We start from the raw sequence: 72089 nt of genomic DNA on the forward strand, positions 1-72089 counted from the left end.
ATATCTCCTGCTTTAATATTCACAAAAGTGAAAATAATAAAGGCAAATTCCTAATGATACAGGTCCGTCTTCACATTGTCAGTATACATAGGCATGATATAGAGTGAGACGGCAGCGGCATATGCTTTTTTTTATTTTACAGTAAAATCTGACTTTTATGTGGGCGCACAGCAGGCGCAGGCAGCAATGTCTGCCAGATCTGAAGCGCCATCTCCACACTACGTGTAACTTTATCTTATTACCTCCCCGGTTCTAGTGTTCCTCTAAAGTGATCTCTCAACTGTCCAAAATCATTAGACATTTTCCCTTTTACATTATACCTTGGTAAATGTCAGGCATAACTGCATTTTTATTTGCCATGGTACCACCGCTGACTTGAATGAGTATAACAGAATCCCAGCTTTCCATCTCGCTCTCCTTCTCCTGTATGCTTTGTACTAATATGATTTGTTGAACAAATTGTTCCATTAATCTAGGGCTGTTTGACAGAGTGAGAAAATAAGTGCCAAAGTGAGAAGATTCACAAGAATCGGAAATCTCAGCCGCTCTTTCTCAAGGTAAATAGTTATTATATCAGAGTGTCAGACTGACGAAATGGATGTGCTCTCATTCTGGGTTTGTAAATGTCAGTTCTCGTCAGGCCATCGCAGTGACAAATGGGCTGAGGGTTACAGGGAGAGTTCATTGCCTTAGCAAGTTTCTCTTTGACTTATCTCAAAGGTAAGCGCTGGTTGGAAAAAAAAAGCGAAAAACTTACAGTGAAGGCATCAAAACAAAGTGTTTGCAGTCAGTACAAAGCAAAGGCATTTAGCATACTGCACTGTGATAGTCTCAGGGTCCTTTACATTACAAGGTCTGCTTTATAGTATTGGTGTGCTAGATTATTAAATGTTTGTGATGACTGGTTGTTATTCCAATAACAGTGTTTGTCCTTAGGATTGGTGAAGCACCTGGACCCCCCATCAACCAACAACCACTACCTGAACATACACAGAGACTGGAACCAGAAGCAGAGGACTCTGTTCTCTATGTACTGGTGGAGCAGTCTCTGTGGTGGAGCAGACCAACAGGATATGGACCAACCCAATCGAAAATCAGGCAAAGGAACAGCGTTCACCCAAATATTTTTAGAAAACCTTCTTTATTGGGAATGTAGGTATAGCACAACACATTTCAGACCAATATTGTCCTTTAGCAAGTGCACAGTTAAAATGCAGTGTTTTAACCCCTTAAGGACCCGGCCATTTTTTGGTTTCGCATTTTCGTTTTTCCCTCCTCACATTTCAAGAGCCATAACTTTTTCATTTTTCAGTTCACAGAGTCACATGATGGCTTATTGTTTGCGGGACAAATTGTACTTTGTAATGGCATCATTCAATATGCTGTGCAATGTACTGGGAAGCTGGAAAAAAATTCAGAATGAGGTGCAATTGGAGAAAAAATGCATTTGCGCCATTTTCTTATGGGTTTAATTTTTACAGCGTTCACTGTTTGGTACAAATGACATGTTACCTGTGTTCTACGTGTCAGTACGAACGCGGTGATACCAAATTTATATAGTATTTGAAATGTTTTGATACTTTTAAAAAAATGATAAACTTTGCAAAATAGAAAAAAAAAATTGTGTCATCATGTTCTAACACCTGTAACTTTTTCATATTTCCATGTATGGAGCTGGTTGTGGTGTCTTTTTATGCGGGACAAGATGACATTTCTATTGATACCATTTGGGGAAAGATCTGTTGGTTTGATCACTTTTTATTCAATTTTTTATAGGAGGCAAAGTGTTGAAAAAAACGCTTTTTGGCGGTTTTTATTTTTTTGCCGCTACGCCGTTCGCAGTACGGGATAAATGTTTTAATATTCTAATAGTTCTGGCATTTTGGAGCGCAGGGATACCTAATATGTTTATGTTTAATGTTCTTTAATTACTTTTATAGCTAATCTAGGGAAAGGGGGGTGATTTGAACTTTTTTTTTTTTTTTTTTTAATACTTTTAAAAACTTTTTTTTTTCTTCTGTTACATTTATGATCAGACCCCTTAGGTACCTTGAAACCTAGGGGGTCTGATCGCTCATACTATTCACTGCAATACTACAGTACTGCAGTGAATAGGAAAATGACAGCACTTCTATTAGACGATGCCTCTGGCCTCTGGCATCGTCTAATAGATCTAGTGCAGAGACAAGCCTGGAAGCCTTCAATAAGCTTCCGGCTGTCATAGCAACCGATCACCGCCCTCATGTGACGTTCAGGAGGGCGGCGATCGGCGAAACATGGCGGCGCCCATGCCGCCGGCGCCGCTTACACACTGCGGTCACGTTTGACCGCAGTGTGTAAAGGGTTAACAGCAGCGATCGGCTCGGGCACCGACCGCTGCTGTTATTGGCAGGTCCTGGCTGTATGATACAGCCGGCATCTGCCGTGTATGGAGCGAGCTCAGCGTGTGAGCTCGCTCCATACATCCCCATGCGACCCATGACGTACAGTTACGTCAAGGGTCGCTAAGGGGTTAAAGTTACAGTAAAGTGGATGGGATTCTAGCAAATCCCATCTCCAGTTTGTGGAAAAATATGTAGAGCAGACACGGTGCGAATTTGGAAATCTCAGTATGTCAATTATACCCATGAAAATGTCATTGCAGTTTTTCCCGCTTAAGGCTGAGGCCCTACGTTGCAGAGACGCAGCTTTTTTTTTTTTTTTAAATGTAGATTGTGAGCCCCACATAGAGCTCACAATGTACATTTTTTCCTATCAGTATGTCTTTTTGGAATATGGGATGGAAATCCATGCAAACACGGGGAGAACATACAAACTCCTTGCAGATGTTTTTTTGCCCTTGGTGGGATTCGAACACCAGGGCTCCAGGGCTGCAGTGCTAACCACTGAGCCACCGTGTGGCCCCCTTAGAGACGCAGCTTTTTTAGTTGCAGATTTTGTTGCGTTTTTTTGAGCCAAAGCGAGAAGTGGATTGAGCAGAACGGAGAAGTATAAGAGCTTTCAATATATTTTCAATTCTTTTTGTAGCCATTTTTGGCTTTGGCTCAAAAGTGGCAGTAAAATCTGCAACAAAAAAAGCTGTGTTTCCGCTACATGGGGCCTCAGCCTAAGGCTACAGGTTACATAAAAGCAGCCTTTTTTGTTGCAGATTTTGTAGCGTTTTTTTGAGCCAGAGCCAAGAATGGCTACAAAAGCAATATGAAATATCTAGGAAGCTATTATACTTCTCCCTTCTGCGCAATCTACTCCTGGCTTTGGCTCAAAAAAACGCAACAAAATCTGCAACAAAAAAGCTCATTACTGACTGCAAACACACTGCTATGAAGACAGATAGTAGAGCAAGTGAAACCCTGCCCACCAATGTACAGAGAAAACCAGGAAGTGAACAGAGCACACAGCCTGCAAGTGGTTGAACAGGCAAGTTGGGAATACCCCTTTAAGCAACACACTGTAACTCCAAGAAACACTAATCAACACTCAATTTCCCATGCTGTTGTGCAAATGGAATAGACAACAGATAGAAATTATTGGTAATTATCGAGACACATTCAATAAAGGAGGGTTCTGCAGGTGGAGACAACAGACAACATCTCAGTACCAATGCCTTCTGAACTTTTGATTGTTGGTTATGCTTTCACACTCACGGTAGCATGAGACGGACTCTACAACCCAGACAAGTGGCTCAAGTAGTGCAGCTCATCTAGGATGGCACATCAATGTGAGCTGTAGCAAGAAGGTTTGCTGTGTCTGTCAGCGTTGTATCCAGAGGCTGAAGGTGCTACCAGGAGACAGGCCAGTACACCAGGAGACGTGGAGGGGGCCGTAGGAGGGCAACAGGACCACTACCTCCACCTTTGTGCAAGGAGGAACAGGAGGAGCACTGTCAGAGCCCTGCAAAATGACCTCCACAAATGTGCATGTGTCTGCACAAACGGTTAGAAAAGACTCCATGAGGATGGTATGAGGGCCCGATGTCCACAGATGGGGGTTGTGCTCGAAGCCCAACACCATGAAGGATGCTTGGCATTTACCACAGAACACCAGGATTGGCAACTTCACTGGTGCCCTGTGCTCTTCACATATGAAAGCAGGTTCACACTGAGCACATGTGATAGATGAGTCTGGAGATGCCGTGGAGAGCGATCTGCTGCCTGCAACATCCTTCAGCATGACCGGTTTGGCAGTGGGTCAGTAATGGTGTGGGGTGGCATTTCTTTGGAAGGCTGCACAGCCCTCCATGTGCTTGCCAGAGATCTTCAGACCCCTTGTGAGACCATATACTGGTGCGGGTGGCCCTGGGTTCCTCCTAATACAGAACAATGCCAGACCTCATGTGGATGGAGTGTGTCAGCAGTTCCTGCAAGATGAAGGCATTGAAGCTATGGATGGGCCCGCCTGTTTCCCAGACCTGAATCCAATTGAGCACATCATGTCTCGCTCCATCCACCAACAACACGTTGCACCACAGACTGTCCTGGAGTTGGCAGATGCTTTAGTCCAGGTCTGGGAGGAGATTGCTCAGGAGACCATCCACAACCTCATCAGGAGCATGCCCAGGCATTGTAGGGAGGTCATACAGGCACGTGGGGCCACACACACTACTGAGCCTCATTTTGACACGTTTTAAGGTCATTACATCAAAGCTGGATCAGCCCGTAGTGTGTTTTTCCACTATAATTTTGGGGGTGACTTCAAATCCAGGCCTCCATTGGTTAATGAATTTGATTTGCATTGATGGTTTATGTGTGATTTTGTTGTCATCACATTCAACTTTGTACACAACAAAGTATTCAATGAGAATATTTCATTCATTAAGATCTAGGATGTTATTTGAGTGTTCCCTTTATTTTTTATGAGCAATGTATATAGAAAGCTTCTTATACTTCCATCTTCTAGTCATTCGACTCCTGGCTTTGGTTCAAAAATCCTCAACAAAATCTGCAGCAAAAAAAGTTGCATTTTCCGCAGGGCTCCACGGGATGGAAACACCACAATTTGACATGGCATTTTACAGTAAGGGCAAAGTGTATGGGATTCTAGCGAATCCCATGCCGACTTTGCGGTAAAAACCACACTGTGGAAACGCCACAATTTCTAAAACCGGTGAGGTTTTGGAAATCACAGCATGCCAATTATACCAACGGTTTCCCCTAAGGTATAATTGAAAAAGAAAGTCCGCAGAGGAAACCTGCCATCACGGTTTTTCCTGCAGTGCTTTTTTGCTATGGGACGCCACATGGGTCCTTAGCCTTAGGCTAAAGCCCCACGTTGTGGAAATGCAGCTTTTTTGTTGTTGCAGATTTTGTTGCATTAAAAAAGATGTATAAGAAGCTTTCTATAAATTTCCCATTCCTTTTGTAGCCATTCTTGACTTTGGCTCAAAAGAGGCTTAAGGTCCATGTTGTGGAAATGCAATGATTTTTTGTTCTATTTTTTGAGCAAAAATCAGGAGTGGCTTTAAAAGGAATGGAAAATATTAAAGGAAGCAGGTGGACAGTTACCTTCTGCTAAATCGACTCCCAACGTTGGCTCAAAATAACGTTGCATCAAAAAACAATGTCCGGCCTTAGCCGAAGTCTTTTCTCTCTACTCTGAGTATGCCAGCCTTCTGCTTTTAGGTTTACAGTAGAACAAACACTATAAAATTTATATCATTAAAACAATCGCAAATGAATCAGTTATGTTAATGAACTAAAGACGGTAGAGCACAGTGAGTGTGACTGAGGGACTTGTAAAACTGTAAGGTTGAAAAGAGCAGGCAAGCTTTAATATTGCATGGCTTATGTGTCAGTAGTTTTATAATGCTATTTACACGAGATGGTTGGTTTATGTAAATTAGCTATTTATCAGATAATAAACCAAGAGCTCCCATGTGACCCAACATTTTTGTATGGAAATGTCTACCTGTAAAAGTTCTCTGAGGCTCTGTATGACTTGTTGTGGATGCTGCATCCACAGTCCTGATATTACGACTATCTGTGATAACAATGAGAGCTACTAATAGTTATGTAAATCCAAATAAAGACAGCAGCAGTATAGTGAAGGGTGCCAGCAGCCCCGGGAATAGGATACATCCCCATACAGTATCCATAAGAATCAGGCGGCACTCCACAAGTCACATGAAAAAAAAGTGAGGTAGTTTATTGCCTTATACTCCGTAACGTTTCAGCTCACACTGAGCCTTTGTCAAGCAATGCATGGTGACATTTCCCAATAATTTACACTGTATTGTGCAATTATACAATGTGTAAAAAAAATCCATAAAATACAATTGTGCATAGCACAAAATCCATAGTGTTGGGGACGTTCACACTACCGTTGGTGTCCGCTCAGCAGTGTCTATAGCTATTGTCTGTTACAAGATTCTAGCAATGGACACTAGCTGGTCCTTTTCATTTTAATGGGATTTTATATGGTTTCCATTTACACACAATGCGTTAGAAGTCCGTTTTTCCAGCGGACAAAAAATACTACATGCAGGACTTTTGTGTCCCTTAGAAAAAACAGATGACAAGTTCCGTTATTTTTTTTAACATTGAAGTCTATGGGCAACGGACTTATAAAGGACAGTAACTGATCGCCATTCACTTGAATGAATTTGCAAAGTGTTCTCCCGTGAGCGTCTTCTGCCTCTTCGTGGCGAAACCATTTTTTTTCAACCAGACACAAAGTCGGACATGCAGCACTTTGTGTCCGGTTAAAAAAAAATTATTTTGTGGCGAAGAGGCAGAAGACGCTCATGGGCGGTCACTTTGCAAACCCATTCAAGTGAATGGGTTTGAAAACTAACCGCTAGGTTTCTATCTCCTGTCCAGTTTCTCTCGGCAGAAGATGGAAACCCGAAAACAGAGACGGGGCACAGGTGTGAATCCGCCCTAACATCAGTTAGTGACCCTTAATGTCTGTTATGATAGGTGTCCGTTTTTTTCTGTTTTTTTTTTTTTTTTTTAAACGGACACATTCATAACGGAATTCAACGGTAGTGTGAACCTAGTCTTACAGATCACTCGTGAAGAAAGTGCATATAGTCAGGTCATGGCATCTCCAATTCTCTCTTGTATTGTAATATCATAGTATAGACAATCTATGACCAGGTGTATCTAATAAGCTCAAGTTACCTAATAGGCTGCAGATCATAGGTTCCATGTGTGTGAATCCCCATTTGGCATATGTATAGCTCTACAAATAGAAACATGGTGTCTGAGGTCATGGGACCATTCACACGTGATCTAGTTACTATTATGCCAGAGACTCCATCTTTAATGTCCCACACTTAGTACTGTATAACAGGATGAGTATATCATAAAACAATATTGATCATATTTATAATAGGATTAAAGCCTCTCAGATCTTAGAGGAGCAAAGTTATATAGTCAAAAACCGCCACAATACTTCTGCATATGAACTGGTACTAAGAGCGGCATAATGCTAAAGCCAGAAACACTATCCCTATACAGCGCCACCCAGGGGCTTGTTCTGGCAGAAGTCCTTGCCTGTCACCAGTGATGTATGTGAATGACATCCCAGGTCCTTTTCTGTGTCACTGATTCACCTTGGCAGACGTGTGGTGAGGCCATCTGCCAAAACATGCCTCCATAGGCCGGTAGATCGGACATTGGTGGTGTACATGGAAGTGTACAGGTGAGTATAGATTATTTTTAATGTTTCTTCTTCCCTGGCCTTCTGGCCCAGTACTGTAATTCCTGGACAATCCCTTTAAGCAAAAGAAAATGTTCTGTCTAGTAGAGACTAGAGATGAGCGAGTAGTGTTCGATCAATTAGGTGTTCAATCGAATACTACGGTATTCAAAATACTCGTACTCGATCGAACACTACTACAGTTCGATGCAGAACCAGCATTGATTGGCAGAATGCTATACATTCTGTCAGTCAACGCTGGTTCTTCTCTTACCTTTAAAAGTCTTCTCTGTGCAGCGTCCCCGCGGCGTCTTCCGGGTGGAATTCACTCCAACCTCATTCACTCATTCTGGCCTAGGCAGAGCCGACTGCGCATGTGCGGGCATGCCCTCGCATGCGCAGTCGGCTCTGCTCAGGCGTCGGGCTGGGCAGAGCCGACCGCGCATGCGCAGTCAGCTCTGCCTAGGCCCCGATGCCTAGGCAGAGTGAATTCCAGCCGGAAGACGCCGCGGGGGCACTGCGCTGGGAGAAGACTTCAAGGAGAATCCAGCCCGACCGTCACTCGTGGACTTGGTAAGTATAATTTTATCGAATTTTGCGTACCCCCTGAAACGAGCATTTCCCCCCATAGACTATAATGGGGTTCAGGGCCAAACGGTGGCTCAGTGGTTAGCACTGCAGCCTTGCAGCGTTGGAGTCCTGGTGTTCAAATCCCACCAAGGGCAAAAAACACATCTGCAAGGAGTTTGTATGTTCTCCCCGTGTTTGCATGGATTTCCATCCCATATTCCAAAAAAGACATACTGATAGGGAAAAATGTACATTGTGAGCTCTATGTGGGGCTCACAATCTACATTAAAAAAAAAAAAAAAAAAAAAAAAAAAGACTATAATGGGGTTCGAAATCCATTTGAACAGTGTGCGGCTGTTCGAATCGGATTTCGAACCCCGGACATTTTAGTGTTCGCTCATCTCTAGTAGAGACCAATATGGTAGTTAGGATAACACTTATTAGATAATCTGTACAAAACTGGTCATGGCCATTAGGATGTCATACCAAGAGAGAGGTAATATAACACTGCAGCAAGAACGTCTAATCTAATGTAATTTCATCCACTTTATTGGCTAGCCATAAAAAAGTCTGCCAATCACACCCAAAACACAATATTACTTAACCCTATCGTAATAGCCCAGATTCCGTCTCGTAATGTTTACATGAAGAAGACTTGCTTTCCCTATATACAATATATATTAGAATATTTAGTCTACTGTTCATTAACAATCTTAGATAACCACACTGGAGCCTCATTTTTGTAAGAAGCCGTTTATATTGAATGGTCATCTCCAGTAGTTTGGCCCTTCCTGTCACTAGTAGATAATAAATTTTAAGTTAATGGATATTGTTGGGAAATTCTGTCCCCGAAGCCAAATAACAACCAATCACAAATTATCTACAAAATGTTGTCTGATAGAAAGTACTAATGTGCAAGCATTAAACATGCATTATAAGCAATAAAACTGCAAACCACAAAAGTTGAACAAATGATTATTAATATTGTAGGTTTTACAGTGGTGCTGTAGCTTCTCGTGACATCTTGAGGTCTTTTATACAAGAAAATGAATCAGGTAGAGAGAATTCACTCCATAATAACAGTGGAAAAGTAGATTTAAACTTGGGTTTCCAGCAAGTCCCTTAATTCATTGAACCATTTCCTGCTCGAATACATTCAGAAGATGAATCACATGTTCACATAGTCAGAGCCACCACTTAATCCATGTATGGTCAAGCCCATCAAAAATTATCACAACTTTCTAGTCTACCTGGCACCACATGCTATGTTAGCATTTCTGACTGCCCACAATTGGAAAAGGAAACCTAATGAATTCATATGTCATTATGGTCATGACGCTACTTATCTAGAGATGTGTCCATCCTTAAGTTGCTTCTCATTTCATTAAAGGGAATCTATCATTGCCTATTTTGTTTTTTTTAACTAAGTGTACCTTTAGAAAGGCTATTCTAGGCATACCTGTCTTTCCTTGATCCTTGTAGCCATTTTTTAATGAAACCGGTTTTCTTCATATGCAAACTAATCTTCAGGGAGCACAGGAGGCGTTATCCCTGTGCTCCAAGCACCCCTGCGTCATCAGCCACTTCCATTTCTCACTGCTCCTTTCTTTAAAGATGATCCCTTCTTCTACACCTCTACACTGATTCCAGAGCAGCTAGTCATGTACAGCGCATTTTAAAGAAACGATCTAGGCAATGACAGACTCCCTTTAAATATTCCAATTATCCTTTGAGAAAGTTCAATACAATGTTGCAACATGATAACAAAACCCTCAGGCTAGATTCACATCTGCATTCGGAGTTCCAATCTGGGGGTCCGCTAGGGCAAACCCCCGAATGGAAATTTCATCTGTTTAAAAAAGTGGTTACCCATGGAGACCCACGGACCACATAGACTATAATGGGGTCCACTTGGTTTCCACTTGGTTTCTGTCCAAAAAGGGCAAAAAATGTAGAGTGAAAGGAACTGCTTCGAATGGAGTGGGGAACTAACGCTGGTGTGAACTGAGCCTAAAACAGCTACCATCAATAGCACAACCACTGGGTTGACTGCACATAGACACATTAGGATTGGTAACATATATCACAAAGGCTTCTCTTCTCACATGTATTTCGGCATGCCGAGCCAAGAGGAAAGCTGAGGAATGACATATCTGTATGTAGACATAGGCTGCACCACCATTTCTCATCTGAGTGCTACAATTGTGAACTGTACCCATCCCAAAGGCTGCAATAAAGAAGGTATTTTATCTGAAACAAGGGAAAATGACCATGGATGTTATAAATGTTTGACAGGTAGACCTTCCACCTTTGGGTTATTACAATCTATCAGGCAAGTACAAAGCACAAACAATCTGACTACCATTTGACAGCCTTGTTTTTCAGAACGTTGGGGCACGGAAATGCATGTAAATTTTCTGTTTATTGGGAAAGCATAAAAAAGCATAGTGAACTAGATGTGGCCCCTTAGGTCACAGGTTGTGAGCCCCTGCCTAAGGCAATACATAAACTGCACCAAGAAGCAGGTCTGTAAAGAAATGTACAAGAAGCAGGCACTTTGCCTCAGGTAAAAGTTTCTCTTGATTGGAACATCTTAATATTTGATGATTGTAGAACTGACAATTATACACTAGTGAAAGGAGCTACAATATAGTTATACAGTTATAATTAGGTTGAAAATCTTACAATATAAAGTTGTCCTAGACATATTACATAAGATGGACATGCTGATAAACAGCTCAGTAACTCATCATTGCATAATTCTGTATGTGAGGCAGGAAAAAAGATAGCACTGAACAGTCAGAACAAAGGTGAAAACTATTCTACACTGGAAAAATGAAAGCTTCTCCATGATTTGTGGCTCAGTTTTCATAAAACTATGCTGAGACACAGATGTCTTACTGCCAGGACAAGAGGAAGCAGTGGCAGCAGGAGCAGCGGCGAGGTCAGGAAGTAAAATAACTTTTTTTTTGTTTTATAATAGGCCGCTACCTGCTGGAGTATCCCCAGCAGGTAGCGGCCTATTTACATACCTGCGAGTACAGGCTTTGGGCCTGTATGGCAACAGGCTGTTACAGCTAGCACAGACTTTGGGCCTATATGATAATATCCACGTGACGTCTGGGATATTATCATACAGGCCCAAAGCCTGCTAGGATTAACATCGGATCCCAGAGAGGGGAGTAACATTGTTTATTATGTTCCATCACCTCCCCTGGGGCTCCGATTATTATACTTGGGGGTCTGAAAAGACCCCTGAGTATAATAATAGTTCATGGGTGTGCAACTGTGGGGCATAATAAAGCTTGAAGAGTCCTCTGTGGCCCCTGTAACCTCTATTATGCACCACAGTGGCCCCCCATGCAAGCTCTATTCTGCCCCACAGTCTATTGTACCATGGTGGGGCATAATATAGGCTACAGGCGCTGCTGTGGGACATTATACATGGGGGTTGGGTGTGTGGAAAAGTGAGGAGTCAAAGATGTCTGTGTTGCAAACTTTACAGAGTCAAGTCACAGCTGGAAGAAGTGGTCATGGTGGTCCAAAGGGAGGGAAGAGATGGAAAATGTGAGAGGACGTCTTCTGTGAGTATTACTACTACACAAAATATTACTGCATTGTATTTATTGTAATGTTACTGCTAGCACCCCCAACTCCCCCGCTGCCTGAGGTGGACGATCAAAAGATGAACACCTCCGCCCCTGCCCCGGACTCAATTGCGGGGAGGGTAGGGGTGTCTTTTGATTGTCTGCCTCAGGCAGCAGAGAGGTTAGGTTCGCTACTGCTACTTTGCCCCCAACGTTTTTAAGATTCCATAAATGTCTTTCCCTTACAGCATACATGATCTGGTATATTCAGTTACAATAATATGTTTGTATCAAACAGAACAAATTCCTATTTTCTCCATATGGATTAGGAGAAATACAGAGGTATAGAGAGGGCCCCATGCTGTTTTATCAGTTTTTTTCAGTCCTCACTTTATCCATTGCTCGGATAAATCTTTCTTTTTATTATTTTAAATGAGAAATTATTAAAATAAATGTTTTTTGTGTTTTTTTTGTTTTTTTTTTCCTACTGAGACTTTTCTCCTTGAGATGGAAAACAAAGCTGCAAAAAAAATCCTTTAAAAATCTCAAATAAATTGCAAGTAGAATAAAGTACCAGCAATTATGTGGTCATTAAAACTATGTAAACAAGCATACCCTGCCTAATTGCTGTGCGGAATATCAGTAGAATAATACACAGCATAATCTTTCTCGAAACAGAAAATTTTGTGTCACAATTATCCCTAGAGAGGGACCATTAACACTTTTTCCTGTTCTTAGATATGAACGTGCCTTACACAGACCTGATAAGTGCTGAAATACAATAATAGATAATTAAGTGTGCGGCTATCCTATATCATTAACATTTCAATGGTTGATTGGGCTGAAGCAGTCATACATTTTAATACATACCATTTTAACAACAGGTTTATCTAGACTATCCACCATAGTTATGCATATCCAGTTACGACATGAGTCTAAGGAAACCATTTTATCAGATGGAAATTACAGTAATTGTATTCATCCCAACACTACGAGGGGGAAATTTTATTACATCCTCACCGGTTTGCAATACGACCTGAGGAATCAGGAGGCTTACATTAGAAATGCAAGGCAAGAGGCTGCTGGCTGAGCAATTAATCACTGACACTAAGGAATTTCTCTTCTCCAGATGGGGAATCCATCCAAAAACCAAGAAAAATAATCGGGCTAATTAATTCTTATCTGCAAAGAGCAATTAGATAAATGACCTAAAAAAGGCCTGTCACCCCTAGTGAGCCACAGAGGTTCGAAGTAGAATAATGTATCTGAGCATCTCTTCATTGAATCATTTGCAATGAGCATAGGCATAAGATCACAGAGAAGAAGAGATAGATAGAGTGAAGGTTAATTAGCGGTATGGCTAACGTTTAATAATAAAACGCTACCAATGTTACTGCTTCATATGATTAATACAGAGCCGTCACCAACCAAAGGGTTGCCTGGCCAGTAACATTGAATAAAAATGGTTAGAGTGGCATAAAAAAAAAACAAAAGTGATACTTATCTCATTGATTCCTACCACTCCAGGTCTAATGCTTTCAGGGTTCCCTGCTGGTCTCTCCCAAAACAATGCAAATCCTGTTCAGCCAATCAATGCCTAAGACAGGACACCATTGTGATCAGCGAATGGTCATTTCCTTTGCTAGAGACAAAGATTCCAGAAAGTCTCAGAAGTGAGAGGAATGGAAAATCTGCTAATATTTTATGGTAGAGGTGATTTTAAATACAGAGCATATTCCTGATTTACTGTATGCTCTGGTAGAATTCAGTCCATAACTCTTTAACTTAAATTTACATATAGGCCATAGTCAGACATGGCTTTTTGTCTTGAAATATCAGTGAAGGTTCAGTGCAAAAAAATCCAAACAAATTACTGTACAATACATGCAGTTATATTTTCATACCACATAAAAGAAAAGTCAAATATCATGATTTAGCCATTAAAATTTTTTCATGTTCTGTATTTGTTGACAAATAATGGTTAACCATCAACCTATAGTAGAGGTAGAACATCCAAGAACGTTTGTTTGTTGTGAAGTATCAACTATGGATGTTCTGGCTCAATCTGGTCATATTGTCACAGGCTTAGCCCTAGCAATAGGGTTGAGACGATCTTGAGATTTTAGGATCGATTTTAAAATCTGATTTCTGATCATTTTCCAGCTGATCCCGATCGTGAAATTTGCTCAATCGCTGATCGGATCTTTTCGGATCTTTTCTGACCCCGATCGCTCAACCCTAGTCAATGCCTTTCTATGGGAAAAGTCACTTTTCGGGTTTTAGACAATCTTGAGATTTCAAAATCCGATTTCCGATCATTTTCCAGCCGATCCCGATCGTGAAATTTGCTCGATCACCGATCAGGATTTGATCTTTTCCGATCCAGATCGCTCAACCCTACCTAGCAGTCATCAGGCAGCCACAATGAGTGGATTATTATATGGGTAGAAAAAGTAATTGCCCTAAGGCACCCCCTATCTATACTATAAAATATACTATTTTATCTGACCATCACTGACCACATCAATCCTCTTTTCTGTTGAATTGCTGATGTTACCCACTGTTCTTTTACTTACATTTTACTACAGAATTATTTTGACAATATTATTTCACTATTACTATTATGTATACACTGTAGTATCATTCATTGTATGAAGGTATTGTCAAGAATCCAGTCCAATCAAAATATCTCACTCAATGCCAACCATTACTGTCACATATCTGTACACCTTACTCACCTCACACATGTTTGACCCTGGATTTGACCATAAAAATAGGAACACACTCACACTCACCTATCATACTAGGCTACACAGGAGTGAAGCGACCCCTATAGGCACATATCCACACAAATAGCCACCACTACCTACCACTTTACGGTAGCCAATATACCAATATCCGCAAACCATAACAAAAGCAAACAAAAAACTATCAAGCCCAAGCGATATTGACTCTCTTTGGAATTGTGGGGAAATTTAGAGCAAAGGACACCCTTATTAAATTTTAGATTTAATATACACAAAAATGTACAGTGCTTAACCAAAAAGATGTCATAAAAAGACATATCAATGCAAATTATATAAAATAAAAAGGAATAAAATAAAGAACAGACTTGTTTTTAAGCCTGGCAGTGGAGCGCTGCAGCAGGAATGGACAGAATACACACTAGATTGTGGTTTCAAAGAATATGACCCCGAATTTACAGGGGAAGGGCGGGTTCACACCTGCACCCAGTCTCTGCTTTCAGGTTTCCGTCTTCTGCCCGAGAAACTGGACAGGAAACGGAAACGGGCAGTCAGATTACAAACCCATTCATTTGAATGGGTTTGCAAAGGGTCCGCCCGTGAGTGCCCGTGAGTGTCTTCTGCCTCTCTGTGGTGAAACCGTTTTTTTTTTAACCGTACATGCAGGACTTTATGTCCAGTTAAAAAAGAACGGTTTCACCGCGGAGACCAGAAGGCGCTCACAGGCGCTCACGGGAGGATACTGACTGCCGGGTTTCCATCTCCTGTTGGCAGAAGACAGAAACCCACAAAGTGGAGACTGGGCGCAGATGTGAACCTGCCAGAAGAGTGATATATATTAGGCTGAGGCCCCATGGGCCGTATCCACAGCACTAAAGCGCTGCGGTAAGAACCACAATGCGTTCATGCAGCGCTTTTAAGAGAAAATTCACAGAGTTTTCCTATGCGGACATTCTCTTAACATTATATCTACAGGAAAGCCACCAGCGTTTCCGTAGATATAATTGACATGCTGCGATTTGCAAAGCTGCAACGGCCACGCTGCGATCTTTTTCGCAAAGTGGGGATGGGATTCGCATGAATGCCATCCACTTTGCCTGCACTGTACAATGCCGCAAATCTTCCCGCAGCATCTCCGCTGCGGGCAAATTGCGGCCTTTCCGGTCCGTGGGGCCCTGGCCTTATTGTGTTTTTAAAAGTCCCAGTATATTGTAGCTTGTCATTTCTTTTAATATCTGAGTAGGACCTTGCACTGGACTCCTAAGAGCAGAATGAGCAAATATGTAGTACTATAAACGAACCTTATATATGGAATCTTATATACTTACTATATATCATCTCCTGCGCTATAATATACTGCCTGCAGATTGGCCAACATTTGCAATGTAATTAGTTTGATTTACGGAGTTCAGATACATACATATAATTTTTTTAATTCATTTATTAATTGATTGATGTATTTATTCTTTAACAAAGAAACCAAGGCTAACCATAATTTAGTGATTTACGGAACATAAAGTTTACTAATTTAATACCAGTTATTGTAGATTATTCAGCTCTATTTTGAAAGAAACATGGCTGTGGCTAACTATTGTTTGGTTCTCTACATCCAGCATATACAAGTTGACTAGTGATGTGGGCTCCACTTTTTAGTTGAATCCATGCTTTAAAAGACTCTTCTAGCATTATCATGCCACTGCACCTGTTCCAATTCTCTAGCTGCAATATCTATTGCGCCTGGAATTCAAAGTAAGTTCTAATGAAGGGAGAATATTCCAAAAGCTTTAAAGTGTGTTTCTGCCTGTCTCTGACTTATCCAAGACACATTTCATAGGGATGTCTCAAACACTCTAGTAATAAGAAAAAATAACACAAATGTAATATATTTCCATACTACAATGGAAATGTTTCTCCAAGGATAAACACTTGCAATACATTAAGATTAATTGACATAAAAAGAGGATGGCTAACCTTATAAATGTTCAGTCTCCATTGGTGTGTAGGCTCCATCAGACATCTTTGTTTTAAAGTGTTTTACTAAATCTTTCATGTTAATAAAACATATAAAAACTGTCTTCCTTTACCCCGACCAATATCCTATGCTATCAAGCACAAATCTAGCATGAGAATTGTTGTTACATTGTAAGTATCTTTGGGAATTATTGGTACATTAGTAATAGTAGCTGAAGCAGTCCATGATACAGGTGCGGTATTCTAGGTTCGCAGAGTGTGAACAGGTCTGTACACTGCTGTTTAGTTTTTGATGCATTTTTGCAACCATGACAGGACAGTTTTCCATATGGTGTATATAACAAACAGACAAAGACACATATATTAAAATAAGGGGGATCATCCAGATACAGATCAAAATATACATCCCTAATATATATATATATATATATATATATATATATATATATATATATATATATATATATATTGTTCAGCTTGAAGTCTATGGCCAGTTAGCTTTTTAGGAGGTACTAGGTCAATGTGACCCATTATATTAATGTCTAATATATATATACATATATATATTTATATATATATATATATATATATATATATATATATATATATATATATATATATACCTCATTCAAGGACAATCAACCAGTTAATCATAATAATAATTTCAAGGAGTGAAGGTGATGTTTTCGCAACCAATGGTTATTCACTTTCTGGTAAAATATAACATACTACAGCCAGTGTCTCATTTATGGCACCACGTGTCTATAACCGGATATGCAATACATGTGTTGGCTTCATTCACACGTCTGTATCCGTGGATGTGTGAGGTTTGTGCTGTTCACAGAGAGCAACCCTCACTGCTCATTTGCGGCTGGTGCGCTGTCCCTGGTTGATCAACAAAGCCTACTAATCCCAAGAATGGAAGTTCGAAAAACCCCTTCAAACTAAGGCCTCGTTCACATCTGCATTGGTATTCCATCTGAGGGAGTCCGCATGAGGACCTCCTCGAATGGAATACCGAACGCAACTGCAAGCGATGTGCAAGTGAAAGCACACAGACCCCACAGACTATAATGGGGTCCGTGTGCTTGCCGCAAGATCTCCACACAGAATATGTGGACAGGAAAGTACTTCACATTCTACTTTCCTCTCCATATGTTCAGTGTGGAGATCACGCGGCAAGCACACAGACCCCATTATAGTCTATGGGGATCCATGTGCTTTCACTGCACAGCGCTTGCAGTTGTGTTTGGTATTCCATTGGGGGGGTCCAATGTTGGACTCCTCCGGACGCAATTCCAATGCAGATGTGAACCAAGCATAAGGCACCATGTTGCAAAACATACCAAAAAAAAGAAAAAAGAATGCTGTGGAAAAAAACACTGTGAAAACGCATTGTGTTTTTTTTCTGCAGCTTTTTTCATTGCGTTCTTGCTGCATTTTTCTCTGCTTTTTTCCTTCCTCTATTAAATCTATAGGTAAGACAATTGAAATCCTGTAGCCTTATTGAAAAAGCAGCTTTTCTATAGCTTTTTTCCCCCCATTATGTGGATGAGATTAACCTGAATCTCAATCACTTTGTTGGTACTGTAAGACGCATACTGTAAGACGCAGTGATTTTCCGCTGCATTTCTGCAACATGGAGCCTTAATCTGAAGGTGAAATGATCATGGAAATCCAATGGATATACTGTATAGTATCAACAAAAATCTTTGCAGAGATTGCTTTGACTTCGAGTATATTAGTCTTTGTACATGGGAGAACAACCTATTTCCATGCCTGATCTGTAAATCATGATGCTCGTGCTATAGAATTTTAACCATGTAACTCTCAAATGTTTTTGGATTATTGTTGAAGTCCAGACAGGTTTTGTTTGTAACACAGATAAAAATGGTTAACATTTTCAGATCTCCCCTTTCCAGGCAAAGTAGTTTGGTCAGCTGTCTTTGAGCTGCTGATGTTTTTCGGTATGTGAGCATGACATATTAGCAGCTGTAAATGAGTACCTTTCTAAACTACAGCTAACCTCTATAAAACACCAATTGGCACTAATAGAATAAAGACACGGGCCGTAGTGCCAGCTTTTCTGTGCCATTGACTGTATAAATCATTTGGGGGTAATAGTGCAATGAGATGATTATTAGTTATGTTAGTGTATATAGAATATTAGAGTTCATATGCAGTATTAGTAAAATCTACATCCCAGTTCTTATACTGTATATAATTCATACATTTGGTCATTTTATGAATTTATTTTTTTTAAAAAACGGAAGCCAAACGGGTACATTGCTCAGCAGTGTGCCATAGACAGGCCTTTTTTCTACGGATCAATAGGGTCCCTGCCAGGAATAACACCAATCAAAACTTTCATCAATTCAAGTCAGAAGGATTTTTTTAGATGGCAGTGACCCTTTAGGCTGAGGCCCCACAACATTGCGTAAATGCAGCTTTTTTTGTTGCAGATTTTGTTGTGCTTTTTGGAGCCAAAGTCAAGAATGGCTACAGAAAGAATGGGAGATATTTAGGAAGTTCTTATATTTCTCCCTTCAGTTCAATCCACTCCTGGCTTTGGCTCAAAAAACCACAACAAAATGTGCAACAAAAAAAAGCTTTATTTCCACAACGTGGGGCCTTAGCCTTAAGGCCGGGGCCCCACGGGCCAGAAACATCGTGATTTGCCCGCAGCGTAAACGTCACGGGAAAAATTGTGGCGTTTTACAATACTTGCAAAGTGGATGGGATTCATGCGGACATGCTGTGATTTCCAAAATCGTTGCAGTTTTGAAAATTGCAACATGTCATTTATATCTACGGAAATGCCAGCGGCTTTCCCATAGATATAATTGCAACAGAAAGTCCGCGGAGGAATACTCTGCGAACTTTCTGTTCAAAGCGCTGTGGGATGCATTCACACCGCGGTTGTTCCTGCAGCGATTTAGCGCGGCGTTTCCTGCCCATGGGGCCTTAGCCTAAAGGCTTTTTCCAAGCTTTAGAATTGATGACCTAAGGTCAAGCAGAGATCAGCAGGGACCTGACACCTGGGCCACTGGCTGATCAGCTGCTTTAACAGGCTGCAACATTTGGGTGAGTGTTTCAGCCTCTTCAGTACTAACCAAGCACAGTGCCGTACATTTGTACAGTGGCTGTTCTCTGTATCTCAGCCCAGCCTATTAATTTGAATGGGACTCAGCTACAATCAAACCATATGAAACAGAAGGAGCACCCTGGGAGCACTGCTACTGCTTTAAACAGGTGATCTGCCAAGGTCCTGGGTGTTAGACCCTCTATGTATTATTTTATGTCCCCCCAAAAAGCAGTGAAGGAATGAGCCTCTTATAGCAGCAGTCCGGATTTGTAGAAATGTGTCATTACTCTGCTAGAATGCATTGAGGCGCAAGTTCTGAAGAGACTAAAGAACTTCATTTAAACCACCTTAAATATTGCTGCTCCCATATTCTGTATAAACATGTGGCATCGGAAATGGCCCACCCCAAAATGACCCAACCAGCAAACATATTAGAATTCCCTTTTGCCATTCAGTTACATTCAATCGCTTTACATAGTTTACATACTAGTCTTAGCTTAGGCACTTGTCACAAGAAGCATTTCTATTTAATTTCCTCTTGAGCGTCATTCACTCTTCTTCCAGTTCTGTTTTTTTTCTGTTCCTGTGTAGTGCTTCAAGAACTGATGAGAACGAATGAGCAAAACGGAGCTGGAAAGTCACATAGTCGCCTAGCTTATGTAAACAGTGTCCTAGATGATAGCATTTCCCTACCCCATCTGTGGTTGCATGGGAATCTATTATTTTCTTATCCCCTGGGAGAAAAAAGGTCTCGAGAATCATTACTTCTAGGCAAATGTAACTGAGTCTGCTGCACACCCTAATTTGCTTTCCATAATTATAGGTCGTTCACCCCTTATGTTATTTATAAAAACCTTTTTTGTTCTTATCAATAATAAATGGAGCCCAGTGAATCACGCCGCTGTAATATTTTGATATTATGAAAATGCTAATATGAGGTATCGTCAGGACCCGGGTCTTATCAGCTGCTCAGATGCTCTATTAGGCACTCAGTGAGGAGTTCAGCCAAATTGGTTATGTTAATGTCCTGTAGTACTTGGAAAAGATGAGGAGTTGGCAATTAATTTTTTCCAGGCGGCAGGCCGACAGGCAAATTTATTTTCCTCCCTCTCTATGGGACCAGGCTAAGAGGAGGTGAGGTGGAAAGCGCGCTTCTTCAAGAGGTTTTCTACGACCTAATTGAACATGCTAAATAAAGACTGAAGAGGAAAAAGAAAAACAATAGGAGAGGAGCCCGCGTCCCCATTCATTCAGCTGACAGTGTTTTTGCAACTTAAACCTGTTTTATTAATTATGTTTGACATTTCCTTAATTAGTTTCATTTACATCCCATCAGCCCCTAGCACACGATTGCCCCATACATCATTTTACCAGAGTCCCGGTATGCTAGCTGAATAAAGTATATTTTAAAAAAATAATAATAATCTTTCCACGGAATTATGCGACACGGTTTTGTCCAGTTCCAATTGCTTAATAGTTAGTTATGGAAACGCCCTAGGTGAGTATCAATAGGCATCACAATCTACCAATGTCTCATTGTATCTTGTGTGTCGCAGAAGAACAATCATTTAGGGCATAGATGAGAAGACTTTGTAATGAAATATAAGTTTAGTGTAGTAAACGTGTACGACATACTGATATTGTCAGACTGGGACAACAAAGGAAATAGTTCTGGGGCTCACCCTATACAGAACATGTACACACAAGATATGTCATCAATGAAGGCTAATGAAATATTATGTGAATTAACCCATGAAAAATAGATCCTAGACTGGCAATACACATTAGACTTCAGACTACCGTCACGCAGGCATCTGGTGAAGGGATCATTCATATAATTCGGTTCCCACCATCAATATTAACAACTAAACTGCCTGGTCAGGGGGTAATCTAGTTGTTAAAAAAAAAAAAAAAACCTGAATGGTGAGTCTTCAAAAGGTGGTTGATGATCAAAAATGGAGGACTATACCAAACGTTGACATTTTCGGATGAGCAGGCTAGAATTGTTCAGTATGATCAATCTGCTTTTGGCAGACTAAAGTCTACTGTTGGTTGGCTGAAATTGTTTGCAGCATTGTTGGCTGAAGTTGGCCATTTTGGCTGCAGAAAATGTAATGAGTATGGTTAACGTAAGTCATTGTAAATGGTGTTGTCTTCTGCAGGACATTGGGAGACCTGGTTTATAAGGAGGATCCCCTGGTGGGTCAGTATGACTTTGTATACCAATTTGGTTATATTTGATTATAACCTCGCATTATGCAGAAAAAAACTTCTGAGAAAGTCGGGCATGAAGTTCAAGGGGCTTCCCAATAGAGGGCAGCATAACAGAGGCACTGTCTCCCTGTTTACATCTTGGGAGACAGATTTGCATATTCTTCCCATGTTCCCTTGCAGTGGAGCAACTATGGCTGTATAAGTCTCCACACACCTGAAAAGGTGGTCTCTCTCTAAGGAGTGACATTATCCCCATAATTTTGTATACCAATATATCATCATTTATTGGGGATTCTATGGATTACTGCAAGCTGCTTAGTAACATCCATATTCAAGCGGTTATCCAGATCAAGAAAAAAAAAACGTCATCATTTTTCTGCAAACAGTGCCATACCTGTGTACAGGTTGTATGTGATATTGCAGTTCGGTCTTATTTACCTTATTGGAGCTGAGCTGCAGTACCACTCACATTCTGTGAACAGGTGTGGCGCTGTTTTGGGAAGAAAGCAGCCACTTCAAAGAATGGATTTAAAATCAGTGAATTTTTATCTGCTTATTGAGGTTGTCACACTAGAATAACCCTCATTGTGTGCTGTTTTGGGGTGATGAGGCGGTGCTTTGCTTGAAACCTACCTCAAGCAGCCAAAGTGGGGAACTGCTGCAAAGAACAGTCTGAAGGACTCAGCCCAGTTATATATTTCATTTATATACTGATTTAGTAAAGTTTAAAATGGTTTATCTTACTTTTGGAAGTCATGCTACACAACAAACACTATTGAATAGCCAATAAAACCTTCAAGTTAAACTTTGCTGGGGGCAACCCAGTGACTCAGTGGTTAGCACTGCAGCCTTGCAGTGCTAGAGTCCTGGGTTTGAATCCCGCCAGGAAAAACATCCGCAAGGAGTTTGTATGTTCTCCCCATGTTTGTGTGGATTTCCTCCCATTCTACAAAGACATACTGATATGGGAAAACATACATTGTGATCCCTATATGGGGCTCACAATCTACATTAAAAAAAAAAAAGTTAACCCCTTAGCGACCCTTGACGTAACTGTACGTCATGGGTCGCATGGGGATGTATGGAGCGAGCTCACACGCTGAGCTCGCTCCATACAGGGCAGATGCGGGCTATATCATACAGCCAGGACCTGCCACTAACAGCAGCGGTCGGTGCCCGAGCCGATCGCTGCTGTTAACCCTTTACACACTGCGGTCAAACGTGACCGCAGTGTGTAAACGGCGCCGGCGGCATGGGCGCCGCCATGTTTCGCTGATCGCCGCCCTCCTGAACGTCACATGAGGGCGGTGATCGGTTGCTATGCCAGAGGCATCGTCTAATAGAAGTGCTGCGATTTTCCTATTCACTGCAATACTGTAGTATTGCAGTGAATAGTATGAGCGATCAGACCCCCTAGGTTTCAAGGTACCTAAGGGGTCTGATCATAAATGTAACAGAAGAAAAAAAAAAGTTTTTAAAAGTATTAAAAAAAATATAAAAGTTCAAATCACCCCCCTTTCCCTAGATTAGCTATAAAAGTAAATAAAGAACATTAAACATAAACATATTAGGTATCCCCGCGCTCCAAAATTCCCGAACTATTAGAATATTAAAACATTTATCCCGTACTGCGAACGGCGTAGCGGCAAAAAAAATAAAAACAGCCATAAAGCATTTTTTTCAACACTTTGCCTCCTATAAAAAATTGAATAAAAAGTGATCAAACCATCAGATCTTTCCCCAAATGGTATCAATAGAAACGTCATCTTGTCCCGCATAAAAAGACACCACAACCAGCTCCATACATGGAAATATGAAAAAGTTACAGGTGTTAGAACATGATGACACAATTTTTTTTTTCTATTTTGCAAAGTTTATCATTTTTTTTTAAGTATCAAAACATTTCAAATACTATATAAATTTGGTATCACCGCATTCGTACTGACACGTAGAACACAGGCAACATGTCATTTATACCAAACAGCATATTGAATGGTGCCATTACAAAGTACAATTTGTCCCGCAAACAATAAGCCATCATGTGACTCTGTGAACTGAAAAAGTGAAAAAGTTATGGCTCTTGAAATGTGAGGAGGGAAAACCGAAAATGCGAAACCAAAAAATGGCCTGGTCATTTTGCTGCAACTATTTAACCTTTTGAATTATTTGTTAACATTTGCTACATCTGTAGGTACTGCAACAACATGTACAGATGTAGCAGAATTAACCCGTATTTCTGCAATTGATTCAACTACTGCAGATTGATATTTTATCACAGAAGACACTGTAAAAAAAACATTGAAAAGTGCTTATCCAGTGACTTTTCATTGTTTTTTGATGTCTTTAATAAAATATCAGGCTGTAGCAGGTTAACCAATTTGTTGGACTAACTCTGTTACATCTGTATCTTCTGCAATGGCTTCTACTAGAGGAAGGTGTCATACAAACAACAATTGGACAACACACAACCTCAGCACTGAATCTGCAAATGTTACTGTTAACCCTTTAGATTCCATTGAATACATTTAACTTATTAAAAACCATTTAAGCCAGTCCAAGCCTAAGATTCTCCACCACGTTGATGTCTTCGAGAATGAAGAACACTGCTCTGTTTTAACTACATGGTAATGTAAAAGAGGGTATTTGGTTTTCAGGTGGCGCCCAGCACAACTGTATTCAAGTGACAATGGCCATGCTGGCTCTAAGTCTCCTTGCCAGGTTTTCCTGCACAGTGTCGCACTTGGCCGCCCATCTATGCAGGGAAAATGTAAAAGGAGACACAGTTAGAAAATAGTCTTCTGCCCCTTCACTCTCAGAATTGTGGGGGTCCATGATGTTAAAATCCCGACAGCATTATGCTATCACTTTGTAAGGCAGGAATAAACTCTATTGAAGTTTTACTTTACCTTTATATTCTGTCTTTGCTGACCAGGCTGCAGTCTATGCCTCATGATGCCATCCTGGACTAATCTTACAACTGTCTGATATGTCTTTAACGCTATGTTCACATCTGTTTCAGGGTCTCTGAAGTGTCGGTATGAAATTTTAGACAAGAAAGTCCTACCAGCGTGTCTTTTTTGTCTGGTCATGTCTATAAAATAATAATGGACACCCAAGGGATGCTATTATAGGCAATGAGGTCCCTTGGGATGTGTTGTTATCAGTCAAAAGATGGACCATTTTTCTGTTCTTCTGATTCTGCGACGGATACCCCAACATAGATGTGAACTTACCTTAACTGTGTTCTCTATAAACTGCAACATTGTTACCATTGCAAATACTAACCTGTGTCTGATAATGCTGCAGTACAATCCACAGACTCGTGTTATACTCAGTGGTGGCTATTCCGTCTATCTAGATAGTGTTGCCTTAGATATTAGCCATGCAGAGCAGCAGCTTTGGATATATCTTGGCCACCGAGTCCTTGTGGTATAAGTATTGCTTAATGATATATTTAAAGATATCAGTGACTTTCTCATTACAATTATTTAATGGAGGAGGCTTAGAAGATCACATCGAAGGTTGGCGAATAAAATGACATCACACTGTCTATCGAGATTCATGATATAACCCAGCACATATAACTCATGTCAGCACTATATCTACTCTGTTAATTAACTAAAATGATTTCCCCACCTTTTATCATCATACAATAGCAGTGAAGGTGCTCTCGCTGGCATTTTAATTTAAGTGTTATATTGAATTGGAGTTTAGGAAGAAGGTTTCAGGTGCTTCTCAATATATCTATTGCCAAGTTCTGCATCCCTAAATCATAAGCTCTAAGCTTGGTGCGAAGGTCACAATAATTAATTAGGGAGACAAAGGATTGGGAGATTTTTGTCAATGATTGGGTTTTTGGTCCTAAATTCAATGCAGTTTCTTGCCATTGGTTTATTATGTGAGAATGTTCAAAGAGGATTTTACAAGCTGTAATGTGCGTATTGAATTGAAAACGTAACCTAGAAATACGAAGTAACCTTAGGTGTTCTATGTAAATGGAATTCTACAACCTGTAGAAATAATTTCTTTACACGGTCAATAATAGACTTCCTTGTATAGAAAATAAGTTTTTAACAAACCAGCTTTATGAAATTGTTGCAGCTTTGTACGCTATGTGCTATTGTATAGTGCAGCCCTGGATTACAAGGTATACTTAGCAACACACAATGGTAAACGTCTATGTGAGGCTGCAACTTGTGGTCAATGCCACAAAGTAAACTTTCTTCTCAGATTGTGAATCTGTCAGAAAATAAAAACTTTGTATTCTATTGTAGGAATTTCCAGGCATATGGAGAAACAGCATGGCTTGATCTATTTCTCTGTACCATGTTCTGGCTCGAAAGCTTGTAGATAGTTATAGTATCACCAGTGCCGCACCTCCCATGAGGTGACCTGAAGCGACCGCTTCAGGCGGCGCTATGCCAGGGCCACGGAGAGGGCGGCATTTTTGCTGACCTAAGCCAGTCCAGGACAAGCTGTCCTGGACTGGCTTAGGGTCACCGTCACTGAGCGGTGGATTGGGGAGGCCGCTGGAGCAGCGCTGCTCCAGCGGCTGCTCCTCACGCTCAGGCAGAGAGCAGGTCCTCTCCCTGCCTGCTAAAGACGCTTGCTCCGCTTGGCCCCGCCCCTCCATGCGGCCCCGCCTCCTTCCACTCAGTCCTGCCCCCTCTGCTCCGCCCCCTCCAGGGGGGCTTTCTGACATCCGCCTCAGGTGGCAGAAAGCCATCGTTCACCCCTGAGTATCACAGTGCGCAGTACGTCTTGGTCTGTGCTTAGGAGGGGAGCAATGAAATACTGGTATTAGGCTGGTGCAAAGTAATGGTAATGAAGTGACTTCACTGAGTACTTTAGAAATGTCATATCCTTTCTTGTCCCATGGTTCACCTAGGCTGCAAATTATACTAGACTAAGAAGTAATATATTACTATTGTGAATTACAATATTCTGATCTAGCCAATTTCCATTGTTCCAAACATTAATGTCAGCAACCCATTAAAATTGCCCCCTAGACTTCCACAAAAAAAGTATCTGTAAATGTACAATGTTATAAAGTCTACCCTCCAAGACTGCGGTCTCTTTATGCCCCAAAGTACAATAACCAGACACTATGGAAAGTATATGAATTCACCATTTTTTTGGCTCTGCCCATATATGATGGCACTTACTGTCAAAGCATAATGATGTAGATGCCCAACCACATGACTGCTGAAGTCTTCAATGGTTGTCTTAGAGAACAGAGCCCAGGATTTCTTTTTTTACACACCTTCCCTGCTCTCTAAGACAGACAGCAAGATGGTAGTCAAATTTTGGGATAATAATTGGGGGTTCTGTAGAACCTGATATATTTCTGATATTGTTCACCCAACACTATTGATTTGTTGCTACTTAACGGTTTATCAAATTCCTTTAAAATGTATGGCCTATCCCTAGTATAGATATAGATATAGTATAGATCATTAGTATTAGATCAATGGGGTCTGATCTTGGCACCACCAAGTACTATGACTCCTTTAGACAGGTGACTAGCAGGAGTGATAAGAGTTGGACCTCTCAATCTTATATTGATGGGCTATCCTAAAAAACTAGATAGCCCCTTTAAGACTTTACTCTCTATTCTGATCTAGATGTATTTAACATTTATACTTAATTCTGTAATGTACTCACTTTAAGTATCTTAAGCAAATACAATGAATTTCCCTATGGCACTTAAGCTACAGTATTCCTGTTCTCCAGTGTGCTGATCAGAATTGGACTGAGAGCGATTGGTACCAGCAAGCATTGAACTCCAAGAGCCCCTTACCAACAATTATAGTTACGTGAGATTTAGGTCAATATAGAGCATCTGTAAAGCCCTTATCACCTGCATTGCATTCTTTTACAGACTCTACACACAAACTGATCACAAAATGCTTAGGGTGTTTTAACTGTACATTGGCATCTGTGGTCCGTAATAAAAAGAAAAAAAAAAACTAAACAGTATACATCTTTGGGTCTACCATTTTATTTTAGAGGGGCTTTGCCTGAACATTCACAAACATTCACTATCATTTGGCAAAGGCTACATCACTATTTGTATATTGTCTCTGTATTGCTACAGCAGACATCTTCCAATAAAGTTCTCAAAGGAATTTCCAAATCTCCTGAATAGGAAATCTGTGAAAGTAGAAGCTCCTGGGCCCCACTGAAAAATATGTAATGGGGCCCTCAGTTTTCATATGCTATATATAATACTGATTTCATCTTATGTTGTACAGAGAACTTTGGGACCTTTGAGTCTCCAGGACCGGCAGTGATTTGTACCAATGTGGTACGACTTATCGATTACAGGTGAAAACACTCTTTTTGCCATATATACAGATCCATGGGCAAGAATTGTACCATACAGAGTCCATGACAGAAAACCCCCCAAAAAACAACTCTTGGCATTCTTCACCAGATTCAGAATTATGTTATATTATTACATTGTCTACCAGTAAGTATTTGGACACCAATGCAAATGCAGATATCTGCGGCCGTGATGTACGTCACGCCTTCCGCCATTAAATAGGAATCAGCATTGGCATTAGTCATGTGCCAGATACCACGAAGTGCAGAGTTGTCCAATTTCGAGAAAGGGGTAATTGTGGGGTACCACAGAAAAGGACGATCCTTAAGGGACACAGCAAGCGAACTGAATTATCCAAAATTGACAGTGGCCTATCTGATTACGAAGTGGAAGGTGAACGGTGATTGCCAGAATGTGCCCCAAGTCGGCAGACCCCCGAAACTGGGAGATAGAGACCGACAAGTGCTGGCCAGAGAAACCGCACCCAACTGATGGCTCACATACACCAGGAGTTACACCAGGCATCCGGGAGTATTGTGTCCATAAATACCATCTGTAAGGAAGCATCTGCTGGGGTCTACCAACTATTGGATAGGAATCAATGTTGTTTTTCTATTCTAACACAGGTGTACAAATATTTATTGATAGACAGACAGTGTATAACTCACAGAGGCACCCAGTAGCAAAAGGAGTGCTTACAGGGCTGCAGTAGTGATCTGAGTGACCTGAGTCAAACGCAATACACGCAATACAGTAACTTACTAAAAAAAAACAAGCATAACAATTATTACTGGGGCCAAGGTGGAAATTGATCTCTTATAATAAGCCAGAAATACACATAACCATTTCTGCAAATTTTTATAAACCTTTTTTTTTTTTTCACAGCATTGCACAAATTTCTAAGTATTGCACAATATTGCTGTGATTATATAATAACAGTGGATCTAAAAAGGTCATTCAACCTAAAGTGCAATAACAAGAAAGCCTTTTATTCCTATTTCCTGCACTCCCATCATCTTTCCAACCTTCCTTTGCCCTTCATCAGTCTTTGCTTGCCTTGTGCTCACTGATTTTCTTTCCCATCTATTTGACTCATTGGCTGTGTCAGGAGGTGGATTGAATCCACTCAGGGCCACATACAGTCTGCACAGCAGCACATGGTAGTCGCATTGTGCAGTGGGACTCTGCGGCAGAAATGCACTGTTAATCTAATGCTACGGTTCATGGGTGCTCACCGAGGCCGAACAAAATGAGAGGAACATTCCTGGGTGAAAACTGTCCATTTAGCAAATTAACACAATAGTGACATGCTGTATAGAGATCTCCAGCCAAGCTGGGTGCCACACAGGACTTAAAACAGCTGGATTTCCTGTGCATCCAATGCTTAAGAACCCTATCATCTACCAGTACATAATATGCCCTGCTGACTGTAATGTGAATGTTGGGCCTATTACTAAAATCACATGCAGGGTACTTATTCTGAGCACTGTAAGAGCAACAACACTACTAAGATCTCTCCAATACCTCTAAACCTCTTTTCTGCCGAGCCTAATGAATTGTCAGAACTGTCACCGAGTGCCAAGGAATGACAAATGTGCATGATTTGCACTCGCTGCTGCTGTTGTTACATGGCGTGCACCTGATGTATGGAAGGGAAACTCTTTTCTACTGCTTTACATTGCAGATGTGAGGATCTAATTAGCATTGGAACACACAATAATACCGTCATATACTTTTATTTTATACCACAGCTGCAATGATTTCCAATTTCCACTAGAATAATGGAAAAATAACATGATATTGAGGTTTTATTATTAAACATATAGGAGTTACCTGGAAACAAACTGAAATCTGTGTTATAGCTGCTAAGCAATATGTACTGTATGTCTTTGTCTACATTGTGCTCAATTGCAGGAAATACAGAAGTAGTAGTTGCACCTAGTTCTTGGTGGCTGAGGGGACCCCTACATAGCAAGGCACCATTCATGTAAATGGAACATGATATACACTGATTTTACACGGGGGTCCATGAACTACAGTTTGCACCCTTGCAATTCACAGACATTTCCTTCAAGTATTACATTTTAATACTAACTTTGTACAAAACCAGTCAGTAGAAGTGATCTTGTTAAAAGGGAAGGTTACCTAAACAGAGTAAGGGTAAGTTCACACAAGGTTTTTTGGTCAGGATTTTGAGGCCATATTTGCCTCAAAATCCTGACCAAAAAGACAGCTCCCATTGAAATCAAGCCGGCTCCCAGAAAAAGAAGCGAGATGCTCATTTTTCAGGCTGTTTCACCTCACGATTCGACCTGAAGACACTCCCTCCTCCCGACTAGGCCCATTCAAGACTTTACCATTCTTAATGAGATATTTATATAGAAACTAGGCTCTGCCCGCGACTTCGTCTACGGGTTGTTGGCGTCGATGATCTGCCTATATTCAGCAAATTGCTGCCGTTGATCTTTTGCCTGCTCCAGCATTTCGACAGCTCTCAAGCTGTCCTGCTGCTGAACTTGTTCCTTGCCTGTGATTGTTCTGGCATCTCAGCAGCTCGCTGGGAAGCCATATAATGAGCATGCTGTTGGCGTTGATGATTTGCATGCTCCAGCGTTTTGGCAGCTCTCAAGCTGGCCTGCTGCTGAACTCGTTCCTCGTGCTGTGCCCGTGATTGTTCCGGCATCTCATCACCTTGCTGGAACGTCATATAATGAGCGTGTTGTTGGTGTTGATGATCCACCTGCTCCGGCGTTTTGGCAACTGAACTCATTCCTTGCACTGTGCCCGTGATTGCTCTGGCATCTTAGCAGCTCACTGGGCCGCCATATAATAAATGTGTTGTTGGCGTCGATGATCCGCGTCAGCTCCGTTTGAGGAGAACTCTGTGACTTCTGGCTACCTTCATAGCTGTCGTTGTTTGAGACAAATTAGCGTTTTTTTTGCAGGCATGTTTAAAATTGGCAAACTGCCAATTTGGATTAAAGGTGTTTGCCCATGTCGGTTTGTCAGCACTGGAGCAGATCAGATAATATGCAAATGCGTATACAAAAACCACTGAGAGTTAGCTGAGTGTTCACACAGAGAGATCGCCCTGGCTGAGATAAGCTGCTGCTTAAATTAGCTGTTTAATATAGTATGTGAACCTAAATTCATAACAGTCGTGAAGCCATGTCATTTACTGAGAGAAAAAGTAGCTTATATTTTTATCGAGTTTACAATCTATCTATGTGCCAAATTCATTTAAATCCGTTCAGCCATTTTTGTGTAATTGAGGAACGAACAGTAGGATTTATAATATTAGTAGGATTACTAAAACTTTAATGTGAAAAAATAAATTACAATAAACCCACTTTACAGAATACACAGTCTTCATAAACCGTCACAACACATTATACATAAAGTAGATATTTTCAGTATCAGAACAAATTTGCACAATAATTTTTTTTTTTTAAATTACAGTGATATCTAAATGGTGTAAATAAAATGTTTTACTTTAACCAGTAACAATCTGGGGTCTGGTATTACTATATACAGTCTGAACATATTTAGCTCTTTTATAAAGGCCATGAGAAGAACTTTCCTAGGTTGACATGTGTGCCATCTGTGGCACTACTTTTTTGCCCTTAAATTCCTGATGTCACCCTATATCCATAGGTCCACCTTTAACTAACAGATGCCACAAGGCTATGCACTTTCATTCACTCACTCCTTTATAATCGTCCTATGACAGTAGTCAGGGAATAGAAAGGTGTCTTCAGACTCCTACTGACTGTGGACTGCACTGAGGAAGACTGAGGGTCCTGGGACCCCCATGCTAGTAACCATGTGGGTTCTGGTAGTGAGATAACCCAGGATCAGACAGTTATCACCTATCCTGGGTATTATTGCTATAATAAAATCGATATAAAAGCGATAAATGTGCTTTGTGAGAGAATTTGCTTTTAGGGTTTCTTTCACACATTTGAACCATAAGATACTTTACAGGAGCTATGTTTAGCTTAACTTCCTGACTTTATTATTAGTTATAAAATATACAAGTTGCTATAGCACAGATGACATTTGTATGTACTCAAGGTTTTGAAATATATTGAGATTTCTATTGCATAAGCCGCCGGGCACATAAAAGAGACATTAGATGCAAATAGTATGGTAATAAACAAAAATAATAGTATTAAAACCTGAATAAATACATATCAACAAAATACAAATCCCATGAAGGCACCGCAGAATAATCCAAGCTCTCCTATCCTATCTGCCTGAAAGCTTTTTCGTACAGTTAGAAGTGACTCTGAAACATTACTAGTATAGAGGAGTTGTAAACATGACATTTGTACATGAAAGTAATGAAAAATATCAATGTATCGCATACTTCCCCGCAATTCGAGAAAAGAACTGAAATGCAAAAAATCTGTTCAATGCTGCTTGCATAACAAAAGCCAGTGAGAGAGATTTACTTAGCAGTGTTCTGTGATATTTTAGACAGAGTTCACTGTTTGGACACTCACTAACACCTAAATACTTGGTTAAGCAAAGCAGTGCATTGGCATTAATGTACAACAGCGACACTACCAATACCATTACTGACACCCAGCTCCCCCCCCCCCCCCCCCGATCTTATGTACGGAGCCCCCTTTAGTGCCCATCCAGTACACAATATAGGGCCAGAAGCAGAAAGCTCTTTCCATTTTCTATCAGCTGTGTATCTTCACTGCAGCTCAGCTCCCATCAAAGTCAGTGGAAGCTGAGCTCAAGTGGAGGTTCCAGACCGCTATACAGCCCCGTATTGTGTATTGGATGGCCACTGGAAGAGGCTCTGCACAGATCATTGGTCCGGGTGTCGACCCCCTATCAATCATATATTTATGTCCTATCCTCAGGATTAGTCATAAAAAAATAAGCCCAGAAATCCCCTTTAAATTTTTATTAAGTAATCTCAATACATGGGTTGAGCAAAGGGAACATACAGTAACTAATATTATCAAAGTGCTTGTACACAATGGTATACAGAAATTCTCAGAACAGGTGGTGTCCTCTTGGACACCTGCTAAGTCCTTACATGCAGTGCAAGCGAGAAATCACAAAATGGACTGCACATGGAAGTAACAAGGTATGTATTTTACAGTTTTGAAAATAAAATGATACCATTTTTAATGTGAATTTGTTGCTAGTTGTGATATGATAAAAACTAGTGTGAAAATACGCATCCTCATATAACTGACAAAATGAAGCCGAAATGCCAAGTGTTCAGGGCAAGGAAGTGTCCTGACTTTCTTCTCCTCTGTTCTTGAGTGATGGCTACTACAGATGAGCGAACACTAAAATGTTCGAGGTTTGAAATCCGATTCGAACAGCCGCACACTGTTCGACTGTTCGAACGGGTTTCGAACCTCATTATAGTCTATGGGGGAAAATGCTCGTTTCAGGGGTATGCAACATTCGACCAAATTCTACTTTCCAAGTCCATGAGTGAGGGTCGGGCTGGATTCTTCTCCATGCGCAGCGTCCCCGTGTCCTCTTCCGGCTTTGAATTCACTCTGCTAGGCACGGAGAAGACTTCTAAAGGCAAGAGAAGAACCAGCATTGATTGGCAATGTATAGCATTCTGCCAATCAACGCTGGTTCTGCATTGAATCTTAACTTCGAACAGCTAGTAGTACTCGATCGAGTACAAGTATTTTGAATACCGTAGTATTCGATCGAACACCTACTCGATCGAGTACTACTCGCTCATCTCTAATGGCTACTGCTCGCTTTGTCCTCGCTTTGTCCGTCAAAAGTGCTGACACTGATCGTAGCTGTTAACACTTTAAAAGCGACTGCGGTATCTACAGTGTGCCGGCACATATGGGCACCACCATCTTTTGCCGATTTCTGCCCTCTGGAATTTTATCGGAGAGCAGCGATCAGTTGCAATGACAGTCTATTAAAGGTTCTTAGGCAACATGGTGGCTCAGTGGTTAGCACTGCAGCCTTGCAGGGCTGGAGTCCTGGCTTCAAATTCTAGCCAGAAACAGCATCTGCAAGGAGTTTGTATTTTCTCCCCATGTTTGTGTGGATTTCCATACTGATAAGAGAAAAAAATATATATTGTGGTCCCTATATGGTGCTCACAATCTACAAAAAAAAAAAAAGGTTCTTAGGCTTGTCATTAGTATGGTTCATAGACAGAGTGTAATAGAAGTGAATGGATTTTACTAGAGATGAGCGAATATACTTGATCGAATACCTCCGACGCATAGGAAGGTGGGAGGGACAGTAAAAATTCGATGCCCCAGAAGTGTTTATACACTGGGAGCTATGCTGCGGAAGTATTCGAACGAGTGTATTTGCTCATCTCTAGGTTTTACTGCTCACTTCAATACATTAGTATTGCAGTGAACAGTATGAACCATCAAACCCTCTAAGGTTCAAGGTCCCTAGAGGGGTCTGTACATAAAAGATAAAGAAAAAAAGTTTAAAAAACAAACAATAAAAAAACACTAAAACACAAAAGTTTAAATCACCCCCTTTCCCTAGACCACATATAAAAATATATAAATAAAAGTAAACATAAACACTTTAGGGATACCACATTCAAAAATGTCCAAACTTTAAATATAAAAATATTCCATGCGGTGAACAACATAGGGGACGTTCACACTACCATTGGATTCCGTCAGCAGTGTCTCCGAAGCTATTGTCCGTTACAAGATTTTAGCAACGGACAGTAGTTGAATCATCAGAATTTCCATTCATTTCAGTGGGATTTTATCTTGTGTCCGTTAGTGTCTGTTTACACCCAAGTCCATTTTTTCCAGTGGACAAAAATCTTACATGCAGGACTTTTCTGTCCGTTAGAAAAAAATGGATGCTAAGTGTCCATTATTGTTTTTAACATTGAAGTCTATGGGCAACGGACATACAACAGACAGTAACTGATAGCCATCTTTTTTTTTTTTTTTTTTTTTTTTAAACAAACATGTTCATAATGGAATCCAACGATAGTGTGAACCCTGCCATAGTGAGTACAATTTTTCCCACAAGCGATAAGCCATCATGTGACCCTGTGGACCACAAAAAAATATGGGGAGGAAAAAATGGATATGCAAAAACAGAAATTGACCTGGTCCATAACGGGTTTTAGACTGTAGGAAGTATTTGGTGGCTTAGTGGTTAGCACTGTTTCCGTGCAGTACCTAGGTTCAAATCAGACCCAGGGCATGTTTAGGGCAGGTTCACACCTGTGGCCGGTCTCTGCTTTGCAGGTTTCCATCTTCTACCCAAGAAACGGGACAGGAGACAGAAACCGGCAGTCAGTTTTCAAACCCATTCATTTGAATAGGTTCGACCATGAACGCTCATGAGCGTCTTTTGCCTCTCCGCGGTAAAACCGCTTTTTTTTAACCGGACACAAAGTCGGACAAGCAGGACTTTGTATCCGGTTAAAAATACCGGTTTTGCCACAGAGACCAGAAGATGCTCACGGGTGCTCACGGGTGGACACTGACTGCCGGGTTTCCATCTCCTGTCCAAGTTCTCGGGCAGAAGACGGAAACCCACAAAGCGGAGACAGGGCTCAGGTGTGAACCCCCTCTTATCTGGTTTTCCTTTGGATACTCTAGTTTCTTTCCATGCTCCAAAGATGCACAGAGTAGCAAAGTTTAACTTGACATTCATAACTTGCTGTAGCGGGATATTGTACCACAAATCATAAAAGTAGAGTTCTGTGCTATAGTGTAGTTTAACTTTGCTACATCTGTATTGAGCTGGAGATTATGTTGGCGCTATAAAGCAAGAGAAATAAAGAAATAATGATCAGAGCCTTTTAACTTGACTTATTCTCAGTCCGTAATTTAAAAAAAGTCTCTATAGAGGAAGTGTTTATTGCTATAAAGGACAATAAAACCATATAGTACATAATGACCTTTTTTGCAAGGCAGATAAAACAGAATATGGAACCCTCTGATAAGGACCCTTTCAATAATAACTCTATAGCTTGTGGCTTATGAATGAATTCCACAGAAAAGCAAAGACCAGGATGAATCTAAAACCCAACCAGACGTGCAACGTAATTTATATTATTTTCTTAGTATGCAGAAACCTATTTGCTTTCGGTGTCTTAACCTGCAGTGCATACATTTAGGAGGTCTAGATACACTGATAGATCATCACTTGCCTCTAAGACATAAATAACCCAGTCAGAGAAGCTATTGTAAAAACTCTCAGGCACAATGGACTCCAGACACACCGCATGATATATCTCTTCAAAGGGACAGATACATCTTTTTCAATGGCATCTAGTAGCTTCCTTAACTGCTCATCGCTATACACCAAATCAACTCAAATAAATTTGATTTTTTTTTCTCCTCTTCCATGTTCACATAGTAATTCCTTCATTTTTAAACACATAATGGAAATGTATAACTAGTGCTCATAAAAATTTATATCTCAATTCTTTGCTTTAATTTATGACGAGCCCTCTAGGCAGTTATTATTCAAACATTAATAAAATGCCTATGCATCATGGAAAGCATCCATTTTTCACGCTCAGTCCTCTCAGGTTGGTATAAATATAGAGCCAGATTCTAGTTAATGCTGACTCTGACACGTGTGCGTCTGAAAACAATTATGCTTTTAATAAGATAAGTCTCGATGAAATATTATGTTAATCATATTAAAGGGCTTTTTTTTTCCGACTGGAATAGTCACTTTTTTTTTTACATCTGTTCCAACATTCTTGTTTAATGTTCTATAGAGCCGTAGATTACAGTTTATGTAAATGCTAGCTTTCTATAAATTTTAGATTCATCTCCATTTATCACACTCAGTTTTGGTTATATGGGGGCAAGATCTGTTCAGCTTCAAATGGGATTCCAATGTTCTTAAATATTTATTTCAGTCTTGTAGGAATAAATATATATTTATGTCTAAAGTACTGGGTTTAAGGTCACCCAAGTCTACTGCAATTATTTTACTGCAGGGTGTTGATCTAAAGTGATCCTCCAAGGGATGAACAGGCATTTGAATGATATAAATATAATTATAAAGAGAATATATACATTATTTGAAGAATACCATATGGTAAGATATAGAGGAATGTGATCAAATCAATTGAAATGGTTTTCATAAAATCGCCCTGACCTCCTGAAAGTAGGACGAGCGGAGAACAGGTAATAGGATATTGTCAGGCTAGACTAGTAGAAGGCGGTGTGCATGACCATAGGGTGACATGCATTTTAGATCTTCTAAATGTAACAAAGTAGTAGACATCTGCTATATAATTATACAATATATGTTCAGGAGCATTTTGCTACTTTGAGGCTTGGCGCCCCATGTGATGTAAACACTGCGGTATGACACTTTCGCCCCACAGGAAAAAAACACAGTAGTCGCTATAGTTCTAGTGAATCCCATCCACACACTGCAGAAAATTACACACACTGCGATTTCCAAAATGGTTGCAGTTTTGAAAATCGCAGCATGTCCGTTATATACCGGTAGTTTCCCTGTAGGTAAAATGGAAGAAGAAAGTCCACAAAGGAAACCTCTGAAGACTGAAAAGGGCTGTGGAAAAATCGCAATGTTAGGAACAAGATTTGCACAATATTGACTGGTAAATATGAGGGACCCTTTTATTTTATTATTAAAAATATGTTGTTCCCCTGCATTGACTGGTGGGTAGAATGTGAGGAAACTGCCCCTTAGGGGAGTTTGCACCCTTTATTTCTCTGGGCCCCTAAAGCAGTACCACCTATACTGACCTCATCGCCTATACTGACCTCATAGTGGCGTGGCCATATACAACATATAATGGCTGCAGTCTAATTCATTCTGCTTTTATTCAGAAAGTATTTGGTTAAGACTTTATTTGGTTTGGTTTATTTATTGGTTTATTAGCTGATAAGAGGTTGCCTAAAGTTGCACCCCCACCCACCCACCTACCTTCCCGACAGTACAGCAAGGGACTTTGAGGAACTATGAGGGAGCAGATGAACCATACTTTATATGGAAAAATGAGCATAGTCTGGGGAGTATTATAAGACTAGAGAGGTTATAAAAGGGCTAAGGAGAGAGACAGTTTGTAGTCAGTGAGTGGAGAACTACAGAGCCCATCTACATCCCTTGGCCGGTGTAAAGAAGTACAGAGCCCAGTTATAGCCATCAGCCTGCCAGGAAATCTGAAGAGTTCAGGTTTAGCCCGCATCTTGTCAGAACAGTGCAAGAAGCCACTGACCATTAAGACCTGATAGAGACATCACTGCCTGACCTCTCTCTAATGTCTGACCCTCTAACACATACTCAGGTATAGTAAAACTCCTCTGTCCCTGTGCTTAGAGGAATACTGCTCTGTGAGGTGCCTAATGTGTGATACTGAGGAAAGTGCTCTGTGAGGTACCTATTGCTGGGTTCACACCAGCGTTCGACTCTCCATTATCAGGTTTCCGAAACCTGTCATGCCCAGTCCGGCCGTCAGCGCCAGTGAGCGTTTTATGCTCTCCGCGGTGAAACCATTTTTTTTTAAACCGGACACAGAGTACTGTATGTCCGACTCCGTTTTCGGTTAAAAAACAAAAAACAAAACTGTTTTGCCACGGAGAGCATAAAGCGTTCACCGGCGCTAACGGCTGGACACTTTTCAAACCCATTCAAATGCCTGGGTTTGAAAGATGCTGGCAGGTTTCCGTCTCCTGCCCAGCTTTGTGTAAGAAGCGGAAACCTGCAGAACGGAGACCGGGCGCAGATGTGAATAAGCCCTATGTGTGACACAAGGGAAGAAGGCGCTGTGCGGTAACTCAATCCTTCCCTCACTTTTGTGAGAGACTTTGAACCCCACAGACTTAAATTATATTTTTCTCACCCTGAGACTATGGGAAAACTAAGGGAGAACATACTACAATGGACAGGAGCAAATAGTCCTGTATAGAGACCATATCGACCCTGTATGGCCCAGTCATAGTGTTGTACAAATTTAGGGCCCGTTCACACGGAGTAAACGTGCATGTATTTTGGCAAAATACATGTGTAAAAAATATACGTGCAAAAATAAGACTCCCATTGATTTCAATGACATTTTTTTACACTTGTAAAAAAACACGTCAAAATACAATATACTTCAATAAAATGTCATTGAAGTCAATGGGAGTCTTATTTTTACATGTGTATTTTCTACACATGTATTTTACCAAAATACATGCGTGTTTACTCCGTGTGGACAGGCCCTATCCCCTTGTAGGTATGTTAATTGTACCAGCTACTGCCAACAGTGGGGATTATTGTTTGTAGTACTCAAAAACAGGAGCTAGTTAAAGTGGCTTGCAAAGGTATCCATACCCATTGAACATTTTCACGTTTTGTCACTTTCCAATCACAAACTTAAAAGTATTTGATTGAGATTTCAGTGATAGATCAACAAAAAGTAACAGATAATTGTGAAGTGGAAGGAAAATAATACAAGGTTTACACAATTTTAATTAAATGAAAATCTGAAAAGTGTGACATGGAAAAGTATTCAGCCCCCTATACTCTGATACCCCTAAATAAAATCTAATGCCATCAATTGCCTTCAGAAGTCACTTAGTCACTTAGTTAATAGAATCAAGCTGTGTATAGTTTAGTCTCAGTATAAATACACCTGTTCTGTTACAGCCTCACTAGTGAACAAACAGCATCATGAAGAATAAGAAACTCACCAGATAGGTCAGAGATAAAGTTGTGGAGAAGTTAATGTTAGGCTATAAAAACATACCCCAAGCTTTGAGTATCCCAAGAAGCATCCGTCATCCAAAAATAGGAAAAGTATTCTACAACTGCAAACCTACCAAGACATGGCCATCTACCTAAACTGACAGATCGAGCTAGGAGAGCACTGGTAAGAGAAGCAACCAAGAGGTCCATGATCCCTCTGGAGAAGCAGCAGAAATCCATTGTTCAAGTGAGAGAATATATCCAGAGGACAACTATAAGTTCACTCCACAAATCTTGCCTTTAAGGAAGAGTAACAAGAAGAAAACCACTTGTTGAAAGAAAGACATAAGAAGTGTCGTTTGCAGTTTGCCACAAGACATATAGGAGACACAGCAAACGTGGAAGAATATGCGATGGCCAGATGAGACCATTAACAACTTGTTATATGACCAGTGGTGTAACTAAAGTCTTCTGGGTCTGGGTGCAATCTTTTGTCTGGGGCCCCCTATCTCATCCCTATAGTGAATTCTTGAAAGTGATGGTTATGCGTACTGAGGAGTATAATCCACCTTAGTGTGGTTAGGGTAATCTGTGGGTCTCCTTGGCTCCTGGGCCAATATTGATGTCAGTGCTTATGGGCCCCCTAAGGCTCCTGGGCCCCGGTGAGACTGCATCCTTGCACCCCGTAAAGGTATGCCCCTGTATATGACATTGTATATGTCATCGTCACACTTGCGCTATGTATTAGGCTTACGGGTTCCACTTACCTTTTCCTAAGGCAACAAAGCCTCTCACTTTAATTATGTTATTACCACTAAGTGAGTCCTGGGCAGGGGTGCCCCAATCCACCCCTGGTGGAAAACCTTCCACTATTTGCCTTCAAGCAAGACTCAGGTGGAGGTACTGCATAGGTAAATAACAAACTGATCTAAGCAGCCATGGATGCTGAAGTACGCCCGTGTAACACTACCTGTACTATTTTACAGTATTAATTGTACAGCATTTCAATCCTTATAAGACCACACAAATACCATACCATGCGCCACACTAACAGGTCGTGTACCATCAGTTCACATAATAGAGACGTACAAAAAAAGAAATAAATAAAAGCAACAAAAAAGCCAAAACAATTGCATTTACCTTTCCCAAATAGAAATGAATACAGCCTGGAACAAATACAGCTGTATAATTCCTAATGCTAATATATCAAAATACATGAAGTAACATTAGAAAACACTATGTATTATACAAATGTCAAGGAGATGTGCAGCCATTAGCTATTCATTCAGACTACGTGGAATGTTTTTTGTCTCAATAGTCTAACCATGATCAAGTGCAAGGGTGACTGACCAGTATTGTCTATCCAAGGAGAGGACACATTTATAGCAGCCGATTTTGGTCTTTATTGTATTTTAAAATCAATTGTTCACATATCAAAAACATAAAAAAATAAGCCAATAATACAATAGAATCATAGTCACATTTCATCAATTCAGTAATAATTTAGTGGTTATTATTATCATTATTATTTGAAGAATGTTTCTTTTTAACTCCTTAAGGATTCAGCCAATTTCGGCAATCAGGACACGTTAATATTTTATTTTTATATCCTTTAATCCTGATATCCACGTCATTTTTTTTATATATCAACATAACAGGGTTGTTTTTTTGCAAGATGTGTTACATTTTTATGATACCGTTTTCATTATATTAAAGAGATCATATCATAGAAACCCTTTTTTTATGAGTAACACGTCAGAATATCCTTAAGAAAGACTATTTGTCTCTATCCTTTCGTTGTCTTCTCCGTGCCGCCGTTCCGTAGCAATTCCGGTTCTTGTCGGTATGCAAATGAGTTCTTTCACAGCACTGGGGGCGGACCCCAGTGCTCAAACAGCACTGGGGCGTCCCCAATACTGCAAGAGAGCTCTCTCCAGTGCCGCCTCCATCTTCGTTAGCAGTGTCTTGTTCATCCTCTTCTTCCGGTACAGGTTTCTAACTTCTAGGCTTCGGGTCTCCAGCAGAGCACACTGCGTATGCCCACAGGCCATGAGAAAATGGTCACTTGCACAGTATTGTAAGCGGCCATTTTCTCATGGTCTGTGCGCATGCACACTCTGCTCTGCCCAAGGCCCGAGGCCTAGAAGTCAGAAACCTGCACCGAACGCAGGCCATGGACGCTGAAGTACCCCCGTGTAACACTACCTGTACTATTTTACAGTATTAATTGCACGGCATTTCAATCCTTATAAGACCACATAAATACCATACCATGCGCCACACTAACAGGTCGTGTACCATCAGTTCACATAATAGAGGCATACAAAAAAAGAAATAAATAAAAGCAACAAAAAAGCATAAACAATTGCTTTTACCTTTCTCAAATAGAAATGAATACAGCCTGGAACAAATACAGCTGTATAATTCCTAATGCTAATATATCAAAATACATGAAGTAAGATTAGAAAACACTATGTATTATACAAATGTTAAGGAGATGTGCAGCCATTAGCTATTCATTCAGACTACGTGGAATGTTTTTTGTCTCAATAGTCTAACCATGATCAAGTGCAAGGGTGACTGGCCAGTATTGTCTATCCAAGGAGAGGACACATTTATAGCAGCCAATTTTGGTCTTTATTGTATTTTAAAATCAATTGTTCACATATCAAACACATAAAAAATAAGCCAATAGTACAATAGAATCATAGAGGCCTAGAAGTCGGAAACCTGCACCGGAAGAAAAGGATGAACAAGACGCTGCTGACGAAGATGGAGGCGGCGCTGGAGAGAGTTCTCTTGCAGCATTGGGGATGCCCCCAGTGCTGTTTGAGCGCTGGGGACCACCCCCAGTGCTGCGAGAGAACTCATTTGCATACAGACAAGAACCGGGATTGCTACGGAACGGCAGCACGGAGAGGAAAACAAAAGGTAGGAGATGAATAGCCTTTCTTAAGGCTATTCCGACGTGTTACTCATAAAAAAGGGTTTCTATGATAGGATCCCTTTAAATTATTTTATTCTATCTATTTTTTTTTTCTACAGAAAAATGAAAGAAAACAATGAAGTTGTACTGTGTATAGCTGCACAGGTTGTATACACAGTGCTGAATATGTACCCCTACTCAAGATGCCTCTAACGGCATATGAAATGCACAGATTTGTACAAAACCTTAAAAAGAACCCATCAGGTTTATCACTCTGAACCATTCACAGTTCCTTATGGATCAAGGGTTTAGTGTCCACTCCTAAATTGTTTTAAAGTTATCTAATATCTGTGCCCACATTTAAAAAAGATCATCTCTGGTGTTCTCGGTGCCTGCACAGTAAAGCCAGGGACATACACCCCACCTTCACTATGCATGCTCCTGTGGCTTTACAACAGGGCGATTTGGGACACTAAACACTCAATCCATGTGAATCCATAAGGATTTGGTGGTTTAGTGTCTCAAATTTCACTGATGGGTTTTCTTAAAGAAAAAAGCAAATTAATACTCCTACAGGTATAAGTCAGGACCAGGAAAGGATGTCACAGGCCAAATCAGAAGACAGAAGCAATATCCAGAAGCAGGCCAAGGGTCAAAATCTAAGCAGACAATAAAGTATCCAAAAACAAGCCAAGGGTCAGTATGAGGCAAATGTGAATGCAAACAGGAAGTTGAGCCATCTAGGAAGTAGAACAACAATTAGTTGGTAGAAATAGTATGGAAAGATTGCAGCTCACCACTCCTGTTTTGTTGGGTGCACGGCCAAATAGCTCCGGACTCCTGAAGCTTAATTCGGTACAAAGATATAAGAGGAAAGTTGGTCCGCACTCCTTTAAATTTCTAAAACTTCTTCTTTATTTCATTCTTTAAAATAAATAATTACAGGTACAAAAAAGTGCCAGTGAACAAGGGCTAGGACTAAGGGGCTAGAGCGCCAGGAAACGCGTCAGCCATGATTATTTATTAGTAGAGATGAGCGAACACTAAAATGTTCGAGGTTCGAAATTCAAATCGAACAGCCGCTCACTGTTCGTGTGTTCGAACGGGTTTCGAACCCCATTATAGTCTATGGGGAACATATACTCGTTAAGGGGGAAACCCAAATCCGTGTCTGGAGGGTCACCAAGTCCACTATGACACCCCAGGAAATGATGCCAACACCTCTGGAATGACACTGGGACAGCAGGGGAAGCATGTCTGGGGCATCTAACACACCAAAGACCCTCTATTACCCCACTATCACAGCCTAATAACTACACACTTTCCACATTCCAAAAAAACTCTATCAAAGTGGGAAAATACCTGGAAACCTTCTTTACTCCCCAAATGGATGGACACAAACCCCAATTTAAGCTCAACAAACAGTAACAACCACCCCTTTAAATCACGTTCCCCATGACAACCACGGATGGAATAGACAATGGGAAATCCAAAAGCCCTCACCCTTAACTGTCATTTTGAGTGTGTGTGTGTGTGTGTGTGTGTGATGTGGTAAGACCTTCCAAAAATCATTTTTCTAGCCCTTAACATGAGCCCTTCCAAACAAAGTTACAGGACCTTAAGCTGAGCTACCAACAGAGGTTGAGGCCCTTGGCATGAATAGTGCCTTGCACCAGCAGTGTTTTTGGCACTTAGGGTGAGTTGAGCCTTGTACCAGTGTGTGTCCCTTAACATCAGGCGAGCCCTAAGTTCTGCACTTTGCACAAAAGTTCAACATTAACCTTAGTAGCCTTAGTAGGCCCGAGAACCAGGAACAGGTCTTGCAATGGCTGTCGGATAACGCTTAAAGCACATTGTCCACCAGCCAGTCAGCCTCTACCTCCTCTTACCCAACAGTCTTGTCCTCCTTCCACCCAAAATTCCCAATCTTCCTAGAACAATAACCCCAACTGTCCCTGCTCCCCAGAGCTGTTCTCCCTTCCTTTGACTGTACCGCAACCTGCCCCTCCATTTCGCGATTCCACGGACCTAACAGACGAGTATCTGTGTCCAGATGCTCAAACACTAGAGTCTCCTCCATCTCCGGTCGATTTGGTGGCAGATGACCAGCAACCCACCCTCATCGACGACGATGAGACGCAGTTGCTGTCAGGGCAGCCAGTTGACATGCGCATTGAGCAGGAGGAGGAGGCGAGACAGGAGTTGGAAGAGGAGGTGGTGGACGACGAGAACACCGACCCCACCTGGACAAGGCGGATGTCAAGCTGGGAAAGTAGTGTGGATGTTGAGGCAGGTGCAGCACCAAAAAGGGTAGCTAGAGGCAGAGGTCAACAGTTTCGCCGAAGCCAGGCCAGACCCGGAATGTCCGAAGATGTTCCCTTTTGTACCCAGTCCAGAAAAACTCCCCCATCGAGGGCACGTTTCTCGAAGGTGTAGAGTTTTTTCAAGGAATGCGCAGAGGACAGATATAGTGTCGTCTACACAATTTGCCTCTCAAAATCGAGTAGGGGCCCTGAGAAGAGCAACCTGTCCACCACTTCAATGCACCGTCATTTGGAATCCAAGCACTGGAATCAGTGGCAGGCAGCAACGGCAGGACAAACGTCGCCCGCTGTTCATGCCACTGCCTTTGCTCACAGTGCTGGCGATGCACTCCAGAGGACGAGCCAGGACATCACTTCATCTGCCTCCGCCACTTTGTTGACTTCTCCCTCATCCTCCCCTGTTTCTGTCTTATCTCCTTCTCCTGCACCATCAAAGGCACCATCAGGCGCTTCTTTACAACAACCCACCATCTCTCAGACATTGGAGCGCCGGCAGAAATACACCGCTAACCACCCACCCACGCAAGCCTAGAACGCCAACATCGCTAAACTGCTGGCCCAGGAGATGTTGGCGTTCTGGCTTGTTGAAACTCCCGCCTTCCCGGACCTGATGGCAACTGTGGCACCTCACTATGGCGTCCCTAGCCGTCACAACTTCTCCCGGTGTGGCGTCCCCGCCTTGCACCAGCACGTGTCACTCAACATCAGGTGGGCCCTTAGTTCCGCGCTTTGCTGCAAGGTCCACTTGACCACCGACACTTGGACAAGCGCCTGTGGTCAGGGATGCTGCTTATCTTTAAGGACAGGCAGGGTGAATGTGGTGGAGTCTGGTCCCGGGGTGCAAACTGAGGTACCCTATCTCCTCTTCCAGGCCAAAATTCATGGCAGGAGTAGACTGAAACCCTACGACACTGCAACCTCCACCCCAGCTACTAGCGGCAAACGCTAAAACACTGGTGTGGGGAGACGTCAGCAGGCGGTGCTGAAGCTCATCAGCTTGGGGGACAGACAGCACAGTGCCTCCGAGGTCAGGGATGCCATCCTGGCTGAGATGGCATATTTTTTTCCCTGCTACACCTGGGGCCTGGCATTTTTACGCCTGTGATAATGGCTGGAACCTGGTAGCGGCTCTGGAGCTTGCCAGTCTCCAACACGTTCCATGTTTGGCCCACGTCTAAACTAGTGGTGCAACGTTTTTTGAAAACATACCCAAATGTACCTAAGCTACTGTTGAAAATGCGGCGCTTGTGCGCCCACTTTTGCAAGTGTACAGGAGTCGCTGCTAGCCTAAAAACACTCTAGCAAGGCCTACATCTGTCCAAACACAGGCTGTTGTCCATCATTCACACACGCTGAAACCCTACAATACCATATCTTGAGCAGGGTGTGTGAGCTGCACAGACCTTTGATGGAGTTCCATCTACAAAACCCAAGGGTTCCTCAAAGTCAGCTCCCAAAGTTTCTGCACCATGAGTTTCCAGGGGTGGCAGAGTTATGGCTAGGGGCAGAGGCATGGATAGGGATGATGTCTAGGGGCAAAAGCAGTGTGGATGTGGAGGCAAGCTAAGCAGCAAAAACTGGGGGTACAAGCTAAGGCATGGACTGGGGTGATGTCTAGGGGCAAAAGCAGTGTGGATGTGGAGGCAAGCTAAGCAGGGAAAAAGGTGGCTAGAGGCAAAGGGATGTCCAGAGGCAGAAGACAGCTGCATGACAGAAGCTAGACCTGAGCCAGTAAGGCCCAAGATGCCCTCTTTTCTAGCTTCCTTAGAAAAATTCCCCCATCGAGGCCACGTTCCTCGCTGGGGGAGATCATTTCTAAATGTATAGGTCGAGGACAAACTGAGTGTGGTTTACACACTTTGCAATGCGACTCCCCATCTCCCAGGCCTTTCATTCCAGGCTAAAGTACAGCACAACCCACCCACATGCCCAAGGCTTCAACGGCCTCATCTCAAAAATTCTGGCCCAGGAGATGTTGGGGTCCCGGCTTGTGGACAAACTGCCCTTTTTGGGCCTGCTGGCTACTGCGCCACCTCACTGTGCCGTCCACACCAGCACTTTTCCCCAAACATGAGGCGGTCCCTAAGTTCAGCGCTTTGCCCAAAAGTTCCACGTGACCAGCTATGAATGGACAAGTGCATGCGGACAGGGACGCTAACTTTTAATCTTGGCACAGTGGTTGAATGTACTTGAGGCATGGACCGGGTCGCAAAATGTGGTAGACTGACTTGTCTCCCCACACAACATTCCTGGGAGGAGGGCTGAAACACCACCCTCCTCCTCCGCTGTTAGATTGACCCCAGCTACGAGCTGGAAACGCTGCAACACTGGTGTGGGGAGACGTCAGCAGGCCGGGCTGAAGCTCATCAGCTTGGGGGACGGACAGCACACTGCCTCTGAGGTCAGGGATGCCATCCTGGATGAGATGGCAATTTGTTTATCCCCGCTGCCCCTGGGGCCAGGCTTTTTTGTCTTGTTGGAGGGCTCTGGAGCTTGCCAGCCTCCAACACGTTCCATGCCTGACCCACGTGTTCAATCTAGTGGTGCAACGATTTTTAAAAACATACCCCAAATTAGCAGAGATAAGGGTGAAAGTGGGGCACTTGGACACCCACTTTCCCAAGTCTACAGTACCTGGAGCTAGCCGCAATACACTCCAGCAAGGCCTACATCTGCCTGAAGCACCTACTGTTGTGCGAGGTCACCACACGCTCAAACCCTAGATACCGTATGTTGAGCAGGGTGTGTGAGCAGCAGAGACCTTTGATGGAGTACCAGCTACAAAACCCAAGGGTTCCTCAGAGTCAGCTCCCTCACTTTCTGCACCATGAGTTTCCATGGGTGGCAGAGTTATGGCTAGAGGCACAGGCATGGATAGGGGTAATGTATAGGGGCAAAAGCAGTGTGGATGTGGAGGCAAGCTAAGCATAAAAAACTGGGGGTAAAAGCAAAGGCATGGACTGGGGTGATGTCTAGGGGCAAAAGCAGTGTGCATGTGGAGGGAAGCTAAATCGACAAAAAAAGCTGGGGAAAAGCACAGGCAGAAACTGGGGTGATGTTTAGGGGCGCAAGCATTGTTGATGTGGAGGGAAGCTAAGCATAAAAAACTGGGGGTAAAAGCAGAGGCATGGACTGGGGTGATGTCTAGGGGCAAAAGCAGTGTGGATGTGGAGGCAAGCAAAGCAGGGAAAATGGTGGCTAGAGGCAAAGGGATGTCCATAGGCAGCAAGGGCAAAGATGCAAAACTCTCCCCTATTTCAAGAATTTTCCTGACTTGTCTCCCCACAAAACATTCCTGGGAGGAGGGCTGAAACACCACCCTCCTCCGCTGTTAAATTGACCCCAGCTACGAGCTGGAAACGCTGCAACACTGGTGTGGGGAGACGTCAGCGGGCCGTGCTGAAGCTCATCAGCTTGGGGGCCAGACAGCACACTGCCTACAAAGTGAGTCATGCCATCCTCGATGAGACGGCAATGTGGTTTTTGCCACTGCACCTGGGCCCAGGCATGTTGTTATGTGTGATAATGGCCGTAACCTGGGATTGGCTCTGTAGCTTGGCAGCCTGCAACATATTCCATGCCTGGGCCACGTTTTTAACTCATTGCTGCTAATCTTTTGAAAAAGGTACCCCAATGTTCCTGAGCTACTGGTGAAAGTGTGGCGCTTGTGCGGATAGTTTTTAAAGTCTATAGTTGCCGCTGCTAGCCTCTATGCACTCCTACAACGCCTGTACCTGCTGGAACAACGGCTGTTGTGCGACGTCTCCACACTGCTGGCACTAAACATATCATGTGTTGAGCAGAGTGTGTGAGCAGCACAGACCTTTGATGTAGTTCGAACTCCAAAACCCTCGGGTTCGTCAAAGTCAACTCCCTCAGTTGCTCAACCATGAGTGGCCATGGGTGGCAGACTTATGTGAAATCCCATCCCATCCATTGCACTGGACACGAAACATTAGCATGCGCTCAGCACAACTCCGGATATGGCAGCTGCGTTAAGCAGGGTGCAGGGTACAACACAGACCAAGCCTGAGCACCAGGAACAGGTGTTAGAAATACTGAAGCATCTGCCATTTCCTTCCAATTTTGGGGTTTTGGACCCACCACCGATTTGTCTGGACCTCAGTGGGGATCATGAGACACAGTTGCCATCAGGGCAAACTGTGGTCATGTGCGGTTTGCAGTAAGGGGGCAGTGCGCAATTGGAAGAGGAGTTGGTGGATGACGAGGCCACCGACCCCACATGGACAGGGGTGATGTCTAGGGGCTAAAGCAGTGTAGATGTGGAGGGAAGCTAATTCAACAAAAAAACAGGGTAGAAGCAAAGGCATAAACTGGGGTGATGTTTAGGGGCTAAAGCAGTGTAGATGTGGAGGGAAGCTAAGCAGCAAAAACAGTGGGTAGAAGCAAAGGCATGCAAAACTCTACCCTGTTGGAAGACTTATTCCTAGGTCTGGAACACGTTAATGGCCCCCCCTGGACAAATTACTGCCACTCAGGGGCCTAGTGTCACCAGGAGGGACAAGTATAGGCGCATGTTGTGGGAATACCTGGCCGACACCAGCTCTGTCTTCTGCGATCCCTCTGTGCTCTACTGCCTACATTTATTTTTTCATCTTTTTTTCTGCACTGCACATCTCTTGCCTACTTCCTTTGGGATCTTAGAAGTGGTGGTCCACTTCCAAAGGTGGTAATTTCAGGGCTGGAGTTGTCAATAGACAGTGTAACGGGAGTAGCTGAGGGATCGCTGTCTTAACCACTTTTTGGCACAAAATTAACTTCCAAAACCAAGTATGGTGCAAGTATATGATGCAAGGACACCTACACACCTATCTCTGACACATTGGGGAGTTCACCCTCATGCGCCCTTTTGGCCTGCACCATCATGCGCCTCTTCCCAGCCACTCCACATCTCCCAAGCTTTTCATTGCAGGCAGAAGTACAACACAACCCACCCCCATGCCCAAGCCTTTAACAGCCTCATCGATAAACTGCTGGCCCTGGAGATGTTGGTGTTTGTTTATGCTTCTGGATACCCAGGCCTTCCGTCAGCAGATGGCAGCTGGGGCACCTCCCTATGCTGGGCCTAGCCGTTACTACTTCTCTTGGTGTGCTGTCCCTGCCTTGCGCCTGCATGTGTCCCATAACATCAGTCGGGCCCAGAGCTCTGCGCTTTGCTGCAAGGTCCACTTGACCACCGACACATGGACAAGCGCCTGTGGTCAGGGATGCTGCAGTGCTTATCTTTAATGACAGGCAGGGTGAATGTGGTGGAGTCTGGTCCCCGGGTGCAAACTGGGGTGGCCTATCTCCTCTCCCAGGCCAAAATTCATGACAGGAGTAGACTGAAACCCTACGATGCTGCAACCTCCACCCCAGCTACTAGCGGCAAACGCTGTAACACTGGCGTGGGGAGATGTCAGCAGGCCGTGCTGAAACTGATCAGCTTGGGGGACAGACAGCACAGTGCCTCCGAGGTCAGGGATGCCATCCTGGCTGAGATGGCATTTTTTTTTCCCTGCTACACCTGGGGCCTGGCATTTTTGCGCCTGTGATAATGGCTGGAACCTGGTAGCAGATCTGGAGCTTGCCAGACTCAAACACGGTCCACGCATGGCCCACGTTTTTCAACTTGTTGGTGCCATGTTTCTTTGAAACCTACATCATTGTGCCTGATATACAGGTCAAAGTGGGGCCATTTTCGTAAGTGAGAACTAGCCTCTGCTAGGCAGAAAACATTCAGAGCACACTCCTCTCATCTTCGCACCGTTGGCTGGCGGAGGAAGACGAGGGGGTTGGAGTGGCATCTGATGTCCCTGTCCCACACGAGGCTAGAGGGTGCACTTCAGTGCATCCCATTGCTTCACCACAAATGGTGTGAAGGGGAGTGGAAAATGGAGGAAATGGAGAGTGACCCTTACAGTTGGGGCCAGCAAAGGCATGCCAAGTAACACACTGGCACACATGGCTGACTTCATCTTGGGTTGCTTTTCAACACATATTTCACATCATGAAGAACAAATAATACTGGATTTTTACAAGCCTCGAACCCCGGTCTAGGTCTAATGTCTGTTCCTTTCTTATATTAGGGGAGAGGGGAAAAAAATTACTTCAGTGATACGTTTAGCGTACATAGACTGACTATTAATGTGTATCCCACTTAGTGTTGTTAGGGTTACACACCGTCACAAGCTGGCTAAAGCTTCTATAGCTGTTAATAAAGTGAACATAACTTTACGGTATCCAAAAAGACAGCTGGTACCGACAGAGAGCAAGACAAATGTCACCCAAAGCTGTGAGCTCTGAACACCCACAGTGACTTTGGCGTCATCATCATTATAAGGGAGCGAGTGGTAATAAATAACTTGGCAGTGCCTAAAACTCAAAAAGCTTATACAACTATATTTACATTAAGATACACAAATGACACTTTTTAGTAGCATGTCATGAGACAAGCTGATAAGATCTTCCTTTGTGCAGTGCTATTTGAAAGTTAAACGCTGCCTTTATTTTAATTCTGGAGAAGGTGCAGACATTAGATTTAGAACATGTTGTCTTCATTGTCCAAATCCTCTATATAGGTAATGTGTTTTTCGGGTCGAGCTGTCTGGAAACGAGTTGGTGCAGCACTGACAACCTGGGTGAATATGGCAAGAGCCTGAGATGTAGGTTGAATGAATCCCCAAATTATTTGGGGAATTTGCACTCAGAAACTGGCACTATATACCAGTAGCAAAAATTGTGGGTGCACGTAACCCCAATATATTCTTTGAATTCCCAGTGAGAAACTGGCACTATATGGCAGTGGCAGGACTTGAAGGTATTTGTAACCCCAATATATTCTTTGCATTCCCAGTCAGACAATGGCACTATATGGCAGTGGCAGGACTTGAAGGTATTTATAACCCCAATATATTCTTTGAATTCCCAGTGAGAAACTGGCACTATATGGCAGTGGCAGGACTTGAAGGTATTTGTAACCCCAATATATTCTTTGCATTCCCAGTCAGACAATGGCACTATATGGCAGTGGCAGGACTTGAAGGTATTTGTAACCCCAATATATTCTTTGAATTCCCAGTGAGAAACTGGCACTATATGGCAGTGGCAGGACTTGAAGGTATTTATAACCCCAAAATATTCTTTGAATTCCCAGTGAGAAACTGGCACTATATGGCAGTGGCAGGACTTGAAGGTATTTGTAACCCCAATATATTCTTTGAATTCCCAGTCAGACAATGGCACTATATGGCAGTGGCAGGACTTGAAGGTATTTGTAACCCCAATATATTCTTTGCATTCCCAGTCAGAAAATGGCACTATATGGCAGTAGCAAAAACAGTGGGTGTATATAGCCCCAATTCTATTGCTAGGGGACTTGCAGGGTATTTCTGGGGTGAAGGTGGGGGGGCACACCATTGGAACGGGGATTTGGGGTGTATATATAGGGTATACGGGAATACACTGTCAGTGTATTCCATTCAGGATCCTGGGAAAGCTGGGTTGCGGCGATTGAGCCCGTCAGTGCCACGTTACACTGACAAGCTTCTCCCTGGAATTGAAGTTATATGTAACCCCAATATATTCTTTGAATTCCCAGTCAGACAATGGCACTATATGGCAGTAGCAAAAAATAGTGGGTGTATATAGCCCCAATTCTATTGCTAGGGGACTTGCAGGGTATTTCTGGGGTGAAGGTGGGGGGGGGGCACACCGTTGGAACGGGGATTTGGGGTGTATATATAGGGTGTACGGGAATACACTGTCAGTGTATTCCATTCAGGATCCTGGGAAAGCTGGGTTGCGGCGATTGAGCCCGTCAGTGCCACGTTACACTGACAAGCTTCTCCCTGGAATTGAAGTTATATGTAACCCCAATATATTCTTTGAATTCCCAGTCAGACAATGGCACTATACGGCAGTAGCAAAAATAGTGGGTGTATATAGCCCCAATTCTATTGCTAGGGGACTTGCAGAGTATTTCTGGGGTGAAGGTGGGGGGGGGGGCACACCGTTGGAACGGGGATTTGGGGTGTATATATAGGGTATACAGGAATACACTGTCAGTGTATTCCATTCAGGATGCTGGGAAAGCTGGGTTGCGGCGATTGAGCCCGTCAGTGCCACGTTACACTGACAAGCTTCTCCCTGGAATTTAGCTCTTACAAGAGCTGTTGGTTGTCTTCTCCTTCCTATCCTAGCCTGTCCCTGCCTACCCAGAATCTAAGCCCTAGCTAAATGGACGGAAACCTCCGTCCCCGGTGAATTGCAAGCTCAGAAAGACGCGAACCTGGGCGGCGCTGTTCTTTTAACCGGTTAAGGACCAGGCCCAAAAGTATGTTAAAGACCAAGCCTTTTTTTTCAAAACTGACATGTGTCACTTTAAATGGCAATAACTTTGAGACGGTTTAACTTACACAAATGATTTTGAGATTGTTTTTTTCGTAACACATTATACTTCATGTTAGTGGTAAATATTAATCAATATTTTTGTATTTATTTATAAAAAAACTAGGAAATTTGATGGAAATTTTGAAAAAATTGCAATTTTCAAAATGTGAAATTCTCTGCTTTTCAGGCAGATAGTCATACCACCCAAATACATGAATAAATATTATCTCCCATATCTCTGCTTTATATCGACATCATCTTTTGATTGTCTTTTAATTTATTTTGGACGTTACAAGGCTTACAAGTGTAACAGCGATTTTCTAGATTTGCAAGAAAATTCTCCAAACCAATTTTTTAGGGACCGCTTCAGTTCTGTAAGGAATTATAAAGGCCTATATAATAGAAACCCCCATAAATCACCCCATTTTCAAAACTACACCCCTCAAATTATTCAAAACAGCATTTGGGATGTTTGTTAACCCTTTAAGTTTTTCATAAGAATAAACATAATATGGAAGTGAAATTTAGACATTTCATTTTTTTTCATTAATACATTCATTTAGACCTAAAATTAACACATTCACAAAGGGTTAAAGGAGAAAATGCATCTCACATTTTGTTATGCAATTTCTCCCGTACACAGAAATACCCCACATGTGGGCGTAAACTGATTTTTGGGTACACAGCAGTGCATGGAAGGGAAGGAGCGACACTGGGTGTGTGAACAGCAGATTTTGCTGGAATAATTTTCAGGCACCATGCCTCATTTGCAGAGCCCCTAGAGTACCAAAACAATGGAAACCCTCCAAAAGTGACCCCATTTTAGAATCTACACCCCTCACAGCATTCATCAAGGGGTATAGTCAGCATTTTGACCCTACAGTTGTTCCACAGATTTTACTAACATTGGGATGTGTAAATGAAAAATTACTAAAATGTCACTTTATCCCCAAAGTTTTAATTTTCACAAGGGGATAAAGGAGTAAAAGCCCCCCACAGTTTGTTAAAAAATTTCTCCTGAACACGGCAATACCCCATGTGTGGCCATATTCTGCTGTATGGGAACATGGCGGGGCTCAGAATGGAAGGAGCGCTATTTGGCTTTTGGATGGCAGATTTTGCTGGAATAATTTTAGGTGCCATGTCGCATTAGCAGAGCCCCTAGAGTACCAATACAGTGGAAACCCCCTAAAAGTGACCCCATTTTGGAAACTACACCCCCCACAGAACATATGAAAGGGTATAGTGAGCATTTTGACCCTACAGCTGTTTCACAGATTTTATTAACATTGGGGCATGAAAATGAAAAATTACTTTTTTTCCAATAAACTGTCAATTTAGCCCCAAATTTTTCATTTTCACAAGAGGATAAAGGGGAAAAAGCTCCATAAAGTTCGTTAAACAATTTCTCCTGAACACAGAAATGCCCCATATGTGGCCATAATCTGCTGTATGGGAACATGGTGGGGCTCAGAATGGAAAGAGCGCTATTTTAATTTTGAAGGACAGATTTTGCTGGAATATTTTTCAAGTCCCATGTCGCATTTGCAGAGCCCCTAAAGTATCAATATAGTGGAAACCCCCTAAAAGTGACCCCATTTTGGAAACTACACCCCTCATAGAATTTATCTAGGGGTTTGGTGAGCATTTTGGCCTCACAGCTGTTTCACAGATTTTATTAACATTGGGACGTAAAAATGAAAAATTACTTTTTTTTCCCAATGAATCGTCCATTTAGCGCCATATTTTTAATTTTGCAAGTAGTTAAAGAATTAAAAGCCCCCCACAGTTTGTTACAAAATTTCTCCTGAACACGGCAATACCCCATATGTGGCCATAATCTGCTGTATGGGTACATGGTGAGGCTCAGAATGGAAAGAGAGGTATTTGGATTTTGGAGGAAATAGTTTTGAGGTGCCATGTCGCATTTGCTGAGCCCCTAAAGTACCAATACAATGGAAACCCGTCAAAAGTGACCCCATTTTATAAACTACACCTGTCATGGAATGAATCAAGGGGTATTATCATTTTGTGCCTAAAATGCTTCCAAAAAATGAATGTCCAAAATGAAAATTGAAATTTTGAAAGAAATATGCCATTTCGGTGCCCAATACGTTGCACCCACTTTGTGTTGTCAGAGACCTGCACTCCTAAAACTATTAAGGGGCCATCCCGAGGGGCAAAAAAATATATATGTGGGTGTAAACTGCTGCTTGGGCACACAGCAGGGCTCAGAAGGGAAGGAGCACTGCGCTTTTTAGCTTTTGGGGTACAGATTTAGAGGGACTTTCTGGGGGCCATGTTCCTTTTGGAGAGACCTGGAGGTAACTGTAAACCCCATTTTGTAGGGGCAAGTTTAGGGTCTCTGCAAAAGTGTCATGGCATCCAAAAACCAAACCATCTGTGCTCCATAAACCCAATAACCCTTCTGTGTCCGTCTGTGCCCTAATATCAGTTTATAACCACTTATGACATTACGTACGTTATCCCGGGTACACCAGTGTCATACATGTGCCCTAATATCAGTTTATACCCACATATGACATTACGTCCGTTATCCCGGGTACACCAGTGTCATACATGTGTCATAAACTGTAGTTTGGGCACACAGCAGGGCGCAGAAGGGAAGGAGCGCTATTTTGGTTTCTGGAGCACAGTTTGGTTTTTGGACGTCACTTTTGCAAAGCCCCTGAATTGTCAATAAAGTGGAATCCGCAGACATGTCACCCTATTTTGGACACTAGCCCACTGATGGGATTTATCAAGTGGCGTAGCGAGAATTTTTAACCCTTGAGTGTTGCATTTATTTAGTTTCCAGAAATGAAATCGCAACTGATAATGAGAAGTTAAAAATGAAAAATTTCCAGAGATTCGCCATTTCAGTGCCCGATATGTTGTGCCCAACTTATGTCATCAGAGACACTCCAAAAACTGGTAAGCGGGTATCCCGGGCACAACAGCTTTCAGAGCGTTCATCTCTGATACAAGTCAGGCACAATATATTACGCACTGAAATGACGGATTCCTGGAAAAATGGTCATTTTCACCTCTCACAATCAGCTTCGTATTCATTTATGGATAATAAGTTATAGCAAAACTTGGGGGCTAAAAATGCTCTCTGTACCCCTGGATAAATCCTTCAGGGGTGTAGTTTCCAAAATAGGGTCTCATATCAGGGGATTCCACTTTACTGGCGCTTCAGCTCTGCAAAAGTGTCATGGCATCCAAAAACCAAACCGTCTGCGCTCCAAAAACCCAATAACCCTTCTTCCCTTCTGTGTCTGGCTGTGCCCTAATATCAGTTTATTCCCACATATGACATTACGTCCGTTATCCCGGGTACACCAGTGTCATACATGTGTTATACATGTGTCATAAACTGCAGTTTGGGCGCACAGCAGGGCGCAGAAGGGAAGGAGCGCGATGAGGCTTTTGGAGTACAGATTCAGATGTTTGGTATCTGGACGCCATGTCATGTTTGTAGAGCCTGTAAGGTACCAGAAAAGTGGATTCCCCAAAGGAGTGACCCCATTTTGAAAACTGCACCCCTCAAAGAATTTATCAGGGGGTGTAGTTAGTATTAGTATCCGGACGTGACTGCACAGTGGATGGCGAAGAGGGAATATATAAGCTGTGCGGAGAACATTGCAGACACCAAATTCCCTACTATGTCCCAGTAGCTCCTATGATTGGGGGAGTCACTCTGGGGGTCACTTTGGGGGTCACTTCTGGTGTCTGTTCCCTCATAAGCTGTAAATCTGGGGTGTCCACTGATATTCGCTCACACTGCTTATACATTCCCTTCCTGACGCCGCCAGTTGTATTCTAATAATTTGGCGATTTTGGGTTTTTTTGTCTTCACATTGTAGATGCTATATTTTCTTTATTCTTTTGGTGACGTGGCCATATAAGGGCTTGTTGTTTGCGGGATGTGATGTATTTTGTAATGACACCATTTTTGGGTCCCTACAACATACTGAATACATTTTATTAACTCTTTCTTGCTGGATTTAAAAAAAAAAAAAAAAAAAAAAATCAATCCTGGCACTGAGTTGTACCCTTTAAATTTTGCGCCATGCAGCGTACAGTATAAGTAACATGTAGCCTTTATTCTGCGGGTCGGTACGGTTACGGCGATACCTCATTTATAGTATTTTTTTATGCGATACTAATTCTGCAGAACAAAAACACATTTGGGGACATAAATCAGTGATTTTTGCATCGCCATCTTCTGAGAGGCGTAACATTTTTATTTTTCGGTTGACAGTGTTGGTTGAGGGCTTATTTTTTGCGGGACAACCTGCGCTTTTTATTGGTACTGTTGTGGGGTGCATATGATTTTTTGATCACTTTTTATAGCATATTTTGTAAGGTGATATGGTGAAAAATCATTACTTCTGGCGGGTTTTTTCCGTTTTTTTTTTCAGCTGTACACCGTATACATTAAATATTATTTCAGTTTTATTGTACAGGTTGTTACGGACGCGGCGATACCAAATATGCATTGTTTTTATTAATTTTTAGTACTTTTTTTATATAATTCATTTTGTATAGAGAAAAAGGGATTTTGGGGCTTTATAACTTTATTACTTTTTTCATACACTTTATTTTTTTTTAACTTTTTTTTTTTTAACTTTTTCATGTGTCCATTTAGGACACTTCAATCAGTTGATGCTTTCATGAAAGCATCAACTGAATCTGCACAATAGCAGACAGGACACGAGCAGGACACAAGCCTGCTCGTGTCCTGTAAGCTACAGAGGAAGTGAGCTGCATCGCTCACTTCCTCCATCGGTCGGCAGGATCAACCAGGTATGTGGGGGCTCCGGTAGTCTGGGGTCACTGGCCAGACCCCAGACTACCTTCTACTGACATCGGCACCCCCCGATCTCGCCGCGGGGGGTGCCGATCAGCTTCAATTTGCGGCGGATCCCTTTCGATCGCGCCGTGATGTTTCACGGCACGATCGAAAGGGTTAAAACGTTCAGTCGGAACTGAGTCCGACTGAACGTTGTTGAGGGGGTGGTTAGGTGTTAGTAACACCTAACCCCTGCCCTCCCCCCGCCCCACCCCCTGCCTAGTGAGTCTCTGAAGACCGGCCGTAAATTTACTATCGGCTGGTCTTAGAGACCAGGACTGCTGGCCGTAAATTTACGGCCAGCGGTCCTTAACCGGTTAAATTAGAGGTCACATGTTTTCGGCAGCCAATGGGTTTTTCCTACTTTTTTCAACGTCACCTGTGTCGTAGTTCCTGTCCCACCTACCCTGCGCTGTTATTGGAGCAAAAAAGGCGCCAGGGAAGGTGGGAGGGGAATCGAGTAATGGCGCACTTTACCACGCAGTGTTCGATTCGATTCGAACATGCCGAACAGCCTAATATCCGATCGAACATGAGTTCGATAGAACACTGTTCGCTCATCTCTATTTATTAGTCACTTTAGGGGAGTTGTTCACTGGCACTTTTTTGTACCTGTAATTATTTATTTTAAAGAATGAAATAAAGAAGAAGTTTTAGAAATTTAAAGGAGTGCGGATCAACTTTCCTCTTATATCTTTGTAACAATTAGTTGGCCCCTGTGTCAGGAGGGAGGGGTCTTATATAGGCCTCCTCAGCTGATAATTGGACCAACCCAGGAAACTTCTGAAACTGTAGAAGCTTTCCAGGCTTACACAGCAACCTTAAAAGTGAAGCAGCTGGATTTAGAATCCTGACAAATATAGTTTGTTGACAAGACAGAAAAGTACAACCTGCCATACAAGTCTGAAGCACCACTTGTAGTCCAGGACAGTTCCATATATAATATATAATACCATTTAATACTATGACAGGTATACCTCTGTCACTGAGATTTTAAGCACTGTTGGTAATGTTTGAGACCAGTGATTATCCTGAACTGTGTTTGTTAGGAATAAATATCATCCAAATGAGAATTCAGCTGACAGCTATTGTATGGTCAACTTAAATGACCACTAGTCTCATTTAATAGAGCTTTATAAAAATCTCTCCAAAGTTCCTGAAACTTGTTTTCCTTATAGATAATTTGCAGTTGACTCCTTTGTTACCAAGCATTTACAACCCTAGATATGAGAATAGTGGCAAGATTTATCACAGTGAGTGGAGGGGAAGTCGCTTTCCCTCTTCATGCAGTGAATTCAGATGGAGGAAGTCTACAAACTACTCTGTGCAGAGGACAGAAGATTCTGCAAATCTCGTTACTTGCAATGTAAGAAAAATCTTCTATGTACTTGTATTTACTTTTGGCTGTGATTACAAATGGGATATTATTCACAGACAGCGAGTAGCTTTACAGACTGTGTTCATATGTTGTTGTTTTTTCATGTGTTTCCTATGTCTTGTGTATTTACCCTGTTCCTGGTTCTCCTATATTAGGGTCACTTGGGCTTTTCTCAGCTAATTGTTTGCTATTGTATAGTTACTCTTGGCATAAATGGAAGAACACTGTTAGTAATGGATGGGGGGGACTGATAATTATTGTGCAAGTCCACTGCCTGAGTGACAAATGCAAAATGTGTTTCAGCCATAATGTGTTTATTACCAGTTGAAAAACTTATAGAACACCAAGTACGAAGGCTTATACAGTCATAGAGCAGACTGCCCAGCAAGACTCAACACTAGGGTTGAGCGATCGTGTTCGGAAAAGATCGGATTCCGATCAGCGATCGAGAAAATTTCACAATCGCGATCGGAATTCCGAACATGATCTTTTTTATGTGGGATCGAGATTGGTGATCTTTTCCCACAATGCTTTGCTTAGCCTTCACACTGAGTATACGCTGTATACTCAGTGTGAAGGCTCTGCTGCAGTTCCATAGGAATGAATGGAAGCAGCCGGGACACAGCCTTAACCCCCTGCGTGCCGGCTGCCTCCATTCGTTCGAATGGGAGGCTAAACTAAACATCTCTAGCAGCTACTTACCTCTAGAGATGGCTGCTCCGGGGCCCTCCTTCTTCTTGCCTCGCTGGCTTAGGAGAGTGTGGGCGGGTAAAGGGCAGGGAGACGTGACATCTCCCCTCCCAGTACCCGCCCACACTCTCCTAACCTGCCCACACTCTCCTAACCTGGCAGAGAGGGGGCAGCAAAGGGAGAAGAGAAGAGTGGAGCGGCAGCGAGGCAAAGAAGAAGGAAGGCACCGGACCAGCCATCTCTGGAGGTAAGTGGACACCAGGGGGGACTAAGTAACCAGAGGATTAAAAAAAAAATCCTCTGGCTACTTTAGTGATTCACTACACAGCCTGGATTCTAACAATTGTTAGATTCCACGCTGTATAGTGAATAGGATTGCTTTTAAAACCCGATCTCCGATTAATTAAATAATCCCATTGACTTGCATTGGGATCGGAATTGGGATCGAGATCGGGTTCGAATGAAAAATGATCGGAAATCGGATTTTAAAATCGATCCTGAAAAGTCAAGATCGGCTCAACCCTACCCAACACATATCTCAACTTTTTATGAAAACATAGATTCTCTTTCACTAGGGCATGCTATTAATTCAGTTATAATGGAAAAACTGATCATTCTATTTTTGGGGGGGATTTTAATCATTTTAAAATTAATGTTTGAATTTTAAAAACATTGTTTTAAACTTTTTTTTGGCATTACATGGTAAAATAGTGGTAAAATGGTTTAAATAGTAAAAAGTAAAAGCCTAATCATGAAAAAGATACAAAAACAACAATAATAACTCATACGTTATATTTAGTTTACTAATACGTGTTAAAAAAAAAAAATTGAGACCGGGCAGCTGATCCAAAAAATTGTTCTGGCGAAGCTCACGGAAGAAATGATCAATGGGATTTTGTAACTACTAGCAATGTTTCTCTGTAACCAAGCAAAATGTATAACCTTTCCACTTTCAGGAGGATATTTCAAGGCTGACATTCATATCTCATCTGCCCCATTTCGGTGACATTGCTTGAACACTTTATTCCTTTCATTGTTAATAGACTTGAAGTAGATATTTTTTTCTTCAGCGAGTTATTATGATTTAGACAGATAAACACTCTCGCAGGCAGGAATCATATTACACAACCTTGACTTTGCAGCGTTCTCTATGTGTATGTCAATTTGAACTTAAGTGGGTGTTGAGAGTTGATGAAGTTGATAAATAAATCTTCCTTTTAACCAGTTTCAAGGCATCAAGAAGTTCAGAAGGCTGCCAGCTGTCAAACAGCAAATACATAAACTGCAATTCAGAAAATCATTACTATTATTATTTTTTAAAAAGCTAGCATTTAATCCCTACTCTACCCGGGGACGGCAAAATGATAACAGAAACCTCAATTTATTTTCTGTTAGAAATATCTATTGACCTGTATGTACGCGACTTATCACTGATGCCTACTGCTTCTACAATCTAGATCGTATTATGAAGTTCTTACATCTTTTTTTTTTTTTTTTTTTGCCGCAGGGATATGCTGGCAAGGACTAGTCCATTTGTAAAACAGGGTAGCATTCTACTGACCTCCTCGTAGTAGGCTTTCATTACGGTTTGGCTTTTCAACCGACGTAATTGTATTTTTCTTAAAAAGTTCTCTTCTAAATTGTTGTTTTTTATTTACCTAAAGGAAAACTTTCTGACCAGCGCAAGGTGATTTTTCAGGACCGGCAATGCACTTCAGTTAATAAAATGCCAAAAAAACAAGAGAGTGCTGGTAATTGTTCACTCATGCTTTCAGACGACTGGCTATAAAATACAACACATGAAAGAATTTGGAAGTTTCTAATCTAAAAAAAAGGATGGGCGATTGTATCTTCTAACATACTTGTCACGGCAATAAGAAAAAACCTAATGATAACGTTGAAAGCTGGTTATTGACTGCACTGAGGGAGCTTCTGCTGTACTCAGCAGGTCTGACCTTGGCAGTAATACGGAGGAAGGGCCAGATATATCACCCACTGTTACCTGACCTAGTCCTCATGTAGTAAAAACAGCGATATTATATTAGCTAAGTCCTCTGGTTTCTTGAATACCAAACACTGGCTGACAATGGAAGCAACAGCTTGATAAACATGGGATAACATTTTGAAGCTGGAAATGATAGACTGACTCAGAACCCCTGTCCACATGATCATGGGGATCCTAATGGTTTGGGACACACTGATCCTTCATTTAGTCATGGATAAGATGGGAATATGGGGCAATAAGTGATGACCTCTAAGACGAGCATTTCGCAATCAGCTGAATATGGATGTTCTACTCTATTCCTAAACAAAAGTGAGCACGGGTTCACATCTGCGCCCGGTCTCCAGCGGGTTTCCATATTCTGCCCCAAGAAACTGGACAGGGGACGGAAACCGGATTCACTTGAATGGGTTTGCAAAGTGACCGCTCCTGAGTGTCTTCTGCCTGTCTGCGGCGAAACTGTTTTTTTCAGACGGACACAAAGTTGGACATGCAGGACTTTGTGTCTGGTTAAAAAAAAATTGGTTTCACCACAGACAAGCAGAAGACACACACAGGTAATGTTAATGGTACATCATACAGGAAAATTTTAGAAAACTGTATGCTTATAATTTTGTGGTAATAGATTAGGGATGGTCCTTTATTGTTCCACAATGATGGTGCCCCACTGCTAGTTTATAAAGACATGGTATGGCAACCCTGATGTGGAAGATCTTTAACAACCTGCACAGAGCTATGACGTTCATCCCATGAAACATCTTTAGAATGAATTGGGACACTGATAGTGAAGACTTTAGTGCCTGAGCTCACAATGCTCTTGTTGCTGAATGAGTGCAAATGCCCACATTCAGACACAATCCAAAAAGAGTAAAAGATAGAAAATTTGAAAGGGAGCTCATCCATAATTTTGGAACTAAAAATAAACTTATATACTGTAGGCACAATATAACAGTCATGTATCTATATAAACTTAGCAATTTAGTATGGCGATAGATAGCTAGATGATAGATAGCTAGATAGATAGATAGATAGATAGATAGATAGATAGATAATAGATAGACAGATAGATGATAGATAGATGGATAGATAGATAGATAGATGATAGATAGGTGATAGATAGATAGATAGATAGATAGATAGATAGATAGATAGATAGATAGACACAAATAGATATGTGCCCTCCATATAAAGTTTTCAGATCATTCTATTACAGAATTAGCCGACATTCAGCGAGGTGCATGAATATACAGTTGTCATTTTCTAATCTTCCGTGTACATTTCATTTCTAATACCAACTTCAGGCACTTGAGATACTACTCTTTGCATGAAACTGACGCTAATTGGTTCTCTACAAATGAGGTAAGCTCGAAGACACATTGAGGATGATAAATATTAATTCATTATTGTTTGTTTTCCTCTCCTTGCTTATGAATTCATACAAAGGCAGAGCTAAGACATTAACTTCAGTCTATTAATTGCCACCTGATAATTGCCACCTGATACTTTTCTCCCGGATAATTAGGTACCCATTAGTTCTAATCAGGTAGTTACTTAATTATTGCAGTAATTAGTCTAATGGGCTAGCAAATTGAAGCTTTATCACTTTTGGATACCTAATGTTCCTGACAGAATACTTGATAAGTGTCAGAGTTCCTGTTTTAGTAGCTGGGAACCCTATAAGTTTTGACCATAAGTGTAAAATTATTGTCTTTTGAATGATTGATTATATGGCTGATATAAGAAGTCCAGGGCTGTTGTGCCAAAACATATGTCCAGTTTCTGTATCTGAAATTGATATATAGATGACCAAACATTCCCGAAGTGCTCTAAAATGTTCTCAGGGAGGAGGATATAGGATATTAAGAGATTAAGGTTTTTTGTAGGTTTTTCAGTTATACATAACTTTAACCTCCAAGTAATTAAAACTTATTAAAGTAAATTTTATAATCTATACAAAAAAGTACAACTTCACAGTGTATGCACATATGAACTATAGTTTGGAAGAGACATCTCTTAGTCTTTGTAAACTCGAGCTTTAGATCCATAGAGTCACTTAGAAACCATGTCTTCAGGCTGTAGCATCTAAAACTACTTTCAATTATGCTCTGACAGCACATAAAATAGGAATGAAATCAATTCTCACACAACATGCATTAAAAGATTACATAGCAGAAAGAGAGTGACGTTAAATCTTAAAACTGGGACCAGCGATTAACAAAGTCTTTGCAGTTGTAGAACTCTGAATACAGTTATAGAATCTAAGATGGTGCTGACACCACATATTTTATGTCCTCTACATTATTTTTTCATCCACTGCTATGTATTATGGTTAAATAAAAAAAAAAAAAAATGTTATTTAATAGATGAAGAATATTGCATAGATTCCATGCAAATGGAGTGATTTAATGGAATTGATATAATGAATAGTCCACTTGTAGTTTATGATAGAGAGACCATCTAACTCTTCTACAAGCTGTAATGTTAAGATAAATGTATGCAAAACTACTCATAAAGTATTATAATATACTGCTTGGTATTTTGCACCTTTGTTATCCATGAAATTATATAATTTATTAGTATATATCCGTCTTCCCATCTTAATAAATCTCATCCACAAATCTTGAGGACCAAGAACCAGAGGTTCGTGTTGAAATTGGAAGTCTGCGCTCACTGGTGAAGAAATGATGTGGAGACCAGAATTTCCGATATGGAGAAGATTTATTGAAGAAGAGTAAAACAGCACAAAAATAGCACAATGCTTTTCGGGCCAAATCAGGACCTTTCTCAAGTGCAAAATAAGCGGGACACGTCAGGCTAGATGCATCTTTACTCTTCTTCAATAAATCGTCTCCATATTGGAAATTCCGGTCTCCATATCATTTCTTCATCAGTGAGTGCAGACTTCCAATTTCAACATGAACCTCTGGTTCTTTGTCCTCACGCTTTTCTCCTCCGGTCATCCAGTGTACTGTTGTATCTGCCACCACTCCCACCTTGATTTCCCAATTAGAAAGCGATTAAAGGGGTTGCTCACAACTAGAGATGAGCGAACAGTAAAATGTTTGAGGTTCGATATTTGTTTTGAGTAGCCTCTCAATATTCGAATACTCGAATCGAATATTAGTGCATGTTCACATGGGATGGGTTCTATGTATATTCCAGTGGATTTGTGCATTGTGTGCATTGTACAGTATCAACAAAGTGAATGAGCATTCAGAAAAATTTCATCTACAAGCTTTGAAAAAACCGTGAGAAAACGGTGAGAAAACTGGGAGCTACAAATACAGTATATCATTAACATTGTCATTGTTCCTATTGCTCCTAAGACTTTAGAGGTCAAGGAGGGTCACAGATTTTACAGACCACTTTATCCTTTGCTTTCACCCTACAGTAGCCAGATTTACATGACATTATTAAGAGTTTATGATTGGAGATGAGTGAACAGTAAAATGTACGAGGTTCGATATTCGTTTCGAGTAGCCTCTCAATATTCGAATACTCGAATCGAATATCGAACCCCATTATAGTCTATGGGGGGAAAATGCTTGTTTCAGGGGGAGGCAACGTTCGATCAAATTGCAATTACCAAGTCCATGAGTGAGGGTCGGGCTGGATCCTCCAAGAAGTCTTCTCCGTGCAGCATCCCCGCGGCGTCTTCCGGCTCTGAATTCACTCTGCCAGGCATCGGGCCTGGGCAGAGCTGACTGCGCATGTCCGCACTACAAGCGGACATGCGCAGTCGGCTCTGCCCAGGCCCGATGGCTGGCAGAGTGAATTCAGAGCCGGAAGACGCCGCGGGGAAGCTGCACAGAGAAGACTTCTAAAGGTAGGAGACGAACCAGCGTTGATTGGCCGACTGTATAGCATTCGGCCAATCTATGCTGGTTCTGCATCGAACTTTTCCATTCAAATAGAGAGTGGTACTTGATCGAGTACGAGTATTTAAAATACCGTAGTATTCGATCGAATACCTACTCATTCGAGTACTACTCGCTCATCTCTACTCACAACCTTTTCAGGTGAGAGGCCAACTGGTCACTTCTGCAACTTACAATTACTCTTCCAAAATTTGTGACGTATATACTACACTCAGAGTACTCGCTGTCTCTCTTCTGTCTTCTACTCATCCACAAATCTTAGCATAAATTAATCTGCCCCTATGTGTGAAATTACCCTAAAGGTATAAAGAAGGATAAAACTAGTAAAATATATCAACTGTGCCCTTTGGGGAATTTATGCCCCCAAGGCTCCTCTACCTAGACTCATTTCAAGTAAATCACCAACACAAGAAGTTTGCTTTTTCGGTTATTTGAAAAGCAGCTGTAGAATTAAATTGAGTCATGCAGAAAAAACGCAATTGAAGCAGAGACAGGGAAAAATCTGCACCACATTTATATATTTTCACTTCCTAGGCTCCTTGTTCATCTGGACATTGCTGATCACAGCATTAGTGCAAGATATCTTAGTACACCTGCTGGAAGCTATTTCACTCCACACAACCCATTTTTGGTCAGCCTGAAATACAGTTTTAATAGAAAACATGCAATTATGAGGTTATTTTTCTTCAGGGAAAATCCATACTAGATCTTCTTAAACAAAACATTGTATTATATTGGCTTGTATTGTTTAATGAATATTTAGCAAGAAAAATGTTGGGCTGGTAAAAATAGCTGCTAAAGAAATATTGACTTAATTATTTCAAATAAAACCTTTTGGTGCTGGAAGTATTTGTCTTTCATTATATATGACGTTTATTGAATTCTGCTTTTCTTTTTTATGTATACTGTAACGTAGCGCAGGCATGTAGTTCGGTTGTACTCTACTGGCTATCCTTTCCATATTATATGGTACAGTACAGTAAGAAAAACCCACAGCAAATGATAATAAATGATATTATAATGTTACCTGCCCACACTTCTCAGCTAGAAATCTCCCTACTCCTATGCCGTTGTAGCTAATTTACAAACATATCCTTCAATAGACGAAGCTTAAGGATAAGTTCACACAGGGTTTTTTGGTCAGGATTTTGAGGCTGTATACGCCTCAAAATCGTGACCGAAAGGACGGCTCTCATTGAAATTAATGGGAGCCGCTCAGTTCTTTTGTCCGGGAGCTGTTTATTCCGTCTCCCGGAAAAAAGAAGCAACATGATCATTCTTTCAGGCGGATTCACCTCGCAACATCCGCCCGAAGACACTCCCTCCCAACTAGGCCCATTCATTTGGGCCTAATCTGGAGCAGAGTGGGCGACTGGATGCCGGTGCACAGCACCGACATCCTGTCACAGCTACACGTATTTTGGACCAGAACCTGAGGCGGCCTCAGGTTCCGGACCAAAAACCCCATGTCAACTTACCCTAAGGCTGGTTGCACACGACTGTGTGCTTCAGGCTGGCCACAAATTAAACTTCCGCAGCCCCTTTCATTAAATAAATAGGATCTACGGAGGCAAAGGCCGCATATAGGACCTGTTCAATATACTTGGATTGTCATGTAATTCCCGGTCATGTATATGGCCCATAGAAAAGAATGGGTTGATTTGATATCCTTGAAATACAGGAATAGCACACTGATCACAGCCATGGTGATCTGTAACCAGCCTAAAGCTAAGTCCACAAATAGCGGGCCACAGCAACTAAAAACACTGTGGACAAAACTGCAGTGGAAACGCATTATGGTTTTACCTGCAGCGCTTTTTACAGAAAGTCTGCAGAGATTTCCCTTGCAGACTTTCTGCTTCAATTATACCTATAGGGAATCCTCTGGTGTTTCTGTAGGTATAATTGACATACTGCAATTTCCAAAGCCACCACAATTTTGGAAGTCACAGCATGTTCGCTGTGGATATTTTTCTGCAATGTGTGGATGGGATTTTATAGACTCCCATCCACTTTTCAGGGACTGTAAAACACAGTTTTTTTTCTGTGGTGTTTCCACTGCTGTGAAACTGTGCCAATTATGCCACGTGGGACCCCTGACTAAAGAGGACCTTTCACCACCCTCACCAGCTCATTGCATCTTCCAGTAGCAGTCAGTCCACTGATTCTGGCACATTTGGAATTTTAGTGCTGGAATTAGTGTAGTGGCAACTGTTGAAGGATATTATGAGGTAGAGTTAGTGGAGGTGGTGAAAGATCCTTTTTAATAAGGTTGCTATTGCATTTGAATTATATTATTGTAGTGTGTTTACATATTTGTGGGGTTCCCGGCACTGGGATCCCAGTGATCAAACACTTCTGAATAAGCCATACTTTGTTATGGTAGAAAACCCCTTTAATAGCACAAGTCCTTGAATTATAATATTACCCAATGTTACATCAAAGAAAGTATTGTAGTAGTATCTAATGAAATAATGTTCTCCAACTAATCAAATCCTAATATTCAATACCAATGTTCTTTCTGCCTTTCATTTACTAGAAATGGTTATAGGTAGTTTCCCAGAAAACCTCAAAGCGTTATCACCAAATGTAGTATTTGTTCATATACTCCCAAAACTGTAATTAAATTATACGACATACAAGAGCCCCTTTGGTGTTGATATAAAGCCACTGAAACAAAGTAACTGGACCTCCAAGACCATGTACAATATGTCTTATTATGAAAAAGTTAAAAGTTCCTCTTTGTTGTGTTGTCACACAGCATTACCACTGTTTGTGGACATTAAAGTGCCTTTGAGTATTATGTTCATTTACTGTTTCAAGCTTTCTCCCATAACCTCTGGGGTTCATGCGCTGAATATCCCTGTAAGCAAGGCTGCATCACTTACAAGTTCAAACCAGATTCTTTTTCAGATGCGTATTCAATTCTTCTCTTATAAGAGGAATTTTCAAAAAGAATTGTTTCATTTATAGGAGAGGCTTTCGCTATAAAATATTTATTATATACCAAATGAACTGCAAAGTTTAACAGATATATGATTATATTTTGGAATTTCTTTTATATATTTTGTTTAGTATTTCCTTGGGCAGTTTTTCAATTACAGGACAATATTGTAATTTTATAATGTGAATTTCTGACAGCATATTTGTGCTAAAACGCACAGAATTGATTGCTTGGGAACAGGGTGGGCTAGAGAAATAATTCCAACTGCACCAGGATCAGTGGGGCAACACCTATTGAAGGGTGCAAAGAGTTGGATTTGGTGGAAGTGTTGAGGTTGAGGCCCCACATTGCAGAAATGCAGCTTTTTTTTTGTTGCAGATTTTGTTACAGTTTTTTGAGCCAAAGTCAGGAGTGGATTGAGCAGAAGGCAGAAGTATAAGAACTTTTTTTTAGGGTACCCATTCCTTTTGTAGCCATTCTTGACTTTGCCTCAAAAAACCACATCAAAATCTGGAACAAAAAAAAGCTGCATTTCCACAACGTGGGGCCTTAGCCTAAGGCTGGGGCCAAAGGAAGCGCAAATGCTGCAGTTTGGCTATGGCAAAAACTTCAGCATTTTACAATCTCTGCAGAGTGGATGGGATTCTAGTGTCGATACTTACACAAATGCCTGGGGTTTCCCTACAGGTATAATTGAAGCAGAAAATCTGCTGAGGAAAACTGTGGTTGTAGCCTTAGGTCAGGGCCCCACATGGCATAAACGCGGCAATTTGCCTGCAGCCAAAAAAATTGCATCATTTTACAGTCAGAGATACTCCCATTCAAACTTTGCAGTAAAACCACGCTACAGACACGCTGCAATATGCAAGACCAGCACAGTTTTTCCTGCAGCACTTTTTTGTTTGCGGGACACCATGTGGGGCCTTAGCCTTACAAGTGATTTTTACAATATCTTGTGATAATGAACAAAAGTGTAATGATGATGATGTCTTCTTCCCTTTGGTGACTATTCTTCCTATAGTGATGCTGTGCAGAAACAGGGATATGTGACTGTTACAGATAATGACTCATAGTAGCGGATCACCACTGAACCACCTGTTATGATAGTCTGCCCAAAAGGGGTGAGCAGTAAAGCTGATTCCTTGCTATGTCAGTGCTCCCAGAGATGAATCTCAAAGAATGCATATATATTTACAGGTCACAATTTCATCTGATACTTTACTTGCAGGTCATTGTCAGTCACAGAAGACTTGTCACAGTTCACAGAGATTTACATTACCTTTGCTGGGTTTACATAACATGCATGGAGCAGTTACGCCAGACAGCGTCAGAGTCAAGCTCGCTCCTCTAGCTTAGGAAAAAGGACCAGATACACTGCTGTCATTCCACACTGACAGGTAACCACACTGTTTGCTCCAAAGTTCTAGACTGGACTGATCAAACTGTAATGCCCCAGGTAGGGAGATGCAGCTGTACACTGAGAAAAAAGTGAGTTCCCGTTTCATTGCGTTTTCTCTGCACTTTTCTCAGCACTTTCTTCTTCCCTTAATAAATATATAGGAAAACATTTGCAATCCTGCACCTAATGCAAAGTTTTGAAAACACAACTATCCGCTGCTTTCTTTCTCCCCCACAATGTGTGGATGAAAATAAACGAAATGTCATTTTGCTGGTACTTTGGGTACTGGTGGGGCCTTAGCCACAAAGGGAACGTCTGCCAAGTGTGATTATAAAGTGTGAAGTCACAATGTACATAGGTTCTACCTTGGGAAGTGTGGAAAGGCAGTACCCACTGCACAGAATGTCTCACTTTTGGGAATCATTGCATTGCCTTTGATCCAGAAAGCACCAGAACCAGAGGCGTCACAATAATTTAGCAATACAAATACAGTGGTCCCTGCCGCATGCAAAATACACAGTAACATAATGATGAATCAGCATTTACAATAAACAAACTTTACACACAGGGAATTACTGTCTTAGAGAGGCTCACAAGTCTCAATAAGGTAACTGGACATGGGTTGTCCTTAAATAACTAGTTTAATATCTAGTGCAGATTAGTATTATTAATATTTAGTTGCTATTTGGTTTACATATTTTTAAATCTAGATATTTACATAATTGGAAATTTTACAGTTTTCTATTATGTATATACTTGAAATGCTGTTCACAATTGAATGGAATAGGCCACAGATGTCAGATGTGGAAGCCAATCCCTTCCATAATATTGGCCTTCAGTGTTTGGTTGATGTTAGATAGGCCCGTAAAACTGAATTCTTCTCTATCTGCACATTACCATTGGATGTTACTGAAGATATACTTGTAGGGCCAAAAGAGGTTCCTCCAGTCCATAACTGCTGACCACATGAAGTTTAAGAAGCCAGCTTTAATTTATGAAGGAGTTGTTTTTGTGGGACCATCCACTCACGATTATCATCTTAAAGCCAGAATAGAATAACCAATATTGGTAAAGGCTTCTGTTTTTTTGTTAATTTTAATGAAGACTATGAAATCTCTACCACTGATAAGAATGGTCATCGTGTATATCTAGCTAAAACACTCCGAAAAAAATGCAGCAAAACAAATACCTAACTAAATAAGGATTACTTGACAATACTGTAATATTTTCTTTTGAAAATAAAATCTGCTTGTTCGTATGGACTGGAACTGAAGGCAGATTGCAGCTTTTTTAGCAATAGAAGAGAAAGTTTAGCTTGAGACCTAAATGGAAAGTTAAAGTAATGCGTTCCATTCATCATGTGTGGACCACATATTAGCGTGGGCCATGGACGTGCCACCTTTATGCAGAGGAATTTGTATAGTCAACTCTGTTCACTCAACGGAAAGCCTTGAAAAAGGGAATCAAATACTTCACGTAGACAGCAAATGAAACACATCAG

This window comes from Leptodactylus fuscus, chromosome 5, assembly GCF_031893055.1.
Source record: "Leptodactylus fuscus isolate aLepFus1 chromosome 5, aLepFus1.hap2, whole genome shotgun sequence".
NCBI lineage: Eukaryota > Metazoa > Chordata > Amphibia > Anura > Leptodactylidae > Leptodactylus > Leptodactylus fuscus.